Source organism: Tiliqua scincoides, chromosome 9 (genome assembly GCF_035046505.1).
Source record: "Tiliqua scincoides isolate rTilSci1 chromosome 9, rTilSci1.hap2, whole genome shotgun sequence".
In the NCBI taxonomy this organism is placed as follows: domain Eukaryota; kingdom Metazoa; phylum Chordata; class Lepidosauria; order Squamata; family Scincidae; genus Tiliqua; species Tiliqua scincoides.
This window is the reverse complement of record NC_089829.1, coordinates 26,431,159-26,502,078: the sequence shown is the minus strand read 5'-3', so window position 1 is coordinate 26,502,078 and position 70,920 is coordinate 26,431,159. Positions and strand designations below refer to the sequence as shown.

The following is a 70,920-nucleotide window of genomic DNA, read 5'->3' as shown; positions in this document are numbered from 1 at the left end:
GATCCAGTGGGGCTGTTCTTATGAGCCACAGCCGCAATTGCTCCCACCCACCCCCCATTGGTCATGATCTGGCATTGTTCATGTGATAGAGCACAGTCACTGATGCACCATAGGAAAAGGGGAAGCCCCAAGTTATTGGGGGAGGGATGCTGACTCAGCTGCTGAGAGTATGCAAATCCATACAAAGTCATCCATCAACTGATCAAGACTCACACTTCTCTCTGCCTTCCTGTGGAGCACTTTGGTCCCAGCTTTGGTATACAAAACACACTTTGGCAAGATTTACTGTCACCCAGATGGAAAAATTCAGGGGGAAACCTTGTCTTTTTTTTTTTTTTTTTAAACAAATAAGCAGAGGAAGTTCATAAGGAAATAGTCCACACTCCAACTACATTGCTCAGAGGTGTTCAAGATTTACTCCAGGGCTAGGCAAGGTTACATTGTGCCCCACCTCCTTCACCAAGGAGTTGGATATGTTTTTATCAGGAGAGAGAAATGGAGAGTCAGGTTGTCTGTTGTAGTCCTTTGCTTGAGCAGGTATTCTGGGGTGCAAAAGCAAGCACCCAGGGATGCCATGTTCATCAGGATACGATAAGGTTTTTGTTCCCCACCCTGCAAATCCCCATCAGCTTTCACCAGCCAGATCCCGGCGGCTGTGATTCAGCTCTCCCTTGCATGCATATTAACACAGACACACCAAAAACACTCTGTAAACTTCAAGACATGTGATGGTGGCCACCTGATGGTGGACAGGTGGGTGCGGCTGGACCAGAGAGAAGGTCTCTCCCCTGAACTGAAAATGCTACAATGTCGCCTCCCTCTTTACAGCAAGAAGTTAATTCTTCTTCCCATTTTATGGATGGGGAAACTGATGGTGGATGCAAATTGTATTGGGAATGTTCTTAAGATCTAATGTTGCATTCACGTGGTTAGATCCCTGCCAGTTTCACACTCATTAAAAAAATGCACATTCACTGTTGGATGTGGGTCAAGAACAGTTGGGAGTGGAATTGCCATATGCCTGACATACACTGCATGTGAAATTTAAGACACCAGCCTTTTGTTCCGACATGGATACAAAGCAACACAAGAAGCAACTCTGAGTGACTTGCCCAGGGTGTCACAGGTCCAACATTTCAGCCACCTACAATGGTTTCAGAAGGACCACCTTCTCCTATATGATCTTCAGGTGCCCCTCTGTATTCAGAGGTTAGGTAGGTACAGATCAGGGATAGGGGAGATTCTGTGGATGCAACCATCTTTAAGACATCGTCAAAACCATCTAATTTTCCCAAGTATTCAGTGGAATTATATAAAAAAAATTATTATAGCTTCCACTATTTTATTTTTTTGTTGGACTGTGTGGTTGAATTGCTTTGAGTTTGTTGTTTTTCATTTGAATCTCATTATTCCCTGGAGGCTTGATAGCAGAAAGGTATTAAGTGAATGCATTTTAAATCAGATGGATGTAGAATGTGCATGTTTAGACATTTACTGTCCGCTCCATGTGCGCACAAATGACTTGTATGAATGGGCTTCCCTGGTCATTTCAGTGAAAGCGAGAGCTCCGTGTATCTGCACAAGGAATGCACACACAAAGCTACCTCATTATCAAAACAAACATTGCGTCCTGTATATTCATCATTGCTCCATCTATATGAAATTGCTGGTTTGGGATGAAAGTTGTGATTGGAATTATTTTGAAATGGATTTAAAAAACAAAACAAAAACTCAGTTTCCTTTATATTGCAGGAACTGACCTCCTGCCATTCCCTTTAAGAGAGATTCTCATTAGTAGAAGAGGGTTTACATGTCATCAGTGGAATAAAGAATCCTTCCTGCAGGATGCCAGCCAGCCAGCAAGGAACACTTCCAGGAAAAATCCCCTTTCCAACTTAAGTCCAGGGGGTAAGACAAAAGAAGGATTAGCTGGATGAGATCATTCCACTGGGTTGCTGCAGACACACACACAGTGAAAACACAGCCCCTTGTTCATACTGGATGACCATTTCAGGGTGATGCAACCTATTATTGGATCACACTGACCTTCCTCAGCCCTTCCCTCTTTTATCCCTTGACATCAGTGGCGTCATATTCAGAAGAAAGTACCAAAGTCAAGACTTTACCTGTACACTGTCTTGTAAATTCCTCATAATCGCTTCCATGGTGCCCGGGAACAATTGTGGATCCATCGTACTTAAAAGTCACCCTTGAGAAGTGAGGAGGAAAGACATTTTTAAAATCACATGAATGGAGAGGGGTGTGTGTGAGTGAGGGTGTGTGGATGTCCACTTACTAGGCCATTTTCTACCCATTCCATTGGCCACAGCAAAGTCAAGGGATGACCAGCTTCCAGGCTTTTGCATGGAAGCAGCCTAATGGCTGCCTCTGGGACATGAATCACAAATGTGTGACTGCCTCCAGCAATTGTTTGAAGCATGTGCAGGTCCAAACACAGACACTTTGCCTATTGAGGCTGCAATCCTAGCCATTCTTTCCTGGGAGTAAGCCCCATTGTCTATAATGGAACTGGTTTCTGACTAGGCATGCATAAGATTGGGCTCTCAGTCAGTTTCCTAATTCAAACCAGCCAGCCTCTGGCTCCCTGGAGGGGTGGGGTAATCCTGGGATTTAATGCTGACCCCCACCAAGAGATCCTACCCCCACCCCTTTCCTGTTTTAAGGTGACTAAGGCTGCAGTTCTATCCACACTTTCTTGGGAGTAAGAGCCATTGACTTTAATGGGACTCACTTCTAAGTAGACAGCATTGGGCTCTAAGTAGGCTTAGGTGGCAATCCTAGCCACACTTACCTGGGAGTTAGCCGCACTGACTATAATGGGACTGACTTCTGAGTAGACATGCCTAGGTTTGGGCTCTCAGTCAGCTTCCTAATTGAAACCAGCCAGTCTGGCTCCAGCTCAAGGGGTGGCATAATCCTGAGATAAAGATTTAATGCTGACCCCCCCCCATGACCCTATCCCCTCCTTTTTCTGTATTAAGGTGACTAAGGCTACCATTCTACCCCCACATTGCTGGGAGTAAGCCCCATTGTCTATAATGGGACTTACTTCCGAGTAGACATGCATAGGATTGGGCTCTTAGGTTACAACTCTACCCACACTTTCCTGGGAGTAAGCCCCATTGACTATAATGGGACTTACTTCCGAGTAGACATGCCTCGGCTTGGGCTCTTAGGCTACCATTCTACCCACACTTTCCTGGGATTAAGCCCCGTTGACTACAATGGGACTTACTTCCGAGTAGACCTGCCTAGGGTGGTGCTCTGACCTGCCTCTTACCAGTTCACGTCCGTGCCGTCGTCTCTCACCAGGTTGTACGCCTCTCGGCATGCCTCTTTGTCGATCTTCGTGGCCATTTCGGAGGAGGAGGGCTCGAGGTGGGGGGGGGCGAAGAAAGGTGGGATCCGGATGAATGGAAACTGCTGGCGTCCCCGCCTACCTCCCGACTGGGTGCTGGTGCAGATAGATCCAAGGAGCCGGTGCTCAGCTTTGCACCCAGGAGCTGTGCGGGGATGCTCTGCAAGGGGCTCGATCGTTCCTTGGTGCAGCTGCAAGCGGAGCGGGAGGCAGGGAGAGCGAGCGCGGGGCCGGTGTGGCTGTCCCGGCTGCTGCAGCAGTCCTGCTGGAATGGACAGTCAGCGAGCGCAGAGCCCGCTTAACCCCTTCGGCGCCGGGCAGGGAAGAGAAGGTTCAGCCCTGGTCTGCTGCGTCTGGATTGGTCCCTCATCAGAAGGAGGCGGGGGGGGGGTGGTTCTCCTCCCCCCTGACATTGACGATACACCCCTCCCAGCTGCTCCCCAGTGGTCCAATCTCACCTCCCACTCTTGCCTTTTCTTTTCTGCGCTGCAAAAAGCATTGCTGGGATTTCAGTGCAATGATGTCATACCAGGCGCTCTCTCTCTTTTTGTTGCTGCAAAATATTGTGTGTGGGAAGTCTGTGAAACGAATTAATTAAGCCATTTCTGCCCAACGTTGCATATACGCAACAAGGATCCAGTGTGTACACCTGGGGGCTGGGCAGTAATGGGTTAAAGAACACACTAATGATGGTAATTAGAGCCACCCAAGCTTGGAAAGGGGTCTTGAAAGGAGATCTTGGAAGAGGTTTGTGCTTCCTACGAGGTGGGCAGGTTACTATGGCAACTAACCAATCACTGGCTTGAGGCATAATGGGGGGGCAACCAACCCACGATGCTCAGCTCTGGTGCAAGCCCCCTCAAAGGAAAAAAAAAGGGTTTCTGTGATTGTATGGGAGCCTTCAGGCTGAATCTTAAAATATATATCTAAAGATCCTTGTTTCATTATAGATTGAGAACTCAAACCTATGCATGTCTACTCAGAAGTAAATCCCATTATAGTCAATGGGGATTACTCCCAGTTTAAGTGTGGATAGGATTGCAGACTGATGGTCAAGGGCTAAGGCGGTTGGTTCCCAAACTGTGGGTTGGGATCCACCGGTGGGTCTTGACCCAATTTTTGGTGGGTCCCACAGCAGCTGAGCAGAGCCTCCAATAAAAATACAGGTAATGGAAAGATCAGATAACTAATAGCCTCAAGTCCTACAGCAGCTACTTGCCCCACAAAGGGCTGAGCTCTTGCAGTTTGCAAGCATGTTTAAACAGGGAGATAAATGTTTGAGCATCTTTTGAGGGGGGGCTTATTATTACTTGTAAATGATTAAATAATTTCTTTCTAGGTGTCTTTAAAAAAAAAAAAGTTTCATGGGTCCCAATAAAGTGTCATTTTAAAAAGTGGGTCCCAGTGCTAAAAGGTTTTGGAATCACTGGGTAATGGACGGAGGGCCCAATCCTATCCAACTTTCCAATCCAACTGATGCAGTTGTGGTGATGGGTTATGCGCTGCATCCTGTGGTGTGGGGTCAATCATGAAGGCTTCCTCAGGGCTGCATTGCAGCTGCATCTGCACTGAAAAGTTGGATAGGATTGGGTCTCAAGTTGTGAGTCACTATTGTCCCCTCATTCAAATCTACCACAAACTCACAAACTTGCCTTTGGCAAGCCACTCACAGCCCAATCCTATCCAATTTTCCAGTGCCGGTGCTGCTGTACCAATGGGGCATAAACTGCATCCTGTGGTGGGGGGGGGGCAGACAGAGAGAACATTTTTTCCCTTACCTTGGGGCTGCGTGATGGCAGCGTTGATGCTGGAAAGTTGGTTAGGATTGGGCCCTCAGTCCTTCTCAATGCAATATGGTATAAGTCTGCTGCTGTTCTGAAGATGACATCAAAACACTACTTGAAAAGCACTTTGTATGTTAAGACAACGCTCTGCAAATTGTTATTAGTATTATTAGAGCAGTTTTTCCATGGGAACACTCTTTTCCTAATGGGGGGGGAGCCACGTGCAATGTAACAAATGGGACCCCCATATATTATTTTAAAGAAAGAAAACCAAAATGGGTTTTCTGGGCCATGAAATTGGTATTACCCTTGAGTATTGTATAAGGTTGTATCCATTTGATCAAGCAATTACCTGATAGTAAAATAAATAAAAGGTTATAGGCTAAAGGATTTGCTCAACCAAGAGCATGTTATATGCAAACATGGCTGCTTCATCAAGGGTAAATGGGGCTCAAAGTGCTTTTCTGAATGAGTGGGTTTCCTCTAATCCAGCATCTTGCTTCCAACAGTGGGCAGCCAGATTTCTCCAGGAAGTTCACATTTTCTGTAACCTCCAGCAACTGGTGTTTAGAGGTAGACTGCTTCTATACAAGGAGGTTCCATGTCACCATCAGCATTCCTAGTCATTGGAAGATTATAACTATTGGCAGCCTTCTCAGGCACAAATTTATCTAATCTATTCTTTAATAGGATTATGCCCTTCTGGAGTAGATCAAAGGTCCACCTTGCCCAGCATTCCACTCTCCACACTGGCCAGTCGGATGCTTCCGGAAAGCTCTCCAGCAGGGCCTGACAGCAAATGGCGCTGCTGTCGTTTGTTGTCCAGCATCTGGTATTCCGAGGCACCCAGTCTCTGAACCTGGCCCTTTGCATACCATCAACAGACAACAAAGCTTAACAGTGTTTGGAATTGGAACAAAGGAATAAAAGCCTGGAGGTACTATAAATGCTTCATTGTCTAGGGAAAAATGTGCGTTCTAAGAACAGAGTTTGTTATCACAGATTCTGTTTTTACCATCATTCAAACACAGTGTTTTCTGTAACACGTCTTTGCTCTAGGATAGTTGACAGACAATTCCTGGGTATGTTTACTCAGAAGTAAATTTCAGTATGAATTGGAGAAAGGTATGGATAGTGTGGATAGAGGGATGTTCCCTCTTACACAACACCAGAAACAGGGGGCAGCCACTAAAATTGAGTGATGGAAGAGTTAGAACAGACAAAAGAAAATATTTCTTTACAAAGTGTGTGATTAATCAGTGGAACTCCTTGCTACAGGATGTGGTGAAGGCATCTGGCCTAGATGCCTTTAAAAGGGGATTGGACAGAGTTCTGGAGGAGAAGTTCATCACAGGTTACAAGCCATGATGGGTATGTGCAACGCCTGGGTTTTAGAAGTAGGCTACCTCAGAATGCAGGTGCAAGGGAGTGGCAACAGCATGCAGGTCTCTTGTGATCCTGGGTGCTCCCTGAGTCATCTGGTGGGCCACTGTGAGATACAGGAAACTGGACTAGATGGGCCTATGGCCTGATCCAGCGAGGCTCTTCTTATGTTTTATGTAAGGAGGAGCCTCCACCACTTACCGTAGTATGCTGTACTTTGCACAGAGTGAGAATAATCTTTTGATCCTGTCTATGTTGCACATGATGTTTGGAACACATGGGCCTGGTTGGCTCCACAGAAGTGGTTTGTCCTGTGCAAATAATTTGGGAACTTTGGGAGGGTGCTCCCAGGCTGAAACGTGCAGGGGTGTAGTTGAGGGAAAGCTGGATGGAACAGCGCTCAGAGTTTTGTCCTACCGAGCAGTGATTCCATCAGCAGGAACGCTCAGGAGCTGTCTTTGAAATTTTTGTAAGAGGACCTGAGCAGAGAAGAAGCTTCCGGCTCAGCAGGAGGCAAACTGAAAAAATTGCCTAGGGGCACCTGTTAATATGTAAGCCCTTCTTTCTCAAGGGCTTCCTAAGAAACAATATGTAGCTCATGTTACAGTAAGCCTATAATCCTATGCAAATTTACCTGTGAGCAACTCCATTTACCTGTGAGCAAGTCCACTGAACACATATCTCTAGAGAAGCATGGCTTTGGGTGTGTGTATGTGAGTGTGTCCTGATGAGCTCCTACACTTCAAAATTTGCCACTACACCACTAGATGGGTAGGCAGTGCTCACACAGCCCAAACAAAGGGAGCAAAGGTAAGAATGAGAGTGAGGTGCACAAAATGGAGCGCGTGACTAGACAGTTGTTTTCTCCCCTCTCTCATAGCACTAGAACTTTGCTCCCAGGGTATATAATGCAATTGATGGGTAGTGGATTCAGGGCAGATTTTTTTTTTTTTTAAAAGTACTTCTTCATACAGTGTGATGTTAACTTACGGAACTGCCTGCCACAAGATTTGGTGAAGATCGTGGGCCTCAATGGCTCAGATGGGCTTTTGGTGTGATCCAGTAGGGCTCTCTTAGAGTCATATGTTCAGTGACTCAACCTGATGTTCAGAAAATAGAAATGTTTTGTCAGGCCTGATACATTCATGTTTCAACCTGTTCTCGTCTTCCAGGGGCAAGCAATACTTACACAATCTTTTCCCTATTGTCACAACTCCTCCAGAGCCTGAGGCTTCACCTCTCTTTCACTGGAGATAAATGGAGCAGAAATATTACTGCTCTTAGTAAATGCGGGTCACATTCCTATGTATGTTTATCAAGGAGCAAGCCCTGTTATAAGCACACAGTGGACTTACTGCTGCATTAACATGCATTGGATTGCACATGGAATGATGGCTGCCACTTAAATCTTGGATACTTACCTGAATGGCCAAGTTCCTGCCAAGTTATGCTTGGGCTTTCAGTTATCACTTGAATCATCCCAGCTTTTGAGTTTGGGAGGTAATCACGTGAGGAGTTTTCATTTCCCAGTTAAATTTCAGATGCCACTATCCCCCCCTGCTGGTCTAGAACGTTTTTGGCTCCTCTCATCTGACATTTGCAGGTAATGAATTTCTATGTGAGAAAAAAGTGCTTATTTCTGGCCATCAACTACTGTCACTTTCTGCTTAATGTCACTTTGGGCCCTCAGCAGGCAGCATGAATGCCATCTTTTGCCCTCAGTGTGAAACGAGTTTGATGCCTCTGCTCTAGGTGTCTAAAATGATCCAGTTTGCACATTCACAGAGAGAGAGAGAGAGAGAGAGAGATTGTTCGATATATGAACAATTGTTCTCCATGCTGCACAGCATGTTTGATAGTCCAAGGATGGTATTTTCCTTCAAGGTTAATTGTAAGTTTACTGAGAAATACATTCCATTAAGTTCAGGGGAGCTTCCTCCTTGGAAGCATGTCACAGTTCCAACTTTTTCCCCTCAGAGGCCACAAACCACTATTTGTTCAAAGCTTTTCTTAGTTGGCGACCTAAGACAGACTGGAAAGGAGGAAAAACTACAGGGAAATCAGGCAGGATTGCAAACAGGGCGATCAGATGTCATAACTGCAAAAGAGGACCAGACACCCCAAAATGTAGGACATCCAAGAAAAATGTAGGACATGACAAAATAAAAACACTCATATGTTGATTTCATATGGTTAATTTAAACATTAGATTACTTATTATTAAACTTATAGTACATAGAATTTATTAATTGCAAGAAGGCTCTGTGCTGCTTGCTCACAGGGAAAAGGATGACATTTAAGTTCTTTCCCAGGACTTGAGGTTAAAAAAGAGAACATGTCCTGGAACAAGAGAATGTCTGGTCACCCTGCTTGCAAATGAAGGGAGACTAAAGACTTTAATTCAGTGCTTCTCAAACTGTGGGTCAGGACCCACTAGTTGGGTTGTGAGCCAATTTCAGGTGGTTCCCTGTTCATTTCAACATTTTATTTTTAATATATTAGACTTGATGCTACCATGGTATGTGACTGCATTTGGGGAAATGTTGCAGACCTGTACTTTTAACAAGCTACTATGTACTGTACATTCTTTTAACAATGATAGCAAGTGTGGATTGCAGCCTAGGATTGTTTAAAATTGTCCTGCTTGATGATGTCACTTCCAGTCATGACATCACTTCTGGTGAGTCCTGACAGATTCTCATTCTAAAAAGTGGGTCCCAGTGCTAAAGGTGTGAGAACCACTGCTTTAATCTATTATTGGTATCAGTTTATGAAGACCCAGCAGAAAGTGTTTGCCCTTATATTCCATTTCTTTATTCCTTTTCCTATTTCTTTTCTAGAAACCACAGTTGTTCATGAAAGCACCGTCCTTCCAACTGCACGTGCACTGATTGCACAATCCTATGTGTGCCTATTCAAAGGATCCCCTTTCTTGCAGTGGGGTTCACTCCCGGGTAAGTGTGCAAACTGAAGCTATAGATTCCATTGCACAGCTGCTGCCCAGGAGCAGAGAGTCTTCCATACAAAGCTCCGTCTCGTCTTTAGTCCCCCCAGCCAGACTTTCCTCCTTCCAGAGCTGCACGGAGGAGGACGCCGCCTGCCTGCAGCCTGAGCAGAATTTCAATGCCAGAGGAAGGCTCCTGGCTGCAGCCACACAGCTGCTCTCCTCGGGGCCGCCTCCGCCTGCTTGCGTGCACTGCCTGGGCTGGGCGTCGCAGCCTCTGGGCCTGCCTCTCCCGTCCTCTCATTGGCGTTCTCTCGCTTCCATCGGGCCAGCGTTTCCTGGCCGAGACATGGCTGCGGAGGGCGAGGCGGGCAATGCACCAGTAACAGCTGCAACCGCGGCAGTCCTGAGCCCTGCGGTAAGAGCGGCCGCCGCAGCCTGCAGTCCTGAGCATCCTCGGGAGAGCGGGCGCTGTTAGGGGTGAGGCATGATGGGAAACTCCTGCGCGCCAGCATCCTCCAGCCTCTTTCTGCTGGTCCCAAGACTGGATAGTGCGCTTGGCCAAACTTCTGGTGGCCGTGGCCCTGTGGGAAAAGAGTGTGGCAACTGGAGGTTTGCCTGCAGTCAGAGTGACCAGGCGTCCTCTTTTTCAGCCTTGTATCCAGGAAAAGAACTTAAATGTCCTCCTTTTCCCTGTGAGCAGGCAGCGCATAGCCTTCTTTTTAATTAATAAATTATATGTAATACGGTTTTAAATTTAATAGTAATATAGTGTTTGAGTTAAGCACACGAACTCCATATATGAGTGTTTTTAGGTTTTATTTTGTCATTTTTCTTGAATGTCCTACATTTTTCTTGAATGTCCTATACATTAGGATGAAAAATGTCTTGAATGTCCTATACGTTTTTCTTTCCGGTGCCTTGTCCTCTTTTGTGGTTATGTTATCTGGTCACCCTGCCTGCAATCTGCCTGCAATCTGGGGCATTTTTGTTCAGGACAGAGAAGTGGATTCAAGCCAATCTGAATGCTCACCTGCCTTCACCTTTGACTCACTTGCTCACTTCTCTCCCTATGCCTTTAGTGATCAAGAAAGGTGCATTTAGAAATTCTAGTTGGCCAAGTTTGTGGATTTCCCTTTTTGGCCTTCTGCTTTAAATGATATGCTCCTGACTCCCTCCTTGTTTGCAGCGCAGGTCTGAGTTTGTGGCTTTTGGTGATTTTTTTTTTTTTTAATCCCATCTTCCACCAAGGAAATCATTAGAGCAGTGAACATGGTTCTTACGCCTCTTCTTTTATCCTCACCACAACCCTGTAAGGCAGGCTAGGCCAAAAACAAATAAAAAACAAACAAAAAAAAAAACCCAAAGACAGGCCCAAGGGTGTCCTTTGTGGCTAAGTGGAAATGTATGCCTGGGTTTCCACAGACCAAGTCCATAGAAGCAGGGTGAGGATGAATGTAATGTGGTCTTTTCCTTCGGCTAGTATATTTCACTTCCTCTTGCCAAAACCACCTTCATCAGCTTTAATTTCTTAGCCCCAATTTATCTTAGCCAAGAGAAAATGCTACGCTTAATTTTTAACCAATTAGAACTACTAAATATTTGTTATATTGCTTAGTCACAACAATAGCTTTTTCCCCTTAAATATTTTCTGTTTAAGCCTCCTACCAAGGGCATTTTCAAAATTTTGAGGGCAGTTGCACTTATAAGGTTGCAATCCTACACACATTTACCTTGAAGTAAATCCCATTGAAGTCAGTAGAATTTACTTTGGAGCTGTCAAACATTGGATTGTGCTACATTTCATTATAGTCTCCCCCTGCCCGGTTAATGTTCTGGCCTTAGGCATGACTTAAAGTATTGTTCCAATTGTGTGCAGTGTGTATTTTTGACGCTCTGCCCCTTGTAAGATTTATTCTCTTTAAAAAAGTTATATTTAGACCAATGAAAATGTTGCAAGGTCGAGTCTAGACCTTGCAGCATTTTCATTGGTCTAAATATAACTTTTTTAAAGAGAATAAATCTTGCAAGGGGCAGAGTGTCAAAAATACACACTACACACAATTGGAACAATACTTTCCAAACAAGACTCTAGAGCAAACACAGGGCCCATGAGGGGTGGGGGTGGGGGTGCAAGGAGTACATCATACCAGGGCCTGGGGTCATAAAGATGCACGGGAACCAAAGTTGGGGAGCCAGAAATTTCCTGGGATCTCAGAAAATCCTTGCAATATATTGTGTGAAGACTAGCATTCTCATTTTGTGTAAGCCTACATAGTTTCATATATCATAACTCATAGAAAATATGATCTAATGATCGTATGAAATTATGATCCAACAGAGAAGGGAAGGGGTCCAAAAGAAACTTTGTATTTCCTGATAAAATTCCTCTTAGATGCCCTCCTTAGCAAAACCACAAGGGTGGGGGGGGGAAGAGGAAAAAGTGTATATGATGTTGGAAGTCCAACCAGGGCTGGACCAAGACCTCCACTGGTGTGCCAGTTGCTGCTTCCCCTTACCTGCTGCTGTGCCAGCCTTTGCTCCTCCCATTCCTTGGTTGGAAAACAAAAAGGGGAACAGAGTGGAGGAGGAATGTGTTGGCCACTGGTTTTTTTTGTGGGTTACTGATTTGTTTGAGTGACCTGTACTCTTAAATATTAAAACATATAAATAATAAAATGAATGGGGCTACACCAACCCTAGTGATGCCACTGCATTTAGGTTGTGTGTATGATATTGTAATTTATCCTGTATGGTCTTGTACCGGAGGAGGTCCATCATGGGGGTCACACAATGCGCTCTTGCACGGGGTGACGCAAACCCTAGTGATGCCTCTGTGTCAGAGAAGGAGACATAGAGGCAAGTGGGAGCATGGAGGTGGGCACCCCTACCAGTCTGCTCCCTAAAGCAACTGCCTAAGTCGGACTCCTGCATGGGTCAGACCTGATTCCAGGCTCTGCTGTTTATAACAATTCCAAGATGGACTGCTGGAGGCATTATAGCAATCTCATTAGATTCAACTCTACTATGTGCAAAACAAATTTTGAGATGTATTGAGAATTTCTTCTGTTGGGGTGCTCTCTTTTTGTAATATGAGATGATTGTTGCTTATGTCTTTCTTTTTTTCTTTTTCTTTTTTCTATACCCAAAGGATCTCAAGCCACACAACAATGGAAGGAACCAGACAAGCAAGAATTTCACGCCCACACAAGATCAGTGAATCCTCGAAGGTCTGACTTTTTTCCTATGGCTCTCTTCATTGTTTTGCCAGGCTGGAATTTTCTGGTCCAATTCTGGAAACTTTTCTCCACACTTTATATTCTGGAACATGCTTGTGGATTGGCAACTAACTCCTTTGCATGTGAGATACAGGAAGCTGAACTTGATGGGCCTTTGGCCTGATTCAGTGGGGTTCTCCTTATGTTCTTATGTAGTTTTCTTATGTAGTTTCCAAACAATGCACAAAAACCAGACATGTTTTTCACACATGACAAGGGAAAAAAAGTCATGTGCACAAAATTTCAGGCCTACACAATACCGGTTTTATATGTTTTTGTATATATATTTGTATCCTTTTCCAGTGACTGTTGCTGGTGTCTCTTCTGTATTTTTTTTTTTTTAAGATTGGGAGCCCCTTTGGGGAAAGAGAACTATTGCTTGATTTATTTTATTATGCAGACTGCTTTGTGAACTACTTTAGACGAAAAGCGGTTTTACAATATAAAAGCATTCTTGATAATAAATAATCAGGAGATTGTTTGTTTGATTGGAAACTTCTTAAGAGGACACCTGACATCCTTTCTGTATTCCAGGTGTACAAATTGGCTGACCACTCCAGCCTTGTTCTTCAGAGCTTGAATGAACAGAGACACCGGGGTCAATTCTGTGACATCATACTGGTGGTGGATGAGCAGAGAGTCCCTGCCCATCGGAATATTCTGGCCGTCTGCAGTGACTATTTCAACTCCATGTTCACCATTGGCATGCGGGAGGCCTACCAGAAAGAGGTCGAACTCTTTGGAGCCTCCTACATTGGTCTCAAAGCCATTGTAGACTTCCTGTACGGCTGTGAGCTGTCCCTTGATGGTGGAAACATTGATTACATTTTGGAAACAGCTCACCTACTTCAGATTTGGAAGGTGGTTGACTTTTGTTGCGAGTACCTGGAGAATGATGTCAATGAGGAGAACTACCTGTACCTCCAGGAGCTGGCTTCAATCTACAACCTCAGGCGCTTAGACGCTTACATTGATTCTTTTATTTTGAGGAACTTTGGCACACTCTCCTTCACACCAGATTTCCTGCAGAACATATCCATTCAAAAGCTATGCCAATACCTCAGTAGCAGTGACGTCCAGCAGGAATGTGAGCATGACCTGCTTCAGGCTGCCCTGCAGTGGCTGACTCAATATCCAGAAAGGGAAAATGAAGCCTACCGGGTCTTGGAAAATATTCACTTCCCCTTGATACCAAAGAGTGACCTTCTGCACCGGGTCAAACCTGCCATCTGCTCTCTTCTCCCGAAAGAAACTCACTCTGAGGGCTTTGTGGAGGAAGCAGTCAACTACCACAACAATGTCGCAGCTCAGCCAGTCCGTCAGAACAAGCGGACTGCTCTCCGTGTGGCTGAAAAGAAGCTCCTCTTTGTAGGTGGGGAGGTCTCAGAACACTGCCTGGAGCTGAGTGATGATACCTGCTTCCTGGACACCAAAGCGGGGCAATGGGTGCGGGAAACACCCTTGCCGGCCAGGAGGAGCCATCACTGTGTGGCAGTGCTGGGGGGCTTCATCTTCATTGCCGGAGGGAGTTTTTCACGAGACAATGGAGGGGACGCTGCCTCCAATCTTCTATATAGGTATGACCCTCGGTGTAACCAGTGGATTAAGGTGAGGCTTGACCTGTAATATTATTTATTTGCTTATTTATTTTTGCATTTTTAATAACATCCTTCCTCCAAGGAGCTCAGGGTGGAGTACGTGGTTCCTTCCCTCCTTTTGCCCTCACAATAACCCCGTGAGGTAGGTGAGGCGGAGAGATAGCGACTGGCCCAAGGTCATCCAGGAAGCATCGTGGCTGAACATGGTTTTGAACCTGGATCTTCCAGGTCTAAGTCCAGTTCCCAAACCACTAGATATAAATATATACTTTTTAATCTTGTGTTTATTATGTATTTATAAAACTCAGCCTTCCATGGCTGTTATCCAAGGCTGTTTACATAAAAATTACAAGATCAACTATAAAAATAAAATGGACTTAGGGCCCAATCCTATCCAACTTTCCTGGTGCAGCTGCAGTGTAGGGAATAAATGTTCCCTTACCTAGTGGAGGCCTCTGTAACTACCCTCCCACCACAGGATACAGCACAAACCCCATTGGCCCGGCTACACCAGGGCTGGATAGGATTTGGCTCCTTTCTTTCTTTCTTTCTTTCTTTCTTTCTTTCTTTCTTTCTTTCTTTCTTTCTTTCTTTCTTTCTTTCTTTCTTTCTTTCTTTCTTTCTTTCTTTCAACAGTTAAAAAATGAAACAATACAGTTCAAAAAGGCAGCAACATTAACATAATTAATAATGTTAATTATTATATAATTAATGTTAATAATTATAATGTTAATAATGTTAATTATAATGCTAATAATGTTAATAAAGATGTATAATTAAGTCCGCCCAAAATTTCATATGGAATTCTGTCCATCTGGCACGTATGAACAAAGGAAGCTGCCATTAGTCCATCATGCTCACTATTTTCAACACTGGCTGACAGTGGCTTGGCCAGGGTTTCAGAGAAAGGAATGTCCCAGGCCTATTGGAGATGCTAGCAGGGCCAGAACCTGGAATTTTCTACCTTCCAAGTAGCTTCTCTGCTACCACAGCTCCTTTCCCCTGAAGGATATTAATGTTGGAGGAGGACATTCCATAATCAAACCCACATTGTAAAAAATGCTGCCCCTGCTAGACACCCACCTTGCTTCTGAAATTGCAGGTGAACTCAACAAAACATTGTACATGGTAATGGTAGGAAAAGCTTTTAGTAATGCCTACACAGCAGAATTGAGACATCTGCATGATAAAACGTTTTGGTTTTACTGTGGGTGTTTTGAGTTAAAAATATATATATATAAAATAGGCATCAAGAATATTCCCAATATGATCCAACTCAACAGTCATTTATGCCCTTCCAACCCAGGAAAGAATTTTATACTTTCCCTAGGCATAGTTCAATTTCTAGATGTCCAAATTATGTCCACTCTTTTACAAAAGTCTGTGCAATTTCATGCAGTTTTCCCTCATCTAAATCTTGTACTAATTGACTCTTGTGCAAATGCACGGTGATGGCCAAAGTTATACTATGTACTGTGGAATCTGGTTCCCAGTGTACAATGTGTTGTGTGTCCTGAAGTCATGGGAATCCCAAATTTAAGAAAGGCATGCATCTCTTGGGGGCAGAGTAAATTATAACAAAGAAAAGGAGGCAGTCTCTTTTAAGTTGTCCAGAAACTGGTCTGCTTTGTACAAGCAAGTAACCTCAGTTTTGCTCTTTGGAACACCAATTTATGCTGAGAAGCAGATGACCTCAACAGGAAGGAATAACTTCTCTGTTATTGGGGCTCAGTCTAATCTAGATTAAATAACCATCTGGAGGTCAAAAGTCTTCATTACTATGCAGGTGGAGCCTATTTAGCCGCGTTAGTTCCATTCTGTGACTCGGTGCGATTAACAAAAACGCGTTGTGCTAAATTCCATAGAGTTACACAAATACACTGCAGCCTGACACTTCCGGGTGGAAGGAAACTAAGGCAGCTGTTACTCCCTCCCCTCCGTACTCAGCCCTCGCCGTTGCCAGCTGCCCGGCTTCTTTCACATGGGATGCTGATCTTTTAGGAGTCCAGCCCTATGCGTTTCTACTCAGAAGTAAGCCCCATTTCAGTCAGTGGGGCTTAATCCCAGGAAAGTGTGGAGAGGATTGTAGGCTGTATCTGCTTTGCTTGGTGGGAAGGTGATTGCTTTGCTTGCTTGTGTCGGTGATTGCCTGCACCATGGGGGGGGGGGTGTTTGCTTGTGTCGGTGATTGCCTGCACCATCTCAATGGGGGGGGGGAAATTTGGCAAACATTCCCTGGGTTTTTTAAAGCAATCCCCTCTGTCGCTACCACACCTGCCCCTGTGTGTGTGTGTGTGTGAGTGTGTGTGTGTGTGTGTGTGTGAGAGAGAGAGAGAGAGAGAGAGAGAGAGAGAGCTCCACCTTGCTGCAAGTGTTCTTGCTACAGAGATTTTCCACCCCCCTTCCCCTCTTCAGCCTCTCTGCTGGCTCAGGGGCTCCAGGAGTGTTACTGTTCCTTTGCAAAGGGAACCTCTTCCAGGGCTCCAGGACTGTTTCCCTGCCTGATCAAGGCAGAGCCTTTTTGCGGTGTTTTGGGCTGCCTGGAAATGGAGCACAGGGCAAAGGAGGCAAAGGTGTGTGTGACTTTTGGTTCCCCCACCCCATTTTCGTTGAGACAAATCTACAGATAAAAAATCCGTGGATAAATAGGCTGCACCTGTATAAGCAAATCTCAGGCTATCCAATGAAACCAATACCAACTATCAATAAGCTTTGCAGTTGTAGGTATGCTTGGGAGAACCAACTATCACAGAACGAATTTTCACAGATAAAATTCAAACAGAAATGTGATATCAATGTGTATGGAATCTCAGAAGAACCTAAGAAGGACGCTTCTGGATCACACAGTGATGAGCGAGATGCTTGCAAGAAGCCCACAAACAAGGCATGAAGGCAGTAGTCAACTCTTTATACCCCTAGCAAATGGGATTTAGAAGTAGACTGCTTCTGAATCTGGAGGTTTCATGGAGTCATGAGGGCTAATTGCCATTGATAGACCTATCCACTGTGAATTTGTCTGTACCCTTTATAGTCTGTCTTGCTCTCAGGTTTTGAAAACAAAATTCACTGCTTTATATGTGATTAAAATTGGTCAGGGTCAGAAACACTCGCTGTGGCTTGCCCGTTGACGTGGGCTATGGCAAATGTGCTACCCCTTATCCAGACATCTGAAATCCAGATTATTCCAAAACCCAGACATTTTTGTTCAAGACTTAAAAAAAAACAAAAAAAACTTTCTGTAGTGTGAACACTAGCAGGTCTTGTACGCATTCCCATGCACAGTGAAGGTACAGGCTATAAGTTCTGTTCTCTGTCCTGTGGTGTGTACCTGTTACAGACATTATTGAAAAATGTCAGAGCCCAGCAGACACCCTTATGGGTAACAGTGGAAAAATGAATATATTATATTTATGTAGTTATCCCAAAATCCAGAAACTTTCCCATCCCAAGCAGTTTGGTTAAGGAATACTCAACCCAGTATTTAGTCAGTTTCTGTGATGGATAAGTGTTCATTTTGGCTTGGGTTTTCTTTTTTAGCTGGCTTCCATGAGGCAACGGCGAGTGGATTTCTACCTGGCTGCCATAAAGGACATGCTGGTGGCTGTTGGCGGAAGGAATGAAAATGGAGCGCTTTCATCCGCTGAGGTCTACAGCCCCGAGAAAGATACCTGGTCCTATGTGGCAGGCTTGCCAAGGTAACTGTCATGTCTTGGAAACAGTCAGGCTCCAGGCTGTTGGCTTCTGGGATGTGGAAAGAGCTGTCAGTCTAAGTTTCGGCTGAGGAGCAAACTGTAAACTGGGCTGGGAGAAGTTCCCAGGTTCAGTCCCTCTCTCTCTGGTTCAAGGATCCCACATAGTGCGGCTGGGAGAGACAGCTGAGAAACTGAGAGCTGGAATTTGATCCGTTGTGTTGGGGATCTCCAAAGTGATAGGACCTGTTGCATTCTGTAAGCCAGTGTTTCTCAACATTTGTCCCCCTCCTTACCTCTTAGTGTGGTATTGGAAGTACCACCAGAAGTGGCGATGATGTCATTGTCAGTTACTTCCAGACTGGGAGGTCAGACGCAATGCAACAAACACTGGTAAGAGGCTCAGGGAGGATGGAAGAGCTTTCTTGAGCTTGTGAAAAGCACATGCTGAAACTCTGCCCACTGAACCGAGCCTCCTACCACTATTTGCTGTGTTAGTGTTGCTGGTCTCATTGCCAGGAGGCAGGGGTCTGGAGGTCCTGCGTGTTCCACCAGATACCACCCGAAGTATCACCTATGGTACAAGTACCACTGGTTGAGAAATGCTGCTGTAGGTCACACAAATGAAATGTCTTGAGTACTACAGTACTTGTGAACTGTTGTCCTGTTTGGACACTGGAAAGTACCCTAACCACTAATAGTATCTTTCTTCTTTCCGCCCTAGGTTTACATACGGTCATGCTGGTGCCGTCCACAATGAATTTGTGTATATTTCAGGAGGCCATGATTATCAGATTGGTCCCTATCGTAAAAATCTGCTCTGCTATGATTACCGCACAGATGTGTGGGAAGAGAAGAGGCCCATGATAACCGCTCGGGGCTGGCACAGCATGTGTACCTTGGAGGACAGCATTTACTCAATCGGCGGCAGCGACGACTACCTAGAAACGATGACCCGCTTTGACATTTTGGCCGTGGAGTCTTACAGTCCACAGTGCAATCAGTGGACCCGCGTTGCGCCCTTGTTTCAAGCCAACAGCGAATCTGGGGTGGCTGTGTGGGAAGGCAGGATCTATATCCTCGGGGGCTACAGCTGGGAAGATACTGTCTTCTCCAGAACCGTCCAGGTGTATGACAAAGATAAAAACAAGTGGCACAAAGGAACGGACCTTCCCAAAGCCATTGCCGGGGTCTCTGCTTGTGTGTGTACGCTTAAGCCCAAATCAGGCGACAAAAAGAAGTCAAAAACAAAGCGGCCTCAGGTTCAAGGGAGATGACAGCCCTTGCGCAGCTGAGCTTTGCAGATGCAATATGTACCAAATCTCTACTTATAACTTCTTTTTCTGATTTTGAGAACTGTTTTTGAAACTTCAGCTGAGCCAGGGAATATCCTAAGGTGAATTCGTGGTTCACATGTAAAGGACAAGTGTTTGGATCTTGTGTTGCCAACTAGCCATTGTGCCCGGCAGTGTAGCATCTCTGGTTCTTGGGATTGCCATGACTTACGTTATGAGGTCTAGAAATAATACAACATCTGATGTACTTGGTGGCCAAGGGGTGGGTAGAGGAGAAGAATGGGAGAGGAGAGAGAAGCCAGTTATTCTAAAAGCTGGAACAGGGTTGTTCTCTTGCAAAAAAATCCAAGACTTGTTGGGCCCAAATCTTAACCAACTTTCCAGCATTGACATAGCTGTGGTAGTGGGGCATGTGCTGCATCCTGCAGTTGGGTGGCAGTCATGGAGGCCTCCTCAAGGTAAGGGAATGTTTGTTCCCTTACCTTCAAGCTGTATTGCGCTTATGTCGATACTGGATAGCTGGTTAGAATTGCGCCCTTTGCCAGATATAAGGTAGCGCCCCCCATATCCGTGGGGGTTCCATTCTGGCCCCCCTCCACACATAAGGAAAACATGGATATGGGAGAACACTATATAAATAGCAGCCCCCGTGCCTTCCTTGCACCTATTACAAATACCTTTGTTCTACTGTAGTAGCGCTTGCAGTGTGGGTGCTTCTTGCTTAACATTCTTGATGAAGTGAAGAACTGAACATGTAGGTAACCCAGACTGCATGCTAGAGAGTGAGTAACAGGAAGCAGCAGTAAAACAAAGGTACACGTAATGAATGTCCCCCTGGATCAGTGGCTATCGGATCTGCAGATACAGGGCCTCCCTGTAGTTGCTACACAGAGGTCTGCCTTTAACCACAGACCACACCTTGCTCCAAAAGGAAGCAGAAGTGGGCAAAAAAAGGACTTGAAATGAGACCTTCAGCCCAATCCTAACTTGGCTGGAACAGGCAGGCTGAGGAGCCGGTGATGTATCCAGCACAAGGTAAGCGTTGGCTGGAGCACAATTCAGGGTAAGGGGATATTTTACCCCTTACTCCATGTTGCGCACCAGCCACAAACTCAGATTTGTGCCAGCGAATTTGCTGATGCAAATCTGAGCAGCCCTTATAAGGTTGAGCAGACCAGGAGTGAGGGTTAGGATTTGGCCTGTGCTACTGCGGCTGATCCCACCCTCCTCCGGGGCCTGATCTGCCTCCTGGTCCTCCCACCCCCAAACACTCCCTCCCCATTTCTGTTCCACCCTACTGCCACCTTCTCCCACTCCTCCCTGCCACCCTTGGCTGGTGCAAACTTACCCTATCCAGGTTCAAGACTGGCGCAGGGAGGCTGGCGTGCTCCTAAGGAAGCATGCTTTATAGCATGTTTGTGAAACTCCTGGGCCTGCACCAGCTGAAGACAAGGTCTGGATTGCACTCTGTGAGTTCCTAGACTTAAAACCACCAGAATATTGAGTATTGAGCTGCATTTGGGACTTCTGATATAGGGCCCAGTCCTATCCGATTTCCCAGTGGCGGTGCAGCCATGCCAGTGGAACATTCACTGCATCCTGTGGTGGGGATGCAGTTACACAGGGTCTCTTCAGCATAAGATAACATTTGTGCTCTTACCTCAGAGCTGCATTGCAGCTAAACTGATGCAGGTAAATTGGATTGGATTGGGCCCATAATCATCTCAGCTTAATGGGGCTGAAATTGTTCCAGAGTAACCAATCTGTTAATTGTGACTTTTAGTAACAAGGTCAATTACCTGCAACAAAATGTTCGGGTTTATGTGCCCTGTTGCATCATGGCTCTTGTTGACTTGTTTTGACCTGAATGGTTCATCTGTGTTTTCAGATAGTCCATTTGCTTTAAAAAATGTACTATTGTTTCATTTCACGAGGACTAAAATGCTAACATTTGAATTGAATCTAAATTACACAGTCCGGGAAAACTCCCTTCAAAGGAGGTTTTTTTAAAAAAGATTTTTGGGGGTGGCTTTTTCTACATTTTTTATATGATACATTTTGCTAACACCTACCTTGTAACTTGTCATACAGCATGTTATTTACTCTTAAAAATTCCTGCAACATAATTATAGGCCCACTATTTCTATCAGGGAGCTCATTTTTTTCAGGTTTTTTCAGTCTGTGCCAATAACTTTACTGTGACATCTTTCCTGGAAAGAAGTACATCCACTCCCTTGGATTGTCATGTAGTTGTGTGTGTGTGTGGGGGGGGGGGGTTCCTACTGACCAGCCCTACAAAATGGTAAACCAGCTAACATACACACTTGAGAAACCTTCACAATCCCTTTGTTGACTTGGATTTCTTTGTCACTTGTCCATCTTAGATTCCCCCCCCCCCTGCACAGGTGATGTGTGTAAATCAGTGTTACACGTACTGTCATCTGGAATAATCCCATCCCATGGCCTTGAGCCACCCTCCTCTGTCATCCCTGCTGGTGACTGCACAACTCTCAGTTACCCCTGCCTTATTTCTTTAAGATAATCCATATGTGACCTCCATTTCTTTAAACACTTTTTTTTCTTGTGTGTGCATGTGTAGTATCAATAAACAAAAATGGCAGCTAAGACTAGAATTCCAGTTGTTGCTTGAAATAGAAGATGTAGGGACAACCATGATTGGAGGGGACACAGCTTCGGTGAGCCAATTGGAAAAAGCCTTAACAAGGCTCTAGCCCTCAAAGCCTTGCAAGCTGCCCTTTTTCTGCCTTACATTTAAAAATCAGCTGGGGGTGTGTGTGTGTGTGTGTAGTGACACACAATGCTACTGCTTCACTTCATGACCAACCTCCTTCCAAAGTCAACTGAGAACTTGTTTTCACAGTCACCAGTACCTAATCATCCTGGGCAAATCAAGGTGTGACTCTCAGGGAGGTGCGCAAATGCATGCAAGCCAGCTTAATTCACATAATTACAATGAAGAGCAGTGTTTTGGTGATGTGCCCAAAAAACACTGGCATTGTATGCTTACAGCCACCTAACAAAAAGCTGAGAGTCAATATGGGTAATCTCTTTTCCATGGAATTGATCATGAGTGGTACCATATGTAGGGAAGGAATCCCCCATATTAGTTAGACCAAGTGGGGCCACTTACAGCACAATACTATGTGTGACTACTCAGAAGTAAGTCCTCTTGTATTCAATGGGGCTTGCACACAGGAAAGTAAGTACTGTATAGGATTGCAGCCTTACTCAGACAGAGGCAGCAACGCATGCCACTCATAAATTAGCTTAAAAGCAAACTACTTTTGGACTGACAATCCCCCAAAGATTTTTCCACCTGAAGTAACAAAGCATTTGTTTTGCGAGATAGAGAAAGCAAAAGTTGCCTTCAATAGCTAATCTTATAGTAGAATTCTTCTTTAACATAGCTGGAGTTTGTATTTGTATAAACACTTCTCTTGTGTGAACATGTGCATGGGGCTGGCCACAATTCTTTGGTTTGGTGTTTGTTTGCAAAACAAGCTATATGATTGTGAGTTGGGAATTCAGACAATAATAAACTGTTTCCAAAAATGATACTCTTTCAGATGGGCTCAGTGGTTTATCAGTTGCCAGTAACTTTTTTTTTATTTCCCTCTGAAATATTTACAAAAGCGATTCAGGGAGTAATTTTCAGATAAATATTCTTTGAAAATTTGTGGCATGTCTTTGTGCCAAACAAATATATTGGTTTCTACAGTTTGAATAGTCATGCTTTCACCTAAAGTGCGATGGGAGTTGTAGCAAGGGGAGGCACTGAGAAGTTTTCTGTTCATGAGCCTGGAGAGATGCGCTGATAAATGTGCTGGATATCTTCTTGTCCTACAGGGGTACATCTTCCTTAGAGGCACCAGTACAATGGCTGTCAAATTTCAGACAGGCTGTAAGACCATCTTTGGAATACAGATCAGTTCCACAGCAGCAGGCCAGGATTTTAGGGGGTGATAAATCTTGGACAAGTTCATCACTGCCTACTAGTCACTGTGCCTCCCCATTAGAGGCAGTCTGTACCTGAAAAATAATTTTGTCTGCTACTGCACACTATTGGAGAAGTGCTCTCCAAGTATGAATACTCTTGAGAGGATAGTCTGCTTCCTAGGATCTTTAGTCCTAAGGCTGCTGTCCAGCAGCAATGGGCAAACTGGTCTGGCGCTGAGTGGGAGAGGGAAGATCTGACTCTTGCTAAAAAAAACAGCAGAGGAGTGTCCAGGTTCAATAGCTCCTGCGCAGCAGCAGAGAGGGAGAAATAATTTTTAAAACTGATTGTGGGGAGGAGAGTTATACTTGCAAAGTGCACCTTGTCACCCGAAGAGGGAAAAAAGTTTGTGCTGTTTGGGAGGGGAGGGTTTGATTTGCTGTCCACCTGACACCAAAGATGCCTCTCACTTGTCCTGCACCACTCTCTTTTACCTTTGCCTTGCGGAAAGGAATTGCAGACCTGTAACAGGAATGCAGCACAATATTCAGCAATGTGCAGAACTAAAGTCGTACACCTGCTTTGAACAAAAAATGGGCAGGGCTAAGAGGTTCTGGTGTGGAACCAAGCCTGGTGTGGCTGGGCTGCTGAGCAACACCTGTCTAGGTGGCACTGTTGAGCAATAGAGACCCAGGTCAATAGCTCCCTTTGCCTGTGAGTTTCCTGGAGGGAACAGAGACTAAGGAGTTGTGTATAGTGCCAAACGTCCTGGCTTGAGACCATGAGTCTACCATGGCACTTCTCCTGGAGGTGGGGCTCTTTATGGCCTGATAAGAAAACTCATGTCTATGCTCTTAAACGTGGCATAGAAAAGGGGATTTTAGCAGGGCAAGAAAGTGAGAGCTACTGAGATTCCCTTTTCTGTACAGTTTGTGCAGGTGAAAGAAATCTGTTCTCTTTTCATCAGGCCATTCCCCTCTCCCTCTTTCCTCCTTTTAGGTTTTCCTCCTTCTCTCTTCTTTACTCTCTAAAGCAGTGATTTTCAATTTTTTTCAACTCACTGACAAGGTGCTAAAATTGTCAATGCACACAATCAGTTTTTTTTCCACAGTTGACAAGGCACACTGTGCTGCTGGCAGGGGGCTCACATCCCCCAATGGCCCTACTATTAAATGACTGTTCCCAAACTCTCATGGCACACCTGCAGGCCATCCATGGCACACTAGTGTGTTATGGCACAGAGATCACTGCGGTCTAAAGGGAAAGGTAAGGATACCACTGACATGACCCACTTTAAGCTAGGGTGCAGACTAGTTGTGAATCCCATTCAGCTACGAAGGATTTTTTGAGGATTCTGTCATTAACAGGTTAACTCTAGGCCCAAGTCTACACCAAGTTGTTAGTGGCTTCAGTTCTCTGCAGCTGGGAGAAAGTATGCAATTAGAAAGGAATGGGTTATCTGCCTTCAGTGGCCAGGGAGGATAGGTAACCAAGGAGGAGGACCAATTAAAGAGCAGAGTACCTTCAAACCCTTATGATTACCACAGCTGTGTGTTTGAAGATGGGAGGGTGGAAGAATTGAGAGCATTAGCAACTAGCCTTCTAGAAGTTTCTAGTCTTCAAGCAACCTGGCTAGTCAGTGCAGTAATTATTCAGCCAGCTCATTAATTATTAGCATGAAAGATAAAAGCATACCCCAAGGGGCATGGTGTGTTCTCTCTTGGGTAGAGAGTCTGACTTGCTGCTTGTGGCCTGGTTCCTTTGGCCATCATGACTACTGGCCTCATAGGTAGCCTGGGAGCCAGCTTGTGTTTCAATGGTCTTCTGACCCAGGTGATAGCTAAGTTTAGGAAGCTGGCTTTGATATTTTAAACTGATGTATTTCATAGTATCTTTCCCACAAGTAACTGTTTTCACTGGGCCTTATTAAAAGGCTTTGATACATAGTTTTGGGGAGGTTCCCTTTCATAAAACCAGCCAGGCTGACTCCACTGCTAATTGCACTCATCCCAGGAGGGCCAGTCTCTACTTTCCCCCATAATCCTTTGCTAGCAGGAGCACAAGCAAGAACTTGAGAACAGCATCACCTATGAATTTAGACACCCTGTACTGCACCCAGGTTGTAAGAGGTACCCTCTGTTTGACCTGGGGCAGGATTCTAACTGGAAACAGATGCTGCTTTCAACAATGGTATGTGATACTTTCTTTCATGTAAGCATTTAAAAACCAATTATTCAGATAGTCAGGGTAGAGACACATTCCACAGGGACAGCTTTCTGTGACAACAAATACAAAAATAGCCATGTGCCATTTCATAGGCTAGAAGTTCAGCACAATACCATGAGTCTGTCCTGACAACACAGTCCAATATGGGTCTAGGTCTAGTCTGGTCTTATCAGACCATTGCAATTGATTGCTGGTGTAGCTTTGAAACAGGGGCTTCCCTCGTCTAACTCTCACCTTTGTCAAACAGGCCAGATGGGTGAGGAGTAAGAGGTGGCAGAATCCTCTTAACCCTCCTTCTCCATGCCTTCAGATCTGTTACTGCTTTTGGATTGCTTCCCCCCCCCCCATTAAAACAAGTGCAGCGCCAGGTGCCTCAAGCCAGAGGGGTAAGAGGCAGGGACAGCTCCAGATAGCTGAATGCTCCACCCTGCCTCCTCCTTGCCCACCCAGCTGCTTACCTAACTAGCTGCACAGGTGAGGAGGAGGTAGCAACAGCAGCAGTAGTGGGGGTATCAAACTGGGAAGTGCAGCAGATCTGCCACAATTCAGGAGGCAGGTGTGCATGGATGGACCCCTCCTGAGAAGAACTTGCTGCATACTTTCCTTAAGGATAGTAATTTCTTGTACTTGTGTTTCATACCCATTTGTTCCCATCCTTCAACCATCTGAGAAAGTTCATCCATTTATGCTTGAGAAGGAAATCATTGCTCCAACCTCCCTATATATTTAATTAACCTAGCCCAATCAGGAATGCTGCTTTGTCTACTACTACTGCTGTTGAGAATTGTTGCTGTTGTTTGATGTAAAAGTCTGAAACTGTTGTTCTTGCATTCCATAGTGTCTTGAATCGGTTTCTTTCTGTCTCTGTGTGTGATCTATTGTCCTCTCTTTCCATTTGTCTCCCTTGTATGAATATTGTAAGTTCTTGTGGCAAGGAGCTGTTCTTTCACACTGCATAAAATATCACATACATTGCTGGTGTATATAAACTGTATGTATATACACACAACCTGTCTGCTAACTGGAGATCACACTTGGAACCTCTGATGAAGTAGTCTCTGTCCACAAAATCTTGCTCTATAATAAATTTGTTAGCCTTTAAGGCAGGGGTCTCCAAACTTTGGCCAGAGGGCCGCATCAAATGTCTGGCGTGGTGTGGAGGGCTGGGAAAAAATTTAAATATAAAATTTAAATACATAAATTAGAGATGGAACTTAGATGAGTGAATAAATTCATTCAGCCTCTTTGGCCCTCAGAACACTCTTCAGGCACAATCAGAGCACAGTTCTGGTCATATTCAGTTGAGTGGGCCAGAGGCTTTCAGGGGACAAGAGGTTGGCTGCGGGCCAGAAAGAGGCTTGCTGTGGGCTGCATCTGGCCCCCGGGCTGGGGTTTGGAGACCCCTGCTTTAAGGCACTGGTTCCCAAACTTGGTCTGTTGACTACAGGTGGTCCTTGAGACCCAGTGGTCTATGAGGTCTCAGGAAAAAAATAGCCTTTGATCACTTTCAGTGTCTTGCTGAGCAAGCACTCCCCCACAGACCACCAAGAGGGTGGAGAACAGCGTACCCACAGCCAGTGCTGCATGTGGTCCACAACTATCCCAATTTTTGCTTCAGTGGTCTGTGGGCTCTTAAAAGTTGGGAACCTCTGCTTTAAGGCGTCACAAGACACTGTTGCTTGAAACATTGTGTGTAGACATAATCAGGTTGTAGTCAAAGGGGAGCATAGCAAACAGAGCAGATTTCTGGGACTTCTACAACTGGAGCACTGGTGTGCTGCCTTTGAGCATCAGACGCAGCAGAAGGCAAACTGAGCAATGCATCCAAGGGCAACTATCTACTGTCTGGCATAATATTTCTTAAGGGCTGCTGAGGGACATTATGTAGCTCAATTTATATTAATGTTACTTTCCTAAGCATATTTACTGGAGGGTAAGTCCTACTGAGCACAGCTGAACTTCCTTCCAACTAAACACACACAGGATACATCTTTCATATTTTGAGAGATTTTTTAATTCCATTTTTTAATTTCTATACATTTCTTTTAAAACCGTCACTCTCTCCAAGAGTCTGGGATGAAATAAGCTAGAGCAGTGGTTCTCAAACTTTAGCACCATGTCCAACTTTTTAGAATGAGAATCTGTCAGGACCCACCAGAAATGATGTCATGAGCAGAAGTGACATCAAGTAGGGAAATTTTTAACAATCCTAGGCTGTAATCCTACCCACACTTACCCAGGAATAAGCCCCATTGACTATATCGTTAAAGCATATGCTGTTAAAAGCACAGATCTGTAACATTCCCCTAAATGCAGTCTCATATCATGGTAGCATCAAGTTTAATCTACTAATAATAAAATACTGAAATGAAAGGGGACCCACTTGAAATTGGCTTGCAGCCTACCTAGTGGGTCCTGACCCACAGTTTGAGAAACACTGAGCTAGAGGTTCTTCAAATGAAGTACAATAATTTTCAAAGTCGAAAAGAGCAGCAGAAGAAAACACTTTGATGGGGGAGGGGACATTTAAAATTGATTTAAGCTGTTTCAAAATCTTAATGGGGCATGGTCAAGTATGCATGTGACTACTAGTTCTTGCTCCTTAATATTAAACAATATAAGGAAAAATAGAGGGTGGTGGCACCTTAAAGCCTAATGTACGAGTTTAAGGCTAGTATGTGTTACAGCTGCGTTCAAACTAGTGACTGCTGTACACTTGGAATGCGGTCCCTGTCCAGACCACAGCTGGGTTTTCTGCCCTGGGCCACGAGAAGTCCTTCCTGTTTAGAGGAAATGGACACTCTGGGCAGTTGTGTCATCTGCCTGGCTTCCCAGAAGGATGTGCAACAGGACGTCCAGGCAGACGCAATTGCCCATAAGCGTCCCTGTCCCCTGATTGAGACTTTGCATGGTGCCCAGGCGGAACCATGCAAATTACCCCTGCTAATTGGGTAAGAGGCACTTTTTCAAGTGGGTGCTCCTTTTTTTTTTTAGCAGTGGGAGAGTAACTGGCCCACCTCACCCCAGTACTGTCTGTCCTAGTGGCTGTCTGCTGGTATTCATTTGCATCTTTTTAGATTGTGAGCCCTTTTGGGACAGGGTGCCATTTAGTTATTTGATTTTTCTCTGTAAACCGCTTTGTGAACTTTTAGTTGAAAAGTGGTATATAAATACTGTTAATAATAATAATAACCAAAAGGTCTGCTCACCGGGTGGACACATCCATATGGACACCGGATCTGGACCCCGGTTTGAGTGGTCCTGCTCTGAAACAACTCTAACCTACTGACTCTCATTCAAATCACACACATGCGCAAATCCAGTGATACCCAAACTGTGGGCCGGGATCCACTGGTGGGTCACGACCTGATTTTTGGTGGGTCACCTAAAGGGCGATGGAGAAAGATCAGATAACAAACTGCCTCAAGCCCTGAGGCTATTCAAAAAAACAACAACTCTGATACTGCTAATTACCCTGCAAAGAGCTCAGCTCCTGCAGTTTGCAAGGTAACTTCTAATTGCCCTGCAAGAAGCTGAGCTCCTGCTGTTTGCAAGCTTGTGTAAATATAGGGAGATAAATGTTTGAGGGCCTTTTCTGGTAATTAATTCATAATTAGTAAATTAATAATGAGAAATTAAAAGATCTAAAAGGAAATAGTTAATTCTTAACTATTTAACTAATTTAACTATTTAACTAATTTAGTTAATTAATTCTTAAGAGTTAATTCTTTTTAGATCTCCTTTTAATTAATAATGCACAATTAATTAACTATTATTCAATATTATTAATTATTTGTTAATTCTTTATAGATCTCCTTTTTCTAATCCGGTAAACCAAGGTGGGTCCCCAAAAAGTGTCACCTTTAAAAAGTGGGTCCCCGTGGTAAAAAGTTTGGGAACCATAGGATACAACACCAAGAGGATGCGCCCCGATGAGCCTCCAGTATGCCCTCTCTACAGGCTCACCCTCTCTTACCATCAAGCCAACCCAGCAGGACTGCGCATGTGCAAAGGGACATCGTTCCATCCGCTCGCTTTTCCTCCGCCCACGGAGCCGCGCATGTGCGTTCGCGAGCAACCTCCCTCTTGCCAGTCTCCCCGCATGGACAGAGAAAGAACCACCTCCCTCCACCCTCGCGCATGCGCAGAGGCCGCCACGGTGAGCGGCGCCGGCCCTCCTCCCGGCGCATGCGCAGAGGCCCGCCTCGCCTCGCCTGCCTCCCTGTGTGGTGTGTGCGCGAGAAGAGACAAGATGGCGGCGGCGGAGCCAGCAGCGTGAGGCGCCGAGGAGACGCCGAGCTCGCCCCGCTCCGCCCGCCCCGGCCGGGGACGGGAGCAGCCATGGCCGTCAACAGCGCGCAGGTAACCGCCTCGGCCCGGCCCGGCCGCGCGGGGTGCCGGGGGGCCTCCGCCCGTCTCCTGTGAGGGGCTTCTTTCCTCTCCTGGCCTGGCCTGGCCCGGCCCTGCCGCCTCATGCAGTCGCCTGCCCGGCGGGGGGGGGCCTGACCCCCTCACCCCCCCCCCCCCGGTCAGCGCAGTGTGGAGCGCGAGCAAGGCAGGCGCCCGCCCTGGAGGGAGCCTTGCAGCGCGACTCCTGCGCGCGCATGCGCAGAGAGAGCCTGCTGCCTCCTGCTGAGCCTGGCCCACCCCCCCTCTGCTCCAGTGGGGCCGGCCCTGGCTGGCAGCCTCGCCCTCCAGAGCAGGGACTCTCAACCAGTGGCACGGGCTCGACCAGTGGCACTTGAGGTGGTGCCTGGGGGTGCTCCTGGCACCTCTGGACGCCTGCCGCCCGGCAGCGAAACCAGGAACGCAGTGCCACAGGCTGTGGTCTGAGGCTCAGCAGGCAGAGAGCCAAAGCATGTGCTCAAAACAGCCCTCTGGGTGCCATTTGAAGTGGTGTCTTGGGGTGCTCGCAGGAGCCCTGGACACCTGCCACCCGGCAGCGAGACCAGGTACGCAACACAACAAACTGTGGCAGGAGGCTAGGTGGGCAGAGCTCCAAAGCATGCACTCAAGACAACCCCCCAGGTGCCACTTGAAGTGGTGTATTGTGGTGCTTCCAGGAGCCCTGAACGCCTGCCACCCGGCAGCGAGACCAGGTATGCGACACAACAAACTGTGGCAGGAGGCTAGGCGGGCAGAGCTCCAAAGTACGTGCTCAAGACAGTCCGCCAGGTGCCACTTGAAGTGGTGTCTTGTGGTGCTTCCAGGAGCCCTGGACACCTGCCACCCGTCAGCGAGACCAGGTACGCAACACAACAGTCTGTGGTAGGAGGCTAGGCGGGCAGAGCTCCAAAGCATGTGCTCTAAAAAACCCTCTGGGTATCACCGGTGGTACTTGGGCTGGCATCTGGTGTTACTCGCAGGACCTCTGGACGCATGCTGCCCGGCAGCAAGACCAGGAATGCGATGCAACAAACTATGGTAGGTGGCGTGACTTAGCCAGCAGTGTTGCAAAGCAGGTGCTCAAAAAAGCCTGCCAGGTACTACTTGAAGTGGTGTCTAGTGGTACTTGTGGGACCCCTGGACACCTGCCACTCGGCAGCGAGACCAGGTACGTGACACAACAAACTGTGGTAGGAGGCTCGGTGGGCAGAGCTCCAAAGGATGCGCACAAAAAAGCCCTCCGGGTGCCACCAGTTGTCCCTGAGGTGGTATCTGGTGGTACTTGCAGGACCTCTGGACACCTGCTGCCAGGCAGCGAAACCATTAAGTGACACAACAAATAGGGATTGGAGGTTTACTTGGTGGGCAGAGCTCCAAAGCACATGCTCAAAAAAACGCTCTGCATATCACCAGTGATCCTTGAGGTGGTATCTGGTGGTACTTGCGTGAGCCCTGGACATGTGCTGCCTGGCAGCGAGACCAGGAACGTGACACAGGAAACAGCAGTAGGCTTGGCTTGGTGGGCAGAGCTCCAAAAAGCCCTTTGGGTACCACCAATGGCGTTTGAAGTGGTGTCCGGTGGTACTCTCAGTACCACTGGACACCTGCTGTCTGGCAGCTAAACCAGGAATGTGATGCAATAAACTAGTAGGTGGCTTGGCGGGCAGTGTTGCAAAGCATGCGCTGAAAAAAGGAAGCTGGACTAGATGGGCCTATGGCCTGATCCAGTGGGGCTGTTCTTATGTAAAAGCCCACGAGGTACCACTTGAAGTGGTGTATAGTGATACTTGTGGGACCCCTGGACATGTGCTGCCAGGCAGCGAGACCAGGAACGTGACATAGCAAACAGTGATAGGAGGTTCGGCTTGGTGGGCAGAACTCCAAAGCATGGGCTCCAAAAAATCATCTGAGTACTACTAGTGGTAATTGAGGTGGTGTCTGGGGGTGCTTGCATGACCCCTGGACACGTGCCAACCAGCAACAAGACCAGGAATGCAGTGGAATAGACTGTGGTTGGTGGGCAGAGCTCCAAAGCATGTGCTCAAAAAGCCCTCTGGGTATCACCAGTGGCACTTGAGGTTGTGTCTGGTGGAACCCATACAAGCCCTGGACATGTGCCACCTGACAGTGAGACCAGGTACGTGACACAACAAACTGTGGTAGGAGGCTCGGCTCAGCAGGCAGAACTCCAAAGCATGTGCTCTACAAAGCCCTCTGGGTATCTCTGGTGGTACTTGCAGGACCTCTGGACATGTGCTGCCTGGCAGCAAGACCAGGAATGCAATGCAACAAACTACAGTAGGTGGCATGGCTTGACTTAGCCAGCAGTGCTGCAAAGCATGCGCTCAAAAAAGCCTGCCAGGTATCACTTGAAGTGGTGTCTAGTGGTACTTGTGGGACCCCTGGACACCTGCCATTCAGCAGCAGAACCAGGAATGTGATAAGAGCAAACAGTGGTAGGAGCAAACAGTGGTACCAGCAAACAGTGGTAGGAGTCTTGGCTTGGTGGATAGAGCTCCAAAGTATGCACTTAAAAAAGTCCTCTGAGTACCACCAGTGGCCCCTGAGGTGGTGTCTGGTGGTACTTGCAGGAGCTCTGGACACCTGCTGCCCAGCAGTGAGACCAGGAACATGACACAACAAATAGCAGTAGGAGGCTCGACTTAGCAAGCAGAGCTCCAAAGCATGCTTTTCTGTGCTCAGAAAAAGCCCTCCCGTCCACTCTGAGCCTCTCACTGGTGTTTGTCACGTCACATCTGGCTTCTCAGTCAGAACTAACTGGTGACGATGTCATCGCCAGTTACTTCTGGTGGTAGTTTGAATAGGTGGACCATGTGAAGAGGTACAGTAGGGGACAAACCTTGAGAAACACTGCTCTACAGTACCCCTGCCCTACCTGCAGGTTCTGATCCTGGGATATTCAGCATGATCAGCAGGTGCTGTGCTGGTGAAACCACAGCCCCTCCCATCAGCACATGTACACTCTTTCTCCTCTGCCTTCCCAACTGTGTGTCTTTAGCTGGAAAGTTAAAACTACTGCTTTTCTAGGTGTATACTTGCTCGAGAGTAAAGCTTCATTTGGCAAACATGTATCCCATAAAACGTACATTCCATTTCCCTGTGACGAGTTGTATGGTTTTACTCACTCATTCCTGAGTAAGTGTGTAGGTAGGATTTATGGTGTTACCGTGGCAGCCCAGCAGGTTTGCTTTGAGGTTAAATTCTGCTGAAGTCAGCTTCAGCAGTTTTACTTCCCCAGGCCAGTATGTATGTTAAAATCATTGGGATAATATAACCCTGGTCTATGCTTACTCATGAATCAGTTTCTTTAGGTTCACATGTTGCACTGTACTCTTAGGCAAGCACATGCATAAGATTAGATTGCGGCTTTTACAACCTGATCCTGTGCCTGCTTGCTTAGGAGTAAGTTTCACTGGGTTCATTCATTGGACTTTACTCCCGGGTAAGTGTGTGCATAGGATTGAGTTGCAACTTTGCAGCCTGATCTTTTGCTTACTTATTTGGGAGTAAGTCTGCCTGGGTTCTGTCATTGGGTTTTACTCCCAGATGTGTGTATGAGGTTGTTGACTTTGTCTTTATTCTAAAGGCAAAGATTGGTAAATTTCCTTTTTTCTAGAGAAAGATGGTGGGTTTTTTAAAAATACAAGGAAACATATTTATAGGCTCTTCTGGAAAATGTTGGGGGGGGGGGAGGGAAGTGCCAAGGGTTGCATTGTGCTGAGTGGAAAGTTAACATTTGCTGAGCTGGACAGTGCTGGGAGTGACTTGCATTCATTCATCCATTCATTCAGTTTTCTTTACGCTTTCATTTTAAATGTTTTTTTTCCACTCACAGTTGTATTAAGCATACTGTTAGGGGAGAGGAAAAAGGAGTTGCTGAATGCTGTACTTTAAAAAAAGTGTCAAATTTCCTCTAGATATAATGTAGGGTGCTTAATTTTGTTTTCTGTTTCAGGAGTTTCTAAGTAATTTTATGGAGAGATATTTTGATCTAGTAAGAATGTTAATAGTAAGGATGAAAGTAAAAGGATCATACAGTTAACAGTTACTGATAGGCTCATATTTCTTTTTGTAGCACTGCCAGCATATCTAAGGTTGTAAAGAAGGTAGTCTGTGTTGATATTGAGACTTAAAGGTCATCTAATCAAAATTTCCCATGCATTGAGGCAGGATCTTGCAGCTCCAGGCCTTTCTAAAAAAAATATAATTCAAGATGGAAGAGTGCAGTCTGTGAGCAGCCTGATTAGCATGTCACAAAGAGAACAGGAGGATCAGGGCACACTATGCTGGAGGAGCCTGCAGGACTAGGGAATAGTTCTAGCAAAATTAACTTGGCTGAGTCTGACATGCACAAGGAAGCTATGCCACAGGCTGTGAGTGCAGATGACACCCCAAAGTATCCCACAGCCTGGGTGGTAGAAAAAAAACCCTTCCTAATATGGTGATTGACCTTGAATATTCAAACAAGTTCTTTTCAAGAAAGAAATTTATTTATTAAATGCTAGCCTGTTTCGTCTGTTATTATATTTCCAGTTATGAATACTTCTCCCCTCCTAGGATTTACCGTATTTATCGGCGTATAACACGCACTTTTTCCCCCTGAAAATAGGGGGCAAATGATGTATGTGTGTTATACGCCGATGTCCAGGGAACGGAATCCTCTTTAAGGGATCCCGTTCCCAATAGTGCCTAGCGGCGGCGCAGCGTCGTGACGTGATGTCAGCGCTGCGCCCGCCGCATATTATCACAGCCGCTGGCAGCTGATGAATATGGTAAGTGGAGACCCTTTCTTTGGGGAGGGGAGGGGGAGGGATTGAGGTGAGGTGGCATAAGTAATGCTTTGGATGGTGAAGAAGATGAGCTGATTTATGAAGATAGTAGCAGTGAAAGCAGCAGTGTTCATTGCGATTTTGAAGATAGCAGTGAAGATGAAGAGTTTCTTGGTTTCCCAGATAGTGATTTCTGAGTAAACTTTTGTAAAAACAAAATATCCAAGTTTCTTTTGTTAAAACAGTTGCTTTTACTGTCCTTTTACATTATTTACCTTATATGTGGTAATAATATTAATAAAAAAAAGTTCTGAGCTACCCTTATTTTTTTCCTGAAATTTCCCTCTTAAAATGAAGATGCGTGTTATACGCCTGTGCGTGTTATACGCCGATAAATACGGTAAATACGAAGAGGTGTATAGTAAATCTGCAGTGTGATAATAGTCATATATTGGTTGCAAAGAAGTGCATGCAATGTGAGTTGTGTATGAGTTGCTTGCATTAAATGCAAGTAATTTCCTGGGAAACCTTTTTTTACCCAAGGCAGTAACTAATACTAATTTTCAGAGGGAAAAATGTGTAAAAGTTAACATTCAATATCTAAAGATTGCATACTTTTCCAGATAACTCATGGTGTAATTGCAATGAATCTACGTGTTTAGTGTAGCAAATGTAACGTGAATAAAAGTGGATATGGCTGTTAAAAACTGGCACTCGAGCTGACATCTATTACACCTAGAGGGAATTTCTGTTACAGAATGTTGCCTAGGTCTTTGGATCCAGATTGGGAATCTGCATAATCTGTTGCTGCTTGCTTGCTACTTTGTTGTGTATAGAGTTTAATTCTTTGGTTCTTTAATAAAAACATTGTGTGTATGCTTTGAAAAAGATACTAAGATGACAAACCAAAAGTGCTTTTGAGCGTTCTATGTGTTGTGTTATACTACCACAGCAAGTTATTTATATAGTGGTTTAAAATTTCAAAATGCTTCACAATCTTTGAAGTTCTTTTACTCTCATCAGAAACCTATGAAGCTGGCCACTGTTTCTCTCTACAGAGAGGACACAGATTTGCTTGGTCAAAGCCGCAGACAGTGTCTGTGGCAGAAGTGGGACATGCACAAAGGGACATGCACGCAGGTCTTGCTGATCTAAACCCATAGCTATACCCACTTGGCTTCATTGACTTTCTGTAGTAATTGTAGAATTTTCTTTATCTGAGAGCCACAACTATATTTCTTAGTCCTGTACTTCAGATAATCAGTTTGGAATTCAGGCTTGGCATTTGCCTTTCATCTGGGGTGAGTAGCAGTTGCTGCTAGGTGAGCCCTCAACTGGCCAACCACCAGTTTCCTGCTTGTGTTCTCTCTTTACTGGCTAAACTTTTAAGGCTACAAGCCTAAAAGTTTGAGCGTGCATGTAGCTGCCAAGTGCTGCCCTGTCTTTTAATTCCAGGTAACTCTAATACACTTTCATGCATGACTTAGCCACTCATGTACATATAGAAAAACATTTTGAATCTGTATAGTAATTGGATGTTCTTTATGCTCAATTAAAATTTGACTAGTTTTCCAGACCAGGCTGAGGGTATTTTTTTTTGTTTGCTACAGCCAATACCTAGCATTTATATAGCTTTTTATTACTCTGGAGATTTTTGTCCTGCCTTTCAATCTCTGGAGAGGTCCCCAGAGTGTGTCACATCAGTTTACGTCTACAAATATAGTGAAGAAAACCTTTGTTTCTTGTCCTCCTTGCAGGACAATTGATGTTTCTCTCTGGTCATTGTAAGGGGGGGCACACTTCATGTTGTTAAAAAGACACCACCCAGTAGGGGTGGTGATACTTTGCTTTAGTGGTTTCTAAAGTTTTTATATCATGTCTGCTTATACCAGCCCTAAGAAGGAGATCAGTATTATCATACTCGTATCCTTTATAATTTTCTGATAGTTTGGGGGGGGTGGGTGGGTACTGTGTTGCAGTGGCTGCAGTCCTTCCTTTGATGATGGGTTCCAGAAGGTGATGCTGGGAGATTCCTGGCTGTAGCTTATGGTGTCCTGCAGATCTTTTTTGTCCCCCAGCCTGTTTAACATCTGCATGAAACCTTTGGAAGATGTTGTCCAAGGATACAATATGAGGTCTTATCAGTATCTTAGCCTTCCTCAGCTGAAGAGGCTGTGGAAGTCTTGAATCAGTTGTTGGAGTTTGTGAGGACAGAATCTGGGTGAACAAACTGAAATTAAATTGGCAAGAGGCCATCTTATGTCATCCGGATCTGAATGGAGTTGTAGTCCTCTTGACAGAGCAGGATTGCAGTTGCTCTTGAAGTCTAAGTGGTGGTTGTGGTCTCAAGTGGTTTTGCCCAGCTGTGGTTGGTATGTCAGCTGCACCTGTTTCTGTCTTGGATGGACCAAGCAACAGTGATCCATGCTTTAGGAACATCATGGTAGAATACAGTGATGTAACCCAATGTGGGGCTGCTGTTGAAGACCTTTTTGAAACTTCACCTGGTATAAAATGCAGCTCCTTAGATTTGACTGGTACAAAAGAGTCATGATTCACCATTATTGTTTCAGCTGCACTGGTTTCCAGTTTGTTTCTGGGTCTAGTTCAAAGCAGTGGTTATTATTTTTAAAGACCTACTTAACTTGGGACCAAGATGAGGTCAGTGGTCTTTCAGGTATGAATTTACTTGTTGGTTACGATTGGAGGAGAGATGTGAGAGGCCTTCTCAGTAGTGGCCCCCAAGATATGGAATTCCCTGCCCTCTGATATGTAACTGCCTCCCCCTGAATTTCTGCTGGAGGCGAAAGAACTGGTATTTAAACTTGCATTCTCTGAACTTGCTTGACTCTCCTCATAATTTTTGTTTCGTTTGCTGCCATTTTTTTTATTGTATTTTTGTCTTAATTTATACTGTCTGCTTGCCTGAGTTAGGCAAGTTAGAATTTTTTAAAAATAATTTTGCCATTGAGGTTGAGAGAAAGTGGCTTACTCCAGGGCCCTGAGGATATCTAAACTGGGGAATTACTGAAATGTAGCTCAGTCACTTAACCTCTATGCCAACAACTTTCAACTAGTGTGTCAGGGCACATTGGTGTGCTGTGAATGATTGCAGGTGTTCCCCGGGAGCTTGGGGGAGGGTAATTTATTTTATTTCTCCCCCGCCTTTCTCCCCCAGATTTATTAGTAGAGCCATTGGGGGATGTGAGCCCCCCACCGGCAGTGCAGTGTGCCTTTTCAATTGTGAAAAAAATTGATTATGTACCTTGACAGGTTTAGCACCTTGTCAGTGTGCCGCCTTGGGTGCCCTTTGAAGAGAAAGGCGGAATATAAATCAAATAAATAAATAAAAATAAATAAGATGAGAAAAGTTTTTGAAAATTGCTGCTTAGTTACAACTACAATTACAACTCCATTAGCTTTTCTGGAGAAAGTTATAACTTCTGAGACCATGTTATCATTATGGTGGTTTCTGTTGAGTTCTATCTCTAACTTGCCTGTGTATCTCATTTGCAAAATTTTTTCAGTATTGTTACAACAACATTATATACATCATACCAACTGTGTACAGTAGGTGAGAAAATGCACACTGAAGTAAGTGACAGTTGTTCCTTTTAATAGCCTGATCCACTGACTTGGGTAAACTTTGATTGCTTAGAGTCCTTGATTTTAGTGCAGATACTTAGATTAAAGTTGTAGTACTAATCTTAGGACCCAATCCTCTCCAATTTTCCAGCACTGGTGCAGCCATAATGAAGCCTCACGGTAAGGGAACAAATGTTCCCATACTTTAATGAGAACTCTGTGACTGCTGCCCCACCGCAAGATACAGTGCGTGCACCATTGGCACAGCAGCCCAGGCACTGGAAAATTGGATAGGATTGGACCCTTAGTCCACAAACGATTCCCATTGTGTAAGTGTGTGTGTGTATAAATCTTAGATTTTCTTCTAAGTTAGACTTAATAGAATGCTTGCTGTTAAAAAAAAATGTCCTTGATTTATATATGCAGGATACTCCCCCCCCCCCTTTGTAGTTCCTTCCTGCCTCTAGTTTCTGGGAATCTTCATTCTTAAAAGTTCTGCTCATTAGGCAGATGTGCCTGAACATGAAGTTTCTGGTAATTCTCTTGTTGTACATGTCAAAGCTTTCATTCCACCCTGATTATGTTAGTAATTGAACAGCCCAGGAGTTTGCGCGCACGCACGCGTGTGTGGTTGACAGTTAGAATTGCCTAGTTAAGTAAAGGAAATTCACGGTAGCATCTTTAGTGAAGTGAAACTGTTTCTCATGTATAGATGATGATGATGATAGATATGTTCTTCTAGATGTAGTAACTTTTTGTGTTATGACTAGCTGTTTTTGGGTGTAAGGGTGGATTAGAAGTTGCCTAAATAAACATTGGTTTTCCTTAAGCTAGAATAGAAAGAACATAGAAAAGCCAATCAGTGTTCTTTCTGTTCTGGAACTGTATTTTTGAAAATCATTTCTGACCTTTATGGAATGTCTAAAAGCCTTGGTGGGAGAGACAGATTAGGGCAGAGGTAGGCAAATTTGGCCTGAGGGCCCTAGAAATTGTATGGAGCTCTGTAATGCATACTTGTTGTAACTTCCATCATAACTTTGATTCCAGCTTTGGTTTGTTGTATTTTTTTAAAAATAAATTAATACACGCATCACTCATTTTTAAATTGGAAAAGTTATGAATAAGAGGCTCTCTTTTCTTACTTGCTCTTGTTCACAGCCAGTTCTTTTAGATTGGCAGTGCTCCTAGATGGGCTACAAGCTTGCTTATGCTGGGTCCTAAAATGACTGGTTGGTGTGCACCTGTGCCCCTCTTCCTTGTATGCACACACTGTGTCTGGCAGCAATGCTGCTATGTTTGGACAGGAAGCACCAATGTGCAAGTCTGAGACCCAATAGTTAACTGTGGTAGGGAAACCATTGGATAGCTGGATCTGATCCCCAGACCTTACTTGTCCACCTCTCAGTTAGGAGAAACTGCACCTTTCTGCAGCAGTACAGGCTTGATTGGCAGTTACAAAGAGATAGCAATGATCAGAAATTTACTTGGAAAAATGTATTTCAGTTTTCCATCAACAAAGCAGATAAACAGTAACATTTGCATTCAGGGTTGGGTATACCAGCCTGCCAAAAAATCCATACAGGATTTTTACTAACTGTTTACTGCCAATATTTTAAGTAATCTTTGATGCATCATTGGCTATCAAATATATAATTGCAATAAAGAATGAAATCTTTCAGTGTACGAAAACTTCTATGCTTGTTTGTGTAGAGACAGTTGTATTCTCCCATAGAATGGCTATTTTTGTGTCTGGTGTATCCTCTGATCCAAAACACGTGTACTTGGATAAGTCTCTTTGGTTTCAATGGAACTTAGCTGCCTTGTAAGTGTGCCAGGATTTCAGCCAAAGTTTAAAAGTCAAAAAAAGCCTTAAGTATGCTTCCTGCTTACAAGGAGTGTGTATAAGACTTCACTGTAGCTTCTTCACACTGTGCACTAGATCTTGCTGTTAGAGGTGGCTGGGGCTACAAGAAAAACACCCATTTTTGACATGGCTTCATCTGGCAATACATCATGCTTGGATTTTGTGGCTCAGTAACGTATAAGTGCAGCATAGCTAGAGCTGTAGGATCACTGAGTACAATAGCTTTTAAGGGATGAGCAGCCCTATCCTTCATGGCACTGCCTGGTGCAGCGGTGCCAGGGATGCTGCTGGAGATCTCAGGGGAAGAGGACTTTCAACCCCTTCCCCCAAGGAAAGCCCCAGGCCCCACAATGGGGCTACTGGTGTCTGCGCCAGCTATTTTGCTGGTGCACTCTGTTGGGCTTTGTAAACCCATGTGGGGGATAGGATCCATTGGAGGAGGCCTCCGCCGATCCTGCCCACTCACCCCACCCTCCCTGTTCCTGGAAAAACTCCCCCTGCCCCCCAAAAACTGCACTGCCGCCTGACGATATTATCTCCTGTGGCCATGTGTCGTCATCCTGTTGGCACTAAGGGCCAGCGCCAACGTTCCCTACTCTCTGGGTGCTGTAAAGGTGTTTGTCACCTCGCGCTGATGCTATAGGACCATAGAACTGGACCCTAAATAACTTTAAATACTGTTTGATTGCTTATTTTGCTGAACTATGTATAATAGATCAGCATGATTAATCAATGTCCCCCCACCCCTCATCAAAAGTTAGTGGATTCTGAGAGTTCGTGCGGTAGAATGGACCAGACTGTGTGTGGCAGTGGTGCTACTTTAGAATGTTCCCTCATGTAGTCCCTCCTTGCAGATAGAAAACTGGGAGGAAGGTTCTAGCCCAATGCTTGCTTGCCATTCTTGCTTTCTATTTGTGGGGATTTTTTAGCATTCAGGGAGGATTCAGAATTGGGGAACCTTTATCACAATCTGAAGTTGTGCAGTCTACTGCTATGTTCTACATTGGGTAGGATACTGTTAGTGCCATTTGATGTAAAACTAAAAGAAAAGCCTACACCTTTTCCAGAGGTGTTTTCTTACTTTGAATTCTTCATTGCACATTTGAGGGTTTCTCTAGAATTTGCATTTAACGTGTAGAGAAAATGCTTTCCTTGAAGTGTTGGAATATCTTCCATATGATACAGCCTTTGTTTTAAAGTTGAAGGGTACCAGTAGAATGTATCTGGATAGCATAGATTTCCTATAGACTTCAATTTCAGTTTATTGCCATCTACATTCTGTGTGCTGTTGTCTGTAGTAGGACTTGCTGGCTTTGAGGATTATAATCATTTGTCATTTAAATGCCGTTTCAGCAAAGTAGATATTGAGTTTGAAAGAACTGCACTGCTAGAGCTGCAGGTTTTCCCCCCCTATTCAGTTGAAATGCTTTATATATGACCATTTAACATACCACTCCGGATTAAGGAATTTTGTATGAGACAATGGTGTTTGATGGTGAAAGTCTCTCACAGTTCTAAAACATGGTAATAATTGGGACCAGAAACACTGCGTTTCCTCTGCACAATTTACCTCTTCAAAAGATGAAACGTGGAAACTGCATATTTTGTGATGATGGTGACGATAGGGAATTCGTTCGCTCAGTAGAGAAATGAAATACTGACTCATCGTATTTGTCTAAATCCTACAAAGAACTTTAGTTAAAACACCTTGCTTATATAAAGAGCACTTAGCCTTGGCAATGGTGAAAGCTAAAAGTATTGTAGTCACTATGCAGATTTACACATTTTCCTGACTTTTTAAAAACTTCCAGGAAATGTCTCATTTTGGTGGGGAGAAAATGAAAGTATAGAAATATTTTCCATGTTTGTATCTTGTAGAAGTACTTGCTGATTTCCTGTTGCAAGTGTTAAACTGTGGGATATTTTTCCCCCAAGGTGAAGTTGGAAAGGCTCTTATAAATGCACATCAGAAATGGTTACTTCACTGGTGAGAAGATAAGAGGCTTATTAGGTCACTTGGTATCTGATTAAGTTGAAGGTGGCCTGTGTTTGATCAAGATAGAAGAGTTAAGCGATGCATTGCAAAAGTTAATATGGTTAGCAACGTTGGAAGTTCTTCAGATTCCAAGACAGATGTGGGGTAACTGCGAGTTGGACAGTGGGGAGCCTGTGTTTACCAATAAGCAATGCAAGAGTGTAATGGATATTTGGCCCCACCTTTGAGCCCACCTTTACAGCTTTTAGTTAACATCATGCTTCAGTCTTAAATTCACTAATTTGACTGGAGTCTTATTTAGATAACTATTTGGTGTAAAGTTTTTAATACTCTCTAGAAGCCACTACTCTCTTGTTCCTTTCCCCAGGTAAGTATCAGCTAGGTAAAAGGAATCTTGCCTTGTTGGTAGAAGATAACCGCAAACCCTTCCCATGAATGCTACTACTTCCCCAGCAGGATTTACAGGTTTAGGAATGCAACGCTCTGGATGATACCAGTACCTAGAGTGAACTTCCATGATGAACTTCCATGGCACAACAAACAGCAATCCTCTTGTGTTCTTATTGGACTGATAGATTCCTCCCACTCTTGTTTTTCTTTCACAAATCAACCTAATTTGTCACCCCAAGATAAATAGGTTTAGCTTTTTAAACTATCATTCTGCAGAGATTCACTTTGTAGTTGGAAGAGTTAATTAGATACTCTTAATTTGGTAATGTTGTTTCCAGGAAAAATAACTTGAATTTTTATCTCATTTTCCTGTAAGCCAGCAGAAGAAAGGCTGTCATATCAAACTTTCATTATTTGGAAGACTGCAACTGCCCATGTACCTGCCTACCATCATAGGTTTTCCAAGGCTGGAAAAAATTAGATTCAGACTTGGGTGCATTTTGGAGTGGAAACTGTTAGTCAGGAAATTCATTGGTAGACACCACGGGCCCATAAATTCTAATTAGTCCGGTAGTATACAAAAGGTTTGGGCTTCTAGAATCCAAAATCACCATGGCTGGTGTGGCAGAATGGAACTGTATAAATTCAGATACCTGGCAGTTGATTCTACCTCTGAATTACTTTCCCATGTAAAAAAATTTCCTTGGAAATCGAAAATTAATACTTAATCAGGTGAAGTTCTAGTTTGTCCTACTCCTGCTGTGTGTGTGTGTGTGTGTGTGTGTGTGTGTGTGTGTGTGTGTGTTACTTGCTGGGAATTTTAATTTGTAGAGGATTTGTACATGTGATTTCCCCCCCCCCCCCCCCCGCTGGCTGACTGAGGTGTTGCAGTCTATTTTGCCATTCTTTATTGTATGTAGAATGGGCTGTTTGGTAGTGAAGGGAGAGAATGGGAAGTTGGATGAATACCTTGTAGTAGAGAGAGACATGGCTGGCATTTGAAGTCCTTTAAGTGGAGTTGGGTTGGTCAGATCATTTACATCTCTCCAACACGTTCATGTCACCAGCTTTCCATGAGTTTTGTATTCTTGGTCTGAAAGATGAGAGCGTTTTACTGTTCGTTACTTATTTTTTTCCAAAACCGCTGAACAGCTGTATTTTGGTGTGCAGCATGGCCACTGTGTTGTGATAAAAATGTCCTATCCTTATTAAAGCAGTAACTGCTTTGGTCTTTTCTGTGGTTAATGGAGACATGGTACTGATTTTACTTAGTGTTTGAGGCACTTAACATATTGATTTAAGCCACTGATTGAGAGACAGAAATGTGTGTGGGAATTGAGCTTTATTTGTATAAGAGCATTTTAAGCTGCATGATTGCCTTTTGTTTTGCATGACTTCATCTAAAATGCCTGAAAAAAGTTATGATTCAGTAGGTTTTGTGCAAGTAGGTGCAGTATTTTACTTGGTGTGAAATGCTGTCATTGAATTATAGCTGCATATGAAATAAACTTTGCTCCTTGATTGGAGTTGTTGGGAAATCCTTTGAAATATGAGAGAGGTTTCCCTCATGCCACAGTAGCTAAATACTTTTGAGGTGTAGCATAGCTTATATCTAGCAGCTACTTAAATGGTCCTTAGCAGATTAACAATACTTTTTACCAAGTCTTGAATGTAGAGTCTTTTAAGGGCTGGATTTGTCTTGACAAAAGTGTCTTTATTATGCTCCTTTCCTTTCCCATTTGAATGATAATGATACAATACTTTTTAATGCAGCATAGGTATCAAAGAGGTTACAGTGTCTTTGCCAATTTTTGTGCTTTAAATAGTAGTCTCTGGCATGCATTGGCGTTCCCAGGATCGTCTTATTCTTGTTCATACAGCACAACCCTATGCATGTTTACTCAAGAAGTAAGTTTCACTGTATTCATTGGATCTCATTCCCTTGTAAGTTGTTTGGAGTTGCAGTCTGAGAATGGCATGTCCCTATGTACTTATTAAAATCCATTTTCAACATCCCATGAAGGCAATCCTAGAATGCAGTTTTTCTTTGTTAGGAAAGAAGCCAAAAGGCAAGTTTTAGTAAGAGCTTTCAGCATATTTGAATCTCACCATTAAAGTCAGCCATGGAGAACTGGGAAGGAAAAAAATCTTGGTTGAATTTTTATACATTGAACATGTTGGAAATTGTGGATAGATTAGTCTTCACCTTAAATCTTTGCATCTTCTCTCTTTGTTCTTGTCTGGAAAGAGAGAATGATTTCTGCTCTAGACCTAGATATTCAAACTTGTGACCAGGCCTTTGTCTTCCACTGGTTGCATCTGCCAATGCATTATGACCTGTGAAATTCTCAGAATCTTAAGTGAAGACTCAGGCCTAAAAGTTATGCTAACACTGAGGACTTAGCTCCATTTCTTGAGCCAAGATCCTGTTGTTACAGCCTTTCAATGATAGCTCAAGCAGCTAAAGATGTATTCTTCAGACAGTGTTCAGAAAACCTTAGGTGCACAAGGAAAATAGGGTAGAAAGAGGGAGAAAATACAGAGTGGCCCCAAAAAATGTACACACGCTTTACATGAAAAATATTACTCTATAATCGTAACTACTGTATTTGTACAAAAGCAAAATTGATATGAGAGGTGTCCTTGAATTGTGGTTTCAATGTAGGTGTTCAAAGTGGCCACCATTGGCATCCAAATGCTGTTGAAGCTGCTGAACTGTTGCATGAACTACGTTCTGTAATGTGTCCAGTGTGGTAGCTGCACATCCAGTAGAGCATCCAGTGTAGCTGGTTTCTTCCGATAAACATCATCCTTCATCTGTTGAGAAAACATTATATTATACTCTCACTCTGAAATAGAAATTCCATTTAAGTTTATTCCAAAGATATTGACGAGTAAAGAGTGCATACATTTTTGGGGGCCACTCTGTAGTTTGTATGAGAATGCACATAAACTATTGGATGGAAAAAAACTTTGCAGAAGAATACCAGTTCTGCCTCTGTGGAGTTGGAACCCATGGTTTTAATTAACCAAGGGTTCCAAACCCATGGTGGAGTCCGAACCTGAGCTTGTGGATGTGACTGGAGATGTTCTCTGATCATGTCCGGGAGGCTCATAGAGGCTGAGTGAGGCCTCTGCGGGCCTTGGAAAGGCCTCCAGAGGTGCCAGAAAAGCACTTCTGCAAACCAAAAACGCCTTTCTGGCACTTCCTGAAATCCATACAGGCCCCTGCAGGCCTCAAAACACCTCCAGACGGCAATCGGAGAGCATCTCCAGTCACGTCATAAGGTCCTATGGACTGGATTTATCCGTGGGCTTCAATATCCGTGGTGGTAGGGGTCCCTATGAAAGGATCTCCTGCAGATACTGAAGTCCGGCTGTATTTGAAGATGGTAGAAAGGCATCTTGTTGGGGAAGACGATTCAAGAGTAGACACTAGTGGGAAAAATATGACCCGGGAATTTATGGGACAGTTACACAGGAGCATGTGTGGAGAGGAAAATGAGATGGGTATGAGGTAAAGTAGGCTTGTAAATAGCCACCTGTGGCTTACCAGTGCCTCAGTTGCAATCACCTGCAAGCCACCAAGGCAGTTTTAGAAACATAATGACAAAACCATTGGTGGCAAGAACAGGCTTTGTTTAAGGCAGCTTCACCTGTAAAGATAACTTAACAAAGGCCACTGACGTTCTCAACAATTCATGTCAGTACTGTGCGATTTCAGATAATATTAATATTAAACTGTGTTTTTTTTTAACTTTTAGTACATCTTTGGGGAGTTTAGCCCTGCTGAATTTAATCTGTTTTTTGTGACTCCTCGCTGTTCTGTTGAGGTAAGAGCAATTTTAAATCTTTTATTGATCAGTAATTCTGATATATTGAAATTTGATATGTTGTAACTTTGAAGCAAGTTACACCACTGTTGTATAGCACTGTTGCACTGCCACCCATTTTTCCTTTACTTAAATGTTGAAGGAAATGTTTTGGTTGCCAGTTAATGATAGAATCAGTTTTTCTACTGATAAATGACATCAAGTGCATCTCTTTCTTCTGTCTCTGTATAAGGCTGCTGTGAATATCCAGCTGTTAAGAGGGAAGCATGGTTGAAGGTGTGTCAGTCTTTGCCTTAAGCCATTTTTGCTCAATGTTACATGTACACGACAGGTACCAAATGTATATATCTGTGGGCTGGGCAAAAATAGGTTAACTGTGATTAAGGACTTGGGAGAATTGTGTGAACGAGAGTAAAAATGGCTCACCTTGAGGTGTGATCCCAAGATTGTGATTAAATGTGGGGGAGGGGTTATGTTTGTGTCAGATTGAAGACTCTTAAATCACTGTTGCTGAAAACATGTTGTCCCTCTCTCCTTTTCATCTGAACATTTATTTTTCTGCATAGCTGCCTCCTTACAATGAAACCATTACGTGTGGCCTCAAGTCCACAGGAGAGCTTCATGATGGTAAGAAAACGTTTCTTTTTTGCAACTGTTGTTTCCGTTCTTTAAAAGCTTCATATATTGCAGCATTAAAAAAAAATTCAGTGAAGATTTAGGTTATTGTTAATTACATTGTCAAATTTAAAAACAATTTTTCAGTTTCTTTAACAGTGCATTATCCCTGCCCCATTCGTCAATCTAAGATATTGCAGCTGACCTATAGTTTTGAGGTTTCATCTTAATGTGGTGTCTTGGGGGTCTGTATGATGTCCTTTCATTATCAGGCTGTTTGTCCGACACTAGCATAATCTAAAACATGCACAGGATTGTCTTGGGAATTTCTTCACCATAAATAGAAGAGAGGTTTTTTTATCGACAGATAATACAGTTTTTTGTAATAGTCAAGAAAAATAACTGAAGCACAAATTCTGTGGGAGGTGCTGGGAAAAATGCCCAGCCTGATACTCGAGGATGGTAATTTTTTTGACCAATCCAAAAAAATTTGGTCACATGCTGGGGAAGTTAAGATGTTAACTTTATTAGAACAGAAAAACAAGATACTTTAAATTTATTTAGAACTGTGCTAATCACAAAACTAGTTAATTGTGAAAAAAATTATTATATAATGGATTACAGCATTTACCAACGCTAGATAATAGTTTTTAAAATGCATGTGGCCTTTATACTGAAACACCTACAGTTATAGAAATAAAGCACAGAAATAAAGCAAAGTAGCAAAAACTATTTTTAAAAAGTGTGCTTTTTTGAAAAAAGACAGTTCTGCTACTTAGGCAGCAGACCTGTTCTTCCGGAGTACATCAGTGGCTGTTGGCTGTTCACCTCCACCTGCAGTTTCTAGTTCAGTGGTTCTCAAACGTTTTAGCACCAAGATCCACTTTTTATTTATGAGTAATATTTTATTAGCAAAAAAAAACAACCTAGATCCATTTCTCGTAATGAGGCAGCCCTAATGAATAGTCTCAAGGCTTGAGGGTCTTAGGCTGCAATCCTAACCACACTTTCCTGAGAGTAAACCCCATTGAACAAAATAGAACTTGCTTCTGAGTAGACCTTGTTAGGATTGTGCCCTATGTTATTTGTTTCAGTCTTCACCTGCCCCCCCCCCCCTTCCTGTCATTGACTGACTTGGGGGGAAAAAACCATACCAGAAAAAAGACATTTAAACATTTAAATTTACACAAGCTTGCAAACTACAGGAGCTCAGCTGTTTCCTGGGCAGTTAACAACTATCTGATTTTTTGAATAGCCTAAGGGCTTGAGGAAGTTCATTATATGATCTTTCCATCACCCATGTTTTCATTGGAAGCTCTGTAGGACCTGCCAGAAATTGAGTCCTGACCCACCAAGTGGGTCCTGACCCACAGTTTAAGAAATGCTGTTCTGGTTCATCAGTATGCTGCTTACTGCTGCAGGACTAGAGGCAGGCAGTCATTGTACCTGTCCTAGCTAACAAAAAATAAAAAGGTAAGCTGCTACTGACACGATACCATTCTTGATTTGATGGAATGAAGTCCTTCAAGAAATAATTGACCACATTTGACTGTGGTCGGTTAACCAGTGTGCCAACTTGACTTGGAGATCAGCATCAGAATTTTAGGTTTACAGGTTTTCCAAAGTTTTGGAATTTTCCAGTCTTAAGAATGTGGCTAGTTTGTATACTTTCACAGGGGTGCCTTTTGGTGGAAACTTTGTAATAAAATAAAGTATTTAATAGTAAACATATAGTATCAGACCTATGAAGTGCATTTTCAATCTGATGTTCAGAATTTATCAACCCAGTCTGTACTTACATTGTATTCCTAAAAGCAGTAGGAGTTGGAATAATCATGATGCTATTTTCCATATTTAGGCAATTGATTATTTGGAATCCCTGATTTACAGATGTCCAACTCATTCGTGGCTGTGTCAGTGCTTTTGCACAGGTGCAGTATGTCCTTATAGTACTTTCCTGCAGTCTCAATTATACTGGGCTGTCAGGAGCTGACTGTTTTGAAGCATGTATGTCCTGACTTCCGGACTGACTTCAGAATGGAACTGTTACTATTTGGGGGACTTGCTGTATTTTATACCTCTGTTGGAATATTTGTTGTCAGGTGGTCCAGCTGAAAACAGTGGGCCCTTAAAGTCCATTTTATGTATATGAAACTTCATAGCTGTTGTCAGATTGTTCTTCTTTACTTCTTTCCATCTGTTTCCTGAGCTCGCCCATAAAAATATAATTTTAACAGAACTTTTTTTTCTCCCAGGGGAGGAGTATCAGAGAATTGAATTTGGTGTTAATGAAGTTATTGAGGCAGATTCGTCCGTGCTGAATAACAACGACTACAGTATTTCGAGTACTCTAAATCCTCAGGCACCGGAATTCATTCTTGGTTGCGCACCTACACAGAAAACACCCAGTGATGTACTCAGCGAAGCCAACTATAACTCTATTGGTTGCCAGTTCACTGATTCTGCTCTTGCTTTGGATAATAGTTCTAATGCAGAGAACGATAGTTTACCTGGAAGCCTTGGGCAAAGGGAGCGCAAAAAGAAGAAGAAAAGACCCCCTGGATATTACAGTTATTTGGAAGATGGCAGCGATGGTGGCGTCCCACCTGAGGCTTTGGTAAATGGGCATGCAAATTCACCAGGACTTAATAGCATAAGCACAGAGGATGTGGAACTCCCAGGTGACCTGCCAGTGGTCACTCCAAGGACTTGTAACAGCCCTGACAATTCCGTGGACTTCCCTAGTGAAGCAGTGTCTGATGATTTGGTTTCTAGCATGCTAGATGCTACCAGGACTGCAGGGCAGCCTGAAGTATGCAGTGTTACTAATTTGGAACAGTCTTGCGCCCCCTCAGAGGCTGGGAGGGATAGCCCATTAAGGACAGCTGTTGTACAGCCTTATGCTGGTACTGATACTACTGAAACCCTTGGTGTTACTAATGGACAGACACTTGAATCCTCTTGTGAGGGCACAGCTTCCAATGGGGTAGACTTGCACACTGTGGAAAGCACTGACTCAGACCAAGTTAAGCCTGAGGATGCATCGTCTACTACTGAGGCAGCCCCCCCTGTTTCAGCATCGTTTGCAGTTAATCAGCCTGCAAAGTCGTGGGCGAGCCTCTTTCACAATTCCAAGCCCTCTGTTTCCACATCTATGGCTTATGTGGAAACTAAGCATACCCCTCCTGCTACATCTCCTGTGGTCCCTGAGAAACAGATTGAAGTCAAAGAGGGACCTGTTCCAGTTTCTGAGGATCCTGCAGCCATAAAGATTGCAGGTATCGTTGATGATGCGTTGCAGGTCTGAGTTGCAAAGAGGAGAAAGGTTAACTTGGAAAGTTTTAAGTGGACAGTCATGTCCTCATTTTTTCATAGGCATTAATAGCATCACAGGTAGACAATGATTAACTGGATGCTCCATAAACACATCTTTGTCATTTGCTTAGAGTAATGTTTTGAGCTTCTTGTACGCATCTTAGCTGATTAAGTATACAACTATGGACTGATCTAACGGATTCTTTTCAGCAGTGCAGGCAGCAGCAGACACTTGCTCTACCATGCACATGCATGCATTAATGAGAGACTGAGTTTGTCTAGGCTGGAGAAGCTTTGTTCCCTCTTCTAGAGCCAACCTTTTGCTACTGCTGTGAGAGGGATGTGCATGTGTCTCTCCATTTGTAAAGCCTTGCCAACTCAGCACTGAGAATTTGCTGTGTCAGAGGGTCTTTGTTACTTTTAGTATCCCTTCCCACTCAGGACTGAAAGGCAGGGTCAGCCTTTCTCCATTGGAAAGACTGGTCTCTGTTAACTGTAAGGGAAAAGATTGAATTATGCTACCTGCCTTGCTAATTCTTGTGCTGCAGGCTCTTGACTGCTTCTTTCTTTTTTTCTTTTCCTTGAAGATACAGGCAGATATGCCTTGAATTTCTGCTCATTTTGGTATTTGACATAGTTTCCAAACACATGCACCCTCATGAAAAGGAGGCAGAAGATGGTGCTGACAATTGGCTGATTTACAAATGTTTAAATGTAACAGAAGTACAGTAAGAAAAGCCTGGTTCAGTTGTATGACTAAATTATGATTTTGTTCTGCTTGAACAAGCCAGTGGGAGCTAAGGACATGTGTGCTCCCCTACTCAGCACCAGGAAGTAGAGTTAATGCTTCTGTTAAAAGCACCGCCCTTTTTATATGAGTTTAGGAGTTGCAGTTTAAAAGTGAAACAAGCCAGGGAATCAAACCATGTGCAGGATTGGGGGTGAGAGGAGAATCATGTAAGCCCAATGGCTCCTTTTGGCCTCTTCACATAGCACTGTACCCATGGTTGAGCATTACATCTGAACTGGGCATCCCCACAGGCCACTAAGTTGCATCAAGAATTTAACTGAATGAACACTTACAGCTGGCTCAGAATACTAGTGCAGTGTCTCTCAAACTATGGGTCGGGACCCACTAGGTGAGCCACTTTCAGGTGGGTAGCAGCACCTAGCTCAGCTGTCATTGAAAATACAGGGTGCAGAGCTGCTGGGCAGGGCAAGCTTCTGGTGGGAGAGAGGCATGGTGCTTTGCCCTGAATAGGTGCGAAGACGGATGCTTGGAAAGTGGGGAGGGCTGTGTGGTTGGAGAAGGATCCAAGTCTGCTTTGACTTACGAGCTATGCAAAATAACAGCACAAGTGCACAGTGTAATAGAACCGTTGGCTGATTGTGGCTTAGATTTGAAGCCTAAATTGATGTCTCTTCTGACCATGGCATCACTTCCAGTGAGTCCCGGCACATTGTCATTCTAAAAGGTGGGTCCCGGTGCTAAAAGATTTGAGAACCACTGCACTAGTGTATTTTCAAGGTGCAGAAGTGTCAGTCTTAATTGAATTCTATAACTTGTTTGTACCATACTGTTTCTAGATATTGGTGGTCATTCTTATTCCTTTATTACTTAAATTGAGAAATCTTTTCTGCATGTCAGATCTTTCAAAGCAGAATACTTTGGTCACTCTTGATTCTCTGGCTGGCCTAATTTAATCTCTTTATTCCACATTTGAATAAAACTTTTAAATCAGTAAGTGCGAATGACACTGTCAAAAATTGTAATGTATATTCCATGCATATTATATGTGCTCAGACTCTGAAACTTTAATATGAGTGTTGACCAGATTTACTTGGGTTTTCATCAAATATGGACTGACAAGTCACTATGCAGATACCCATAAAAAATGATCTTTGAGGTGTTGGGAAAAGTATTGTCTACAATGGGAAATAGCTGTAGGTTAAGGATAAAAGCGCTTCTAGAACTGTAAGATTGGCTTCTTGATATTTGGTCATGAATGTTAAGTTGTGTCTAGAAAAAGAAAATTATCTTGGGTAAATCCAAACTAATGTTCTTAACTTTGGAAGCTCCCTCTGGCAATAAAAGGAGTATTTCACTGTTGCAGTGAGTCCTTGTGCAAGCAGAAGGACCCCTTGCACAAGTGGAATACTTTTTCCATTCATGGATGCAGTTCATATTGTTAGAAGCACTAGATGGGCTGCTACCTTTTGTGTAGAACAATTTCTGCTCAGTGTGTTAATAGTCAGATTCAGTAGTTGCAGATGTAGTAGTTCAGAATAGTTTTGGATGCTTTCATTTTAAATTGAATATCTGAACCTGTTGTATAGCTGTTTTTAAACCAGAGTATTGTTAACTGAAAAATGAGAGGTGTCTTGACTGTCCTCAAGCCTATTTTTTTGCCCACTAGATGATCTTGCCATTACTTTGAAACCACTTTGAAATTGCTTTTTTGTTAATGAGCAAACAATCCTATTAATTCTTTTATGCATGTCAGAGAAGATCTTGGTCTTAAAATTTCATACTTCTGAGTAAGCCCAACACAGCTTAGTTCCAAATGCAGATGGAGTTAGGCTTTCAAACAGTCCTTGAAAACTGACATAGAGAAATATAGTTCACTTTATAATTTTACACTCTGCTTGCACGTTGAAGCTTGCATGGCAGGTGCATATAAAAAAATATAAACATGCATGTCAAAAAATATAAACATGCTCTGAGCACAAAATGGCTACTGTCTTAAGACACAATCCTAACCAACTTTCCAGCACTGGTATAGTTGTGCCAGTGGGGCATGTGCTGCATCCTGCGGTTGGGGGGCAGTCATGGAGGCCTCCTCAAGGTAAGGCAATGTTTGTTTCCTTACCTCAGAGTTGCACTGCACTTACATCAGTGCTGGAAAATTGGTTAGGGTTATAATAATAATAATAATATGGTATTTATATACCGCCTTCCTGGTCATCGGATTTCTCCTCTGACTTTATTCAAGGCAGTTTACCTAGGCAGGCATTTCTAAATCCCTCAAGGGGATTTTTACAATCATAGAGGTTCTCTCTTTCAAGGACCAACAACATTTCAGAATGAATCTTTGTAGTTTGGTCTCACTTCTGGCCTCCAGCTCTCCCACACAGGCTGACAAGCAGCTCCATCTCTCACATGGAGGGCAGCCAAGATGCTTCTTGCTCACACCAAGAGCAGGTGGAATCACTCAGCTGGGCTTGTCAGCTGCTTCGCCATTCTCAGCCGTTCAGGGAGCTGCCGGTGTCCTCGAACTGGCGACTTTCTGATGTAATCTTCGGGGTAACGGAGACTCTACCCTCTAGACCAGACCTCCTGCCCAGGTTGTGGTCCAGGTTTCCCTCTGGAGAAGTATTAAGCCCTTGTGAGCATCCTTGCTGAGGCAGAAATCATAGAAAAGTTTAGGAATTGGGGCATGACATAAAGTGCTAGTTATTATATTTTATTAAAGCCCAAAACAAACTATAATATACCAAAAGTACAGTCTTGTCCCGTATATTCTTTCTGGTCCACTGGGAGAGGCGCATCTGAAATACTGCTGGTGTAGATGTAGAGATGGGTCTTCTCTATTGGACCTCCTTCAGTTATTCCTTCTTTCAGAGATCCATTAATTATTTGATTTGTCTGTCAACCATTTTGTGACCTTTTTTTTTTTTTTTGAAAAGTGGTACATAAATACTGTTAATGCACTGAACCCATTTTTTACTGGTCTTTGGACACCTATTGGGAACTGTTTCAGCAATACAAAAATACCATTAGCCTGACCACTATTGGAATTGTTTTGATCTTCTGTTTGTTTTTAGTTTAAATAGTGTTGCAGTACTTTGGAATGGAGGGGGGGGGGTTTGAATTGTTTGTGTGTGCTGATAGCTACCTTAAGTGTTCTAATATGGAATGGAAAGGTAAGCTACGAATTATTTTTCTAGACTTAGGAATAATAGTCATCTCAGATGAACAATTTGTAATGCAGATATGTTTACAGAAGTAGTTCTGAGTAGTTTCTGTACCTGTAGTGTTTTCGAATCCACGTGACAGGGTGAGCTCCTGTTGCTTGTTCCAGCTCCTACCAACCTAGCAGTTCGAAAGCATGTAAAAAAAATGCAAGTAGATAAATAGGTACCACCTTGGTGGGAAGGTAACACGTTCCGTGCGCTTAGACATCTAGTTGTGGTGGCCTCATGACCATGGAAACTGTCTACAGACAAACATTGGCTCTTCAGCTTAGAAATGGAGATGAGCACCACCCCTAGAGTTGGACATGACTAGGCTTAATGCCAGAGGGAACCTTTACCTTTAGTGTTTGCTTCACCTTTGGATCCATTTGAAAGTACTGGTGAATGTGGTGATAAAGTGTATCTAAGTATGTTGCAATGAGTAAACAGCATGGAAATGGAGAAGTGGAGTGTCCTCCTTGAAAGTTTATGCTAAAATAAATTGGTTGGTCTTTAAGATGCTGCAAGAGTCTGTTTTAGTGAGAAAACAATGTATGCAAATTCATGTCTTTGGCCACAAGGGGATGCTAAAGTTCTTTATTGCTCTTTTTTCTCCACTCCATGTGTAATATGCAAGACTCTGTTCAGTTGAAACGGATTGGCTTTTGTTGATGTGTCCGAATATGTTCTTCATTTGACAGAATTACTGGAAAATGTAAAACTAATACATAAACCAGTATCTTTGCAACCAAGAGGGCTGATCAATAAAGGAAACTGGTGTTATATCAACGCTGTATCCTTACTTTGGAAAAAATTGCTACCAGTTAATTAAATGTTAGCTGTTCATTGTTTTTGCTGAACATAGTAAATCCCCATATTAAACTCCTTGTAATACATAAATCTTTAAATGTTATAGTATGAATGGTGTACTATCCAAGATGACCTGTTGATATTATTACAACTGTTAAATAGCTTCTTGTAATATAAAGTGTGTTTTCCCCCAAAAAACTGCTGCATGTGTAAAATGCATTTGGCTGTCTTAATTTACTGGCTCCTTAATACAGTTCTGTAGACGCTGCAAGCTTTGGTCGCTTGCCCTCCTATGTATCACCTAATGAAGTCCATTCCAATGTATTCGAAATCACAGCGGCCATGTACTTCAACACCGATGATAGACAGCTTGTAAGTAAATTCAGTCATGTTTTAACTGCGGTTTTGTAAGTAAATAGACCTGTTTGTCTCTAAAGAAAACAAACCAAAAAACCTAGAAAGTTGGTTGGTTTTATGTTTATAAACTGAGCATTTTGAGGCATAGCTTTTATAGACAATTTCTGGTGTTAAGTATACATAGCAAGCGTTTCAGTAACTGCCCTTTTATGCAACAGGTTAGGGAATCTTGTTTGGAGGTAAATTTAAACTAACCACCTGTTTGTTACCAATTGTTGTTTTGGTTGCTGTGCATGCAAACCCATGCACAGCACCATGCAAACCCAAACCCATTTTCAAACCCCTCCCCCCACACACTTTCTCTCTTCCACCCCACATCTAATGATTTAATTGTATCATTGGTAGTTGGATGAGATACTGAAACATCTTCCTTTTTCTGCAACCCTGGGGAGGCTACAAACTGTCAGTTTAACATGCAAAAGTCACTTCTAGCACAGACGCTGTGAATTATGAATCTCAGGCTATACCTGAGAAGTGGAACTCATTTACATGAACCTACCACGTGGGTTTAAAAGCTAAGATACTGCCCCTCTGTCTCAAAGCTGCCCATCCCTTGTGGGGGGGATTGCTTCTTATTGTTTTGGCTGTGAAAGGTGGCCTGTAACACAAGTGCACGTTGGTCATTCGTCAGTGGGATTGTAATTCAACAAAGGGAGATAAATTAGTCTTTTTGTCTGAGTGATGTAAACTGGTAACAGCTACATCCCTAATTGAACTGTGCCAATTCCAGATGTTACTTGGTTCTTGGCCAGGTGCTGGCATAGCTAGTTTTACCTAGTAACATTTGCTGCTTTTGATGTGATTGACACAGATTTCTTTTGTTCCACTTCTTCAGTGTCCGCTTAATGAACGAGTTTACAAACATGCCGGTGCCTCCAAAGGCAAAGCAAGGTGGGTGAAAAATATCAAGTGCTGTTAGTTATGTATCGGAACATGGAGGAGCACAATGCAGTCTTTGTACAATTCAGCCAAGGTTCTCTGCTTTTCCAATACAGATGAAATTGCATCAAGAGGCTCGTGTTGCATAATATATTATGAATGTTTCTGTGTTAAACAGCATCTTTGGCATGTCTACCTAAAATTAGATCTTGATCTGAGGAGGAGAGCATAATAATGGCACTGCTCTTCTGTTCATTTCACTCTGTTGTAGTACTTTCTAAGCTGGCTAGAAACTCCTTGTGCCAGTTTTCAGTAGGGTGTCAGTGGGGGACGGTGGCCTTGTACTTAGCCACTGCTCTTAAATTTGCTATTCCACCACAAATCAACTGTCTGTCTTGTTTGTTTGAAAAGCCAGTCACTGTCATCCTAGTTTTGCATTGATCTGTTGCCTCCGGTTTGTTTTGCAGAACTCTCTGACTTCTGTATGACCCACCTGTAGGCTTTTTGTCTTTATTCCCCGTCAGTGAATTGATGGCAAGATAATACTGAAAATATTCTTTGTGTGCAAACCATTCTAGGAGGTTGTAATCTACAAATTACTTCTGTGTAGTTTTTCCGCCTGCTTTTCACTTTGTGTGGCATGATGGTCTGCCATGGGGCAATCAAGGCCTCAGAAAAGCTGCCTTTTACTACAGACCTACAATAGCAACCTCTTCAGTGTGTTTTGGAAATCTGGCATTGTGCTTGTCCATTAATATGCTCCAGAAGCTAACCTTTTGCTTACCTTGGAAACATTGTATTGCCCCCTCCCCTTCTTTTGCTTTGCAGCTTTGGGTGATAAAATTGCAAGAGACATCAGGCCTGGAGCTGCCTTTGAACCTACGTACATCTATAGATTGCTGACAGTTATCAAGTCAAGCCTGTCAGAAAAGGTGAGGTCTAGATCTTACAATGTGCTTTCCTTACCCTATATCTGTATGTAAGTACCGCTTTAAAAGCAGAGTTAGCAGTGCCACTTGACTGCTGCAACTGCTACTGTTGCTTTTCATTCTTCATGACAGGTTTTTTTTAACTGATAGATCACCCCAAATTGTGCCAGAGATGAGGGGGAACCACTGTTAAGGAAGCAGTCATTGTTTGAGGGAATCTGAGTCAAACAGAAAATAGTGTGCATGTTAATGGCAGGATTCTTGATTCTTTGGTGCAACAAAAACATTGAGGGTATGGCACCAGGATTTTGTTATTTTCTGTAAGCCTTGGGGGAAAGAGAGGAGTCTTGCATACAGTAACTACTGAAATCTAACTATGTGGAAGTGAACTTTAAGTGAATCTGGAATTACAACTGGAAAGGGTGTCCAAGAATGGAGCACAAAATGTCAGTTGCTTCATTAAATTTGACCTGACGTTGGGATTGGTAAAACCAGTGCTTTGTGTGACACATTTCTATGTGTCTGTAGAAATGAGAGTGGTTCTCTTGTCAGCAGTGCTCTTTATCAACATCCAGACTGCTTTTTAAATGCTGTCTTGGCACAAAGAACTCCTGGAAATTTGGACTTGAAACCTTGACACTTTGGACCAGGAGCTGCTGAAAGAAAACTTGCTGGGGCCATACTCATTAGCACTTGTGATAGTGTTTCTTAAAGTGTGGTCCATGGGCTGGCAACCAGTCTGTGAGCCATCAGCATCATGTTTCCTGGTGCTTCTTCTTTTTTTTTTTTTTCCAGCTTCTCAGTCTGCCAAGAGGTTCTGAGAAGCTGGAAAGACCCTGTCAGCCTGTATAGGTGTGTTCTATGCCACTGTCTTGCCATGTGATCATTGTGAACTTTCTTGTGCATCTGGTCCTGTGCCAAATGAAAATAAGTTTGATTGGAAAACTTGAATTTCAGTTCAGGTGTATTGTACAAAGGTGATTTTGAATCGCTCAGACTGCATTAATCTGAAAACCTTCCAGTGTTGGAGAATGAGCAATGATAAGTATTCTGAAACACCTAACTGTTCATTCAGGGCAGGCAAGAAGATGCTGAAGAGTATCTGGGATTTATTCTAAATGGCCTACATGAGGAAATGCTGATTTTGAAGAAATTGCTATCTCCACACAGTGAAAGTAAGTTATTTTTTAAAGTGAAAATTTAGATGCATAGATGTGCTTGTATTAGGCCTTAAGGAGACACTACTTAATAGTTATGTATGGATACTTAAACCATGTTGTTAATAATTTCATCTCAAGCAAAATGGTGGTACAGTGGTTTGAAATGTTTCTACAAGACATGGTTTACATTAACCATGATCAAGCAAAACATAGTTATGGTAGTTTCCCCATATTTCCAGTTACATGTTGACAAAGCTGTTTTCACTGATGTCCACACCCACTACATCAGTGATTTTCAACATTTTTCCATCTCACAGCACACTGACAAGGTGCTAAAATTGTCGAGGCACACTATCAATTTTTTACCACCAAGAAGGCACACCATGATGCCGGTAGGGTGCTCAAATTCCCCAATTGCTCTACTAATAAATGACCCTTCCCAATGTCCTGTGGCACACCTGTAGGCCATCCGCGTCACACCACTATGCCACGGAACAGTGATTGAAAATCTCTGCACTACATATTTAGAAAGCTAAACCTTGGTTTTACTGTGCCTTGATCTAAACTATGGTTAAGTGTTGCGCCAGCACCATGGGCAGTCTTGTGGACAAGTGGGAAGCAGAACCATTGAAGTAACTTTAGAATAGTCACCTAATGAGTAAAATCCTTTTATAGTAGGTTTCGTACACGATAGTCATCCTTGTTGCTTAATAGCACATGAGGTTGCTATCAACTTCCAAATCATTGTCCACCTCTTTTGAAAGAGTCATGTCTGCAGATGAAAAAATGCATTTTTATCTTTCTTAAGAAGCTGCCATTTCCAATGGCCCAGAGACTCAGCCTGTAAATGAAGAGGAGGAACAAGAGGAGCAAGGCGAAGGCAGTGAGGATGAATGGGAACAAGTTGGACCACGCAACAAATCCTCTGTCACTCGGCAAGCGGATTTTGTTCAGACACCAATTACTGATATATTTGGTGGCCACATAAGGTATGGTTTTCATTTTAATGAAACATAGGAGTGTGTTCATATGAGAGATACCTGCTTGTCTTTCCCAACCCCTAGCTGGACTTCCCCTTCCGTTTTGCCATAGCTTACTCAGATCCCTTTGTTCAATGGAATATATTCCCAGGTAGGAGAGCATAGGATTGCAACCTGAGTACATTAATTTCATGAACTGGAAAAACTAGGAAAATACTCGGGACTTAAAATCTGTTAATTAATGAATTCTAGAACTGAAGTACAGATGCTGTTCTTCAGGTGACCTGGTCTCCAGACATTTAGAGCCTTGAAGGTCTTGTCATAGAGATGCCTTTGTGTGCAGGTGCAATGGGGAAGGATTGTACCCAGCATGTTTTCCTGAGCATTGTAAATTAATCATTTGGTTACTCAACCATGAGAAAATTGTCTTTAAGTACCATCACAATAAAATATTGCTTGTACTCAGATCCTCAGTTAACAGTTGTTTTAACATACATCCGTGAACCGCTCTAGACCCTCTCCCTTAATGTATCTTCCCTTCCTTTCTGCTCTAGCATATGTGGTGGGTAAGAGTGTGGTGTTGAAATAACATCCCTTGACTTTAACTGCTTAAGCTGTGACTGGGCTCACCAGAACCAGAGTTCCTTCCAATCAGGGTCTCGTCTATGTGGGAATATGATGATTTTCATAGATACTCCTCTTTCTGAAAAAAATGCTATGACAAATTATAGATCCATTTTATAGGAACTTAATGTTTGCAAATATAATTATTGCACGCAAAAGTACATCCAGAACCTTGGTATAAGGCAAGGTCCTGTAAGTGCAACATGAGCTTTTGTCAGCTTGAAAAGTGACTTGTTGACAAGTGCATCAGAATTATTTAAGAGCTGTTGGGACTTAAGACTCAGCAAGACATGCTTTGAAAGCCTCTGCTTTGTATATTTAATATGTTAATAATTTATTGGTGAATGTGGTGTCCATCTTTTGACATCCAAAGGAAGCAAGATGAAACTGAGGAATTTTTTTAAAGAACTTTCTTCCCGAGCAGGAGAACCACAAAGATCCAATCCCACATGTGTTGTCTGCTTTCTGCCACGCCTGTCCTTTTTCACTCTACAAAGTAGGTCACCGCAGAAACGGGATCCCATGTTGGGATATTGGAAAGCTTCCTCTTGTGAAGCAGAGGGTGGAGAAAGGAATGGTTTAGTAGTAGTCTACCAATTGCAGGCACCCAAAAATAGCTGCAATTTTCCATTTTATATTTCTTCTGTGAGAATGTGGTGGATTAGCACCTTTCTCCCCCCAAAATTTTAGCTTATTTGAGTTATCAAACACTGGCAAGCTTATTTTCATGAGATTGAAAATAGTGCATTAAAATGCAAGTATGAAGGTATCTGAATTTTTCATGACCAAACATATTTGTATGATTCTTGTGCGTAGCTCCTGTGCATCTTTCTTGCTTACAGCTCTTAAAAGGGAATGTCATTTTGGGCTCTTAATTTTTTTTTTTAGTTTAGAAAAAAAGGTGAATATGGAGGGGAGGCACACAAGAAATTTATGAATGGTGTGAAGAAAGTGGATAGAGGGTCTCTGTCACCCCAGTGATATTGATTGGCAGTAAATTCAGCACAGGCGAAGGAAAGCAGCCTTCACACAACTCACTCATTTATGCAATTCACTGCTATAAGATGTAGTCCTGGCTGCTGCTTTATGTGGCTTTAAAGGGGACTTAGAAATGGAGGCATGTCTACCAGTCGTCTTAATTAAGGGGACTAAGTGGACCTCTGTTCAGGGACAACATGTCACTGCACACCAGTTGCTGTGGAGCTACAACAGGGCACAGCTGCTGTTGCCTGCCTCTGCTTGTAAATTTCTTGGAAGCACCTGGTTTGACTCTTGTAGGAGACAGAACCCTGGACTAGATGGAGCTCTTTGCTCTAATGGGCTGGTAGTGCCATCTTGCCACTCGTAATCCCTAACCCCCTGTATGAGAGACTGTGGCAGAATCTTCAGCTAAGTTAAATTTCTCATGGAAGATCGTGACATTTCAACAACTATGGTAGTGGTACACATTTGTAGCTTTGATGTACCCATGTGCTTCATTTCTTTCTTCCCCACCCTGTCATTTTACTGCTTTTTTAAAAAGTGTTGTGATATGCCACTGTTGCGGCCTACCTGGGGACAAACCACAACCCACTTGTGGGTCCTGACCAAACTTTAATTCTTCCACTCTTTAAAATTGTCCGATCCTGGTGGCTGGATTCCAGACAAGCAGGCTGCCACCTACTCGGGTCCTTCTTATAAGTACTGCAGTCTTATTTCTGCCTGGGTATGTGATACTAAGGAAAAACCCCTGCAGAATCATTCAGAATACTAGCTGCAGTCTGACATGAAGAGTAGACAATAACAGGTTTTACGTCCAGTAAGAAGTGCTTTTCATGTGAGTAAGCAGCCCGTTGACTCATGATGGGAACGTGTCATGAACGTGGTGCTGATGTAATGGGTGGGGCAAGTTGTCTCCTGAAAACATCAGCCTAACCATTATGAGGGCTTCACACAGCCCAAGAAAGAGCTTATTCTTGCCTTCAAATAAAGGTGCTCCTGTGTGAAAGAGGGAGAGCTGTGTTTGTGTCAATAGTAAAGAGAAACTGAACTTGGAGGCCATGCCTGGAGCAAGGGAATGGGGCTTTATTCAATATTTCACATTTCATGAATGAGCCCAAGCAACAGGACAGTTGTTTTTAAGTGTGTATCATTTGTATCTGCCTATTGAGCTATCAGACTATGCACAGTGGTTCTAGAGCACCTTTTCTGGTACTGTGTGCTAGCGAGGTGAATTGTCAGTGGCTTTCTGGCAAAAGTGATGTCTTTCTACCCCATCTCTTGCAGCAAGGCACATAATCCGTATTTCACTTTTCGTCTAAAACCTGAAATCCGCTTCCACGTACAGAACATGTTCATTACTTAAATGGCTGTCACAACTTGCTGTGCATTTGAAATGTATCAGGTTGCCATTTGCTGCAGAGTTTGCAATTTTGTTATGGGTAGAGGTCTGCTCCATGTTATCTAGCAATAGGTGTGTTTCACTGCAGGCTCACTGGGAGTCTTTTCTCCAGGGCTAAGCTTCAAATAGTTCTTTCATAAATGCAACTTTTCACTCTTGTTCATTTCCTCAGATCTGTGGTTTACCAACAGAGTTCAAAGGAGTCTGCAACTCTGCAGCCATTTTTCACTCTGCAGTTGGATATCCAGTCTGATAAGATACGCACAGTCCAGGATGCACTGGAGAGCTTGGTAGCAAGAGAGTCTGTCCAGGGTTACACCACAAAAACCAAACAAGAGGTAGGTTCCTTTCTAACTGGCTACTTTTTTGCAGTCACATGTTACAAGGGTTTCTATGTGGCTGCAGATTATATAGTCACACAAAACTTATGCTGAATTAATCTTTCCGGTTCAGTGTTGTCTACACTGGCTGGTAGTATTCAACAAGGTATTTTGCAGTCCTTATTGGAGGTGCTGGAATTGGAGCCCTCCTTTATGCAGTGCAAGCATTATGCTGTGGCCCCCATGATGCGTTTCTAACACAAACGCAACATTTGTTAACTGACTCTGAAGTCTGGTATTTTAAGAAGGCACTTCCATGGACAACCAATTGGCAGCACCTGAATCTGCCACTGCTAGGAACAAAACTCCCAACAACTCAGTGGCACCCCGTCACATCTTTTCAGGATCATTCCCATGATTCCCTTAGAGGAGGGAAGTAAAAGAGAAGCTCAGGCAGATGGAGCTGACTTGGGGAAGGAGACATTTCATTCTCTGCTCATCGGGTTCTCTTCAGCTTAATCTCCACTTCATCCATAACCCTTTGAGTCCCCTTGGGCAACTGTGGGTGCTCCCTTCTTTTTCATTTTACTGGCCACCATGAACTAGGAAGAGTCCAGTGTCTCTTTTCTTCCCCAGTGGACCTTCTTAGGAGCTTAAGGAGTTCCCTGTTGGAACTTGCAACTGGGATTTCATTGTCTTTGGGTCCAATCCTAACCCCTTATGTCAGTGGTCCGCAAATGCTCTGGGAGAGTTTGAGAGCCACTAAGTACTGGTGTGGGTGGGGGGGAGGCAGCGGGGGCAGGGGGAAGGCAGCGGGGGCAGGGGGAAGGCAGCGGTGTGATCCCCAGGATCGCGCCGCCCAGGGGGGCTGCAGGGGCTTGGGTACACTCACCAAGCCTCCTGCAGCCAGGCTCCCTGCAGCAGTGAAAGTAAATGCAGAGCGATCGCGCCCCGCCTCCGCTAAAGCGGAGCGATCGCTTTGCATTTACTTTCACTGCTGCAGGGAGTCCTTGCTGCAGGTCGCGCCGGGCTCCCCGCAGCTTGGGGAGGCTGCAGGATGCTTGGTAAGTGCATCCAAGCCCCTGTAGCCCCCCTGGGCAGTGTGATCCTGGGGATCGTGCTGCTGTCTCCTCCCTGCCTCCAGGCTGCCCCCGCCCCTTAAGGGAGCAGAGGCCAGGGCTCACAGGCTGGGACGTCGCGGCGCCCCAGTTTGAAAAGCCCTGCCTTATGTCAGTGCTTTCCAGCACTGACATAAGGGCAGTGCAGCTCTGATGTAAGGGAACAAACATTCCCTTACTTTGAGGAGGCCTCCATGAGTGCCACCCAACTGCAGGATACAGCACACGTCCCCATTGGCACCGCTATGCCAGTGCTGGAAAGCACTGGCGTAAGGGGTTAGGATTGCACCCTTTGTCTCATATTCTTGATACTGGAACTTTAAAGTCAGTGCCCCTTGGAGCGTATCCTTCTCTGACCCCAGTATCCAAATGGAGATACTTGAACCCAATCAACCTCCTCAGAACCTGTAGTGCTATTTCATCTCTCCCTCACATAAACCTAGTGTGTTAAGAATTGACGCAGTTTCATTTATAAATATTTACATTGTGCCCAGTAGTAACGGTTTAAAAGTATGTCAAAAATAAGCTTTTTTGTGTGTGCAACCTTTCTGGTTGCTTTTGGAGGGTTATTTTGCATTCAGGGTTGTCTTCTTTTAGATTAGATATGATATATTGCAACCGAAGCATTGCATTTTGATTGGTTGTAAAATCACTTTATGTCTTATAATATTTTCCATTGTTGAGCACTGATGGTTCTTGGGTTTTCTAGTAGGCCTTAATGCAGGAAGTACAGGAAATCTTCATAAACAGTGTGATGCACCACAATGTAGAGAAAAGTTGGCCTTGGGTGTGCTGCTTGGGCATTCGGGGTTACGGGGGTGGAACAGTCTTCCTGCAGAAAAGGCTGAGAAGTGTACTGCATTGAGAAATGATGTGTAGGCAGTGCAGGCCTGACTGGATTTTATGTCTTGACATTTTGTGTGGGAGTGATGGTGGGAGAAGATGACTTTGGTCGTCTGAGAGGCCTCCTTGTATGGGAGGAAAGCTGGCTGTTGACACTCCTCAGGATTCACCACATGGGTTTTGTTTGGCCAGCCACTCTCTCTTTTGGGTTTCTGGTGCATAGATGGTTTTAGTCTCCTCCTTACTTAACAACCCAAAGGTTCAGTTATGACTTCTAGAAGGAATGGGTGTTCACTTGAGGTGTTAGTCTGGTCTGGTTTATATTTGAGTGTCTAGTCTGAGAGTGCACACATCTCAGATTGCATTTTTGTGTTCTGTAACTTTTTAATGGACACAGTCCTCCATTCTGTTACACTTCATAGCAGTCATTAATATGAACTAATTAAATATGCAAATCTTAGCTAAAATATTTAGTATCTTCAGTGTAATGCAGACTGAAGCCTAAGAGCTGAACTAAAAGTCAGTTTTGCATCGAACCTATTTGAAAACCTTGGAACCTAGACAAAAATTGTATTCACTTTTTTGTACATGGCACAAACTATGGAATCCTACATCTTTTTTACTCTGAAGTCTTTCTCTGTTCAGTGGGGTTCATTACTAGTAAGTGAGTTTAGAATTCGAAACTGAATGTGGTGGTTTGTCTCATAGTTTCAGTATGGTACATTTTCATGAAAATTAGCATTATTTTCTCTCCTTCATGGAGGAAGTCTGCATTTGTTAGCTCTCCACTGTCTAGAGATGGACAACGATTTCAAGGGTGATCTCCACTTCTGGTCCTGAGTACTCTTTAATTGATATCTGGCAGAGTCAGGGGTTTGGTTAATGCTCTGTTGTCTCTCCACTAGGTGGAGATCAGCCGGAGAGTGACCCTCGAAGAGCTCCCTCCAGTCCTTGTCCTGCACCTCAAGCGGTTTGTCTATGAGAAAACTGGGGGGTGCCAGAAACTCATTAAAAACATTGAATATCCTGTCGACTTGGAAATAAGTAAAGGTGAATCTTTTGAATAGTCTTATTGTTGTGGAAAGTGTGGGTTGTAGAACGTCTTTCCAGTTTTCTTGTCCTTCATTAACCACGCACACTAAAAAGGAACACACACTTTTGATATCAGAGCACTTCTTTCCCTTCATTCCAGTAAGCCATATTCTCAAGTCACCCCTTATTTTCTCCTTCCTCAACTGTTATACAGCTTTCCCATCCCTACCCACCTTCCACTTTTAGTTCTCTTCATCTATTCTGCTCCCATATAATTAAATTCATCGCAGTACTAATTCTAGTGGTTCAGTTGCATGATTCAAACATGTTTCCTGCCTGTGGAGGGGTCATGTGCTTCTTTCTCCTTGTGTATTGAGGGTGCCACTTGGGTCACAATTATCTGAATCAACCCACAATCAATGTAATACTTACACTGTTACATCCTTCATTAATTAGTAGCTATATTCTTGTTCATCTGGATGCCCCATAAAAGTCTGGCAATATCTGACGTAATATTTCAGCTTCATCCTAAACAATTTATTATAAAACCCATCACCCATTGCTGCTCCTTGTTGTGTAACAGCCATATCTTTCAGACCTCACCTTGGGAAAGCCTCACCATGGAAGAGAACAAGAAGCAGCAACTGTTATCCCCAGCAACTGTTCTTGTTACTCCAGGGATAATGGTCACACATCTGAGCTGTTACATTAGACAAGCCACTATGGGCAGGCTGAACTTTCAGTAGTGCTTTTGTTGGGTTACTCTTGCAGTAGCTTTCATGCACAAGTACATTTAATAATACAAAAGATGAAATGCCATGTGTTTTTCAGAGTTGCTGTCACCAGGTGTCAAAAGTAAAATATTTAAAGGCCAAAGAACCTATCGGCTCTTTGCAGGTATGTATGTATTTGTCTCAAAGTTTTGAATTTTGCTGCAAGACTTCTCAATGTCTTTCAGATATTGACGTTCCCCCTCAAATCTAGCATGTGCTGCTAATACTATAAATGGTCTCCTCGTCTGTAAACTGTAATATGTGCAGTTATGGATCCAGGAACTTAAGGTCAACGAGACAGTTTGTCTTCTGTAACCAGAACGTATTGTGCAATGGTCAATCAAGAACGTTGCTCAAAATTAATCCCAAATTACTCTGAGGTGCCTGTTGCTGGCTGCAAGATGCAGTTAATTTGGAACCTATGTCCAAATTTGGACATAGGTTCCAAATTCCAATTCCTATGTCAGGACCTGTGGAATTTAGAACCTTTTCCAGGACTGGTATGATTCTGAATAGTGTGAGGGATGGCAAAGTGGGGAAGTATCTGGGATGGTGGAGGGACAGGCGGGAAAGCAGTTGTACAAAGATATCTTAAAGTTCAATCTGACCATGAACCCTCCTCTTTCTGTTTAGTGCTATATGGCTGCAGCCACCACCACACACCCAGCTGCACACTTGGGCCCCTCAGTGAAGCTCAGTTAGGGTCGACTTGAAGGAAGCATTGGCTAGTTTGAATGTTGAAGTGTAAACATGCCTTGATCATTGGGAATATTTTGGGAATGAGCTTTGGCTCTGACACAGAAAACTTTGAGATCTGCATTTTTAATGTGTCTTAAATGGGGGCAAATTCACATGTTGAGGAGTGTCCACAAAGCACCAGGAACCTATCCCCCCTTGAAGAGGATACCTAGCAACTCATTTGTGCTGCAGTTTGGAGAAAGGAAAAAAAAAATCCAGAGTCTTTCCCATTGCTTCTTAATATTCTCCCTGCATCAGAGCAAATGAGAACATTTTCCTTTCTCTCCCTGAAACCCTTCAGATTTCATCAGGAAGACCCATGATAGGGTGAGTTTGCCAGCAAGGACGAATACTGTCTGGCTAGTAAGCCAGGTCAATATTTGTGGACCCCTGCTTTTGGACAAGTTGAGATTGTCCCATAAGTTTATGTTCTATTGGGCAATCCAGCACTCCAACTTGGTCTGATTCTGTTTCCCTGTGGCACATCAATGGTTTGTTTTTCTGCCTCTGCAGTTGTCTACCATCATGGAAACAGCGCAACTGGTGGCCATTACACTACAGATGTCTTCCAGATTGGTCTCAACGGCTGGCTGCGCATAGATGACCAGGCCGTCAAAGTGATTGCACAGTACCAGGTGGTGAAGCCGTCTGCTGAGCGCACAGCCTACCTCCTGTACTACCGCCGAGTCGACCTGCTTTGAAACCTCCCGTTCTTCTGCTGTGTTTGCAAGATTACCTGCTTTCTAGAACGCCAACTCTCTAACTCTCCTTTCCCCCCCTTTCTTCTCAATGCTCTTTTGAGTGAATTCTTTTCCTCTTCTACCGCTCCCCCCCCCCCCACAGCTATGGGATAGAGTGAAAGGGAATGCTACCTTTTTGGGGGCCCGGTTGGTGTTGGCTTATTGACTTTATCCAATTAAGTCTTTTGGGTTTGAAAGACTGTCTCACGAATCTCACACAGAGTATTTTTTGTGTTATTGCTGAATCCTAAGAGATTAAAACAGGGGATTTGCAAGTGATTTCCACTTTCTAACTGCATAGTAGAAGCTGCCCTACACCAGCAACAGAACTTGTAGATTTCTGTGAAAATGTTTTATCTTTACTTAAATAAAAAAAACTTAAAAAAAATTCCTCTACATCCTCCCCCCCCCACTAGTTTTTTTTGATAAATGGTAAAATATGAGCCAGTGTCTTATCAAGGAAAAAAAAGTCCTTTAAAAAGAAAATACCCTACAAAAAAAAGTATAAAGTATACAAAGTTGCTGGTTCCTGATAGGAAAAATATACACATTTTAATAATTGTGCGATGAGAAACTGCTTAAGTACACATTGCAGATCAAAATACTTGGAGTTAAGATGTTAGTCTATATAGATGGGTGATTGTAACTTTATTGCTATTAAGAGATTTCAAAACTGCATTTATGCTTCTGTGTACATGGGATTTTAAAACAAAAAATGGGCAAAATAATGAAGGTTGATATTTCTTTCGGTCTGCTTTGTTTAATTTTGCTGTCTGCTCTCCTATAATGTTGAGTTCCTCAGTGTACACAGTCTAGTGATATCTAGAAGTATAAAGTTGTCGCCCATCAATAAAAAAAAGTCACAAAGTTGGTTTTAAGTTCTGAGACTGTTTTTTGGCTTGGGGGGGCATTTGCATGAAAACAGTGGGATTCAGGTAAACAGCAAAGGTTTCACTGGAACCACCAGAGGCAAGTCATGTGGAGGCTGCAACATGATCACAAGTTGCAGTTGGCAACCTCCTGATTTGCCACACTTGCATTTCACCAGTAAGATAGGTGGCCTTAAAAGTTGGCTGGAGGAAGTCATGGACTGCAGGTGTCCTAGTGGCTCAGTAGAGCAAGCCCCATTTCAGAGGTAGTTTGCCTCTGAATGCCAGTTGAGGGAAGTGAAGAGCAGCGGGGTGGCTGTGTGTGGCCTTGCCACGGTAGGAGGCGGGGTGCTGGGTTGGATGCTCCCCTCACCAAATCCAGCCAAGTTCTTGTGTTCTTAATGAGACCCACTGGTTTGTAGTGTGTCAGAGCATTGCCATACTCCAAGCTTGTAAATAGCCACTGGCCCTGGTTGGTTTTTTCAAGTCCAGCAAGTAGGAATCTTCTCCAACAACTAGATATAACTTTTGTAAAATGGGAAGGCACAGCCGCGCTGTTCTTGAAGTTGCCATGCCACAAGTGAAAACAGGTGCGGGTGGGCATGTGTGCTGTTCAGTATTTTGTGGTCTAGTAACTTCTGTGGACATTTACAAGACTATTATAATAATAGTACACTGAACAAAGCTCCCTACCCCTCACTGTCTCCCCTGAAGCGGATAGCTTGATTCTATTCTGTGGTTTTTGAGCAGGGGTAAACAACAGCTTTGGTTACTGTGGGAAGTGGCTGCCCTATGGTTCAAAGATGGCGTGTCTGCTTCATGCATTCTTATGCAAACAAAGCCCTTCCTTTCATATGTTGAAATTCTCAGTGCATAGCTAGGCTGATTGTGATCCATAAACTGAAATGCTTGAATATGTATAGTGGCAGCCATGGAATAAGAATGCTACGATAAGGCCCACAAAGTGTTTAGAGTGAACGACATCAGCAAAAGCTCTAAAATCCAGCACAAATAAGAGTCTGACTTACTTCAAAGCTATCTGTTTGGCCAATTCGTGCAGGGAAGGTGTTCTAAAGACAAGGTGTTACGACTGTGAAAAGGCTGCTTCACCTTACCACCTAGTCTGCCTCTGGAGGTGGGGAGCATTTGGAATAAAGCTTTGAAAGAACCTCTTGGTCACTCCAAGTCCCTGTTTATCCCTAGCCCAAGTTGAAAACCTGTTGTGCAGCTGCTCTACCTCCCACCACTCTTCAGCTTGTCAGATTTCCAAAGGAAAGGCGTTTCGGGTTGGAGAGTGTGCACCAAGAATGTTTTTGTCCTGTCTGCTCAGACTTAACTGAGGGAGGGCAAGACCATTAGGTTCTCAGGTTGATCCTTAGCCCATGCTTCTTTGCGAAGAGGAAGAGTACTTGCTGTTGGCATATATAAAATCCCAGGTTCAATCAGCAGCGTTTCCAAGTAGATCATGATCTGAGGAAGGACTATGACTTGCTTGTGGAGCAGTTCCTATGCACTTGTCAGATCTGGGGTTCAGCCCTGGCATCCGCACTGTGAAAGCAAATGCCTGAAGTTCTTGGAGACCACTACCTGAGTGGATAATCGGGCTAGATGGACCTCTGATTCAGTATTACAATATTTAGAATTGCCACTTTTGTGTGAAAAGCAGTAATACAACATAGCAAAGGAAATGAGATGATTGTTTCCTGTTCCAAAGGAAACAAGAGAGACACCAGCAACAGATACTGGAAGGGATGCTGTACTCCTAAACTGAAGTTTTGGGCTGGATAGGATGGTCATAGCTCAGTGGTAGATCACTTGCTTTACATTCAGAAAACTTTAGGCTTTAATGCCCAACATCTCCAGTTACATCTGTAAGAAACCTCTGTCTTGAGTCTTGCTGCAGATAGAAAATGCTAGGCTTAGTGGTCTGTGAATTAGACTTAAACCTGGAAGATCCAGGTTCAAATCCCCTCTCATCCTTTAAACTTCTTGAGTGGGCCAGTCACTGTCTCGCAGCCTCACCTACCTCACAGGCTTGGTTGTGAGGAC

The 70,920-nt window shown here is 43.6% G+C and overlaps 3 protein-coding genes across 4 annotated transcripts in view; 2 read left to right on the top strand and 1 right to left on the bottom strand.

Annotated features, from left to right (window-relative positions):
• The window catches only part of COTL1 (coactosin like F-actin binding protein 1), a 19,419-nt gene extending 15,782 nt beyond the window's left edge, over positions 1-3,637 (bottom strand). Inside the window, exons 1-2 of the mRNA XM_066637503.1 lie at positions 3,302-3,637; positions 2,127-2,209 (exon numbers count right to left, since the gene is read on the bottom strand). Of these exons, the coding sequence (XP_066493600.1) occupies positions 2,127-2,209; positions 3,302-3,378 (160 nt within the window). The 5' untranslated portion in view covers positions 3,379-3,637. The remainder of the gene's footprint in view (positions 1-2,126; positions 2,210-3,301) is intronic.
• A 6,184-nt stretch (positions 3,638-9,821) lies between these two features.
• On the top strand, positions 9,822-22,928 carry KLHL36 (kelch like family member 36). Its single transcript, XM_066637136.1, has 5 exons — positions 9,822-9,908; positions 12,642-12,720; positions 13,303-14,376; positions 17,904-18,061; positions 18,780-22,928. Exons 2-5 carry the CDS (start codon positions 12,661-12,663, stop codon positions 19,330-19,332), a joined length of 1,845 nt encoding a protein of 614 aa, XP_066493233.1. The 5' UTR covers positions 9,822-9,908; positions 12,642-12,660; the 3' UTR covers positions 19,333-22,928.
• A 6,837-nt stretch (positions 22,929-29,765) lies between these two features.
• Positions 29,766-68,880, top strand: USP10 (ubiquitin specific peptidase 10). Of its 2 annotated transcripts, none has more exons than XM_066637010.1 (14): positions 29,766-29,893; positions 46,307-46,375; positions 46,942-47,002; positions 49,246-50,268; positions 54,961-55,052; positions 55,332-55,441; positions 56,322-56,377; positions 57,194-57,297; positions 58,370-58,469; positions 59,266-59,443; positions 62,611-62,776; positions 65,625-65,769; positions 66,583-66,648; positions 67,776-68,880. In XM_066637010.1, exons 1-14 carry the CDS (start codon positions 29,873-29,875, stop codon positions 67,961-67,963), a joined length of 2,379 nt encoding a protein of 792 aa, XP_066493107.1. In that variant the 5' UTR covers positions 29,766-29,872; the 3' UTR covers positions 67,964-68,880. The 2 variants fall into 2 exon arrangements, with proteins under 2 accessions (XP_066493107.1, XP_066493106.1); XM_066637009.1 differs by having other exon boundaries at positions 59,263-59,443.
• The last annotated feature ends 2,040 nt before the right edge of the window (positions 68,881-70,920 follow it).

Excerpts from the sequence above, each read along its gene's own strand:
- USP10 (XM_066637009.1), top strand. The coding sequence starts at position 29,873 with ATGGCCGTCAACAGCGCGCAG. Across the intron at positions 47,003-49,245 it reads CACAGGAGAGCTTCATGATG|GGGAGGAGTATCAGAGAATT; the intron begins GTAAGAAAACGT and ends TTTTTCTCCCAG. Across the intron at positions 58,470-59,262 it reads GCTATCTCCACACAGTGAAA|AAGCTGCCATTTCCAATGGC; the intron begins GTAAGTTATTTT and ends ATCTTTCTTAAG.
- KLHL36 (XM_066637136.1), top strand. The coding sequence starts at position 12,661 with ATGGAAGGAACCAGACAAGCAAGAATTTCACGCCCACACAAGATCAGT. Across the intron at positions 14,377-17,903 it reads GGTGTAACCAGTGGATTAAG|CTGGCTTCCATGAGGCAACG; the intron begins GTGAGGCTTGAC and ends TTTCTTTTTTAG. Across the intron at positions 18,062-18,779 it reads TATGTGGCAGGCTTGCCAAG|GTTTACATACGGTCATGCTG; the intron begins GTAACTGTCATG and ends TTTCCGCCCTAG.